At 43.6% G+C, this 72,089-nt stretch overlaps 1 protein-coding gene across 1 annotated transcript; it reads left to right on the top strand.

Annotated features, from left to right (window-relative positions):
- The first annotated feature begins 15,487 nt into the window (after positions 1-15,487).
- Positions 15,488-64,896, top strand: LOC147433513 (proteasome subunit alpha type-5). Its single transcript, XM_086490193.1, has 9 exons — positions 15,488-15,627; positions 15,712-15,793; positions 15,880-15,960; positions 16,042-16,155; positions 16,236-16,337; positions 17,526-17,584; positions 63,579-63,681; positions 64,241-64,306; positions 64,448-64,896. The coding sequence occupies exons 1-9, from the start codon at positions 15,614-15,616 to the stop codon at positions 64,538-64,540; spliced, it is 714 nt and encodes a 237-aa protein (XP_086346319.1). The 5' UTR covers positions 15,488-15,613; the 3' UTR covers positions 64,541-64,896.
- The last annotated feature ends 7,193 nt before the right edge of the window (positions 64,897-72,089 follow it).

Raw genomic sequence — 72,089 nt, 5'->3', positions numbered from 1 at the left:
GTGGGAGCACCAGAGGTTCTAACCAGAATTGCCTACCATGTTGTCGGCATGGCCGACAACTTGCCACCTACCCCAGATCAGAACGATCAGAACACTTGGATCATGTCAGCACAACCTTCTCCTCGAGCCACAAGATCTACTAAAAGAACATACAAGTCTAATGAGTCTGCTCGCTAGGACGGCATAGTAGTGAAAGCTCCGATAATGAGGAAAAAAGAGCACGAAGGGAAGAGATGAAAAGAAAAGCCGTGGCAGCACATCAGGAGGAGCCACAATAGAAACAGGCCAGGTTTGAAAGAGAAAAGCACTCCTACGAACGTAGCCACCAAGCTCAAGGCAAGGACCTGGCAAAGTGGGTACCAATTGAATTGAAAGGACCAAGAACAAAGCACCATGCCAAGAAACAGGTCGAAGATCCAACAAAACTATTGGAAAAAATGTATCAGGAAGCAGAGGCTTTGAAGCTGAAAGAAGCCCAAGAAGCGGAACGGAAAGCTAAAGAGACGGAGGAGCAGCAAAAGCAAGTAGAGGAACAGATGCACAAGGAGAAGCACAACATGAACGAGGTGATATGTCTCCCCGACCTTCTTCACCTGTTTCAGAACAGCATGATCACCTCATGCCAAGCCCACCACCATCACCAGCAGATAAAGCCAAGAAACTGAGCCCACAAAGGACACAGAGTATGAACAAAGAGAAGCAGCTGAAACTGCACAATAGGCAGCTACTACACAGGAGCAACACAAAGAGCCAGAGCCGGAAAGGGCAGCGAGTCCTGCACCAGAGAACACCACAAAGTTTGAACAAACAAGAGAACAGGATTCCGAAGAAACACCTTCTACCTCTAAACAACAAGAAAAGGCCGAGGCATCCACACGAAGCCTCAAGATGACAAAGCATAAGCAAACTAGCCACAGCCTCAAGGGCAAGAACAACCAGTTGCCACGACGCAGCCGAGAGAGACACAAGAGACTGCCGAGACATTTAGGCAGCTAGCAAGAAATGAAGGTTGTCAATCAAATGATGAAGTAATCCTGCAAGTCAACAAATATGCAAAGCAAATGCAGGATATGACGGAAAGACTCCGATCGGCAGCACTTAGCCGCAACACAAAGGCTAAAGAACTAGAGATGGTGATTGACACTCTCCAAGGGGAGTTAGACGACAGATTAACTGCCATCACCGATCTACAAAAGCAAGTGCAGGAATTGAAAGCTGAAGCTGAACAACATCAGCTAGCAAGGGATAAACAACAAAAGGAGATGGAGGAGCTCAGTGACCTACTTACAAAGTTGTCAAATGCTTGCAAAGCCAAAGATGAACAGCTAACAGAAGTTACAAACGAACTTCTAAATACAACCCTGTCAGTTCAAAAAATTCAAGTACAGTTAGATGTAGCAAATGCCTCCCTGCAATAATCAGAGTAGAGAATAAATGATCAGGCAACTTTCTTGCAGCAATTATGAGAAAATCCCGTAGTGGCCTCGATCAAAGGAACAGACGAGGTCTATAAAGCATTAGAAAAAAAGATTGATGATGCCATTGTGCATTAGCTCCAGTTTAAGCTCTAGCTCGAGGTCTCTGTTCTTTTTTTATAATGCTTTGTAGACCTCGTCTGCTAAAAGAAATAGCCGAGCTTAAAAGAATCAACCAGTTGCTAAGATATGGACAATCAAAAACTCAAGAAGAGGTGGGAACTTCATAACAGCCACAGATAGAGATCCCCTTAGTTTCTTTCGCTGAGATAGAGACACAGCTAGCAGAAGGGCTAGGTGGTGGCGAGGATGAATTCCAGGTACAAATAACAAAAACTGATACAGTGCCAATGGTCCAGCTGTCAAAAGTTGAGGAAGATGCACTGAAAGAAAAGATTACACAAGAGGTGGATGAGCAGCGGAAAGCATCGATGGATTGGGAGTTGAGAGTTCTTCACTCCGTCAACATTACATAACTCACTCCCAATAAAATCAATGCACAATGGCATCATCAATCCCTACCATATCCTTTGATAAAGGTGGAGTTGCTCCAAGTCAAAGAAAGGCTTTACAAAGACATGCAAGTAAAGGCGCAAATCAAGACCACCCAAAGTGGAGGTTGAGCTGGTTGAATAAGAATCCAAGGTATTTGATTCTGTTCACAAGAGCAAGTGCGGCCCTACAAAAGGATCCTACTTTTTGTCCTGTACCAAGAGTAAAGACCTGGCAAGCACATAAGGCAATAACAAAGAAGCGGCCAACCTGGCTGAACTACCCAAGATTGCCTACTCCAGAAAAGGGACCGCCGACTGAAGAATACATGGTGAAAACCCTAATGGGCTCCATGTCATTCTTCAAAAGTCTTCCAGGTCTATCATGTGCAATGCTATATAAAATTTGTCGAATGTTGCTCATGTGCATTGAATTTTTCCATGATCCAGAGCAAGCAGGCACCCGTGGATGTCATTCCTCGAGGGTAGCAAAGGTTTATGCTACAATCTCAGTGTCCAACCTTCCAAAGAAGTCCTCTATGGCTTCTACGCCATATGTATGTTCTTACCTTTTCAGAATATGTTGGCATTTGAGGAAGAGTTCTACACAGGGTTCTTCACTTGGCGAATGAAGATATTTGGGCCAATGATCAGCAATCTTACTTCGAGATTTGTAGGCTACTCAGCAATGGAGCTTAAAAACAGAGTCATTATGCAGTTTTTGCAGGTGCTGATAAAGAGAGAAAAATCAGATATATGAAAAGGTCCTAAATGTGCTTAAAGATTGCCTCGCCAGCCGTCAACCCAAAGACTATTCCAGCCCATAAACCTGTGTCAAGGGACGACACAGGCGAGGAGGGGGGGAATGTTAGCAGCAAGCTAACTCGGATATCATTTTTCGGAGCTCTTTTTGTAAAAACACTTATTAATTTTGATAAATCGAGAATATTTTTGCAGATAAACTTTGTAATAGATGAGCCGGGGCTACAAGCTTCCAGATTGTATCAACCTGTCATTACCCATCTTTAGTTAGAGCTCCCAAATTATTAGTTTTGACCACCAAAAACTTTGGCTAAGATATAAAAGCCAATTTTTTGTAAGTTATTATAAAGTTTTTGGATACTAAAATACACAGCGTGAGCTAACGGCTCTCACTTCTCTTTCTTGCGCTTCCTACTCCCTCACCGATTGTAACATTGCAGTCGCGTTTGTTGCATTACAACCGCAGGTAAGAGCTCTACGCATTGACGTAAACACTTCACGTTATTTTGTAGCTTTTGGCGTCGCCGACCCGCGGTTTATTTTCATCATAAGTAGGAATTTACACTTCGAAATAAAAAACTAAGCATAGGCGGGGTTTTGGGGCATCATTGCTAAGCATCTAGGTGCATTCTGGGTCAAAACGACCAGGTCAAAAATCCACTGTTGTTAATAATCGCGATTTTGGCACTTGACCTAAAGTGGGATTTGAGACCATAAGCATGTGTGCTTAGGTCTTATATACATGTCCTAGAAGTTTCGTTACGTTTGGATATCATTTGATGTTGTAACGAATGTGATTTGTTGCCGATGAGCGATTGGCTTTTTGTGATTTCAGTCACTTTAGTGTAGCTTGAGATAGATGCGAGTTGTTTGTTGTTTTCTTAGAGATTGACAACCTCTTGTAGCCTCTATGCACTAGTCAAGTCAGCTTCGTCCCATAGATTGACAATTTAATCATGGTTCTCGTTAAATCTGCAATAAAATAGGAGTGAGGTTAGACGCCCGTCCCACAGAATCCTTCATAGTAGAAGAGTTGTATGGGCTCTAATACCATTGTATAAGCTTTGGACACCCAAGCGAGAAATCGACATCTACACATGAATAGAATTGCAACATCTAAACTTGAGAGAGAGAGAGAGAGAGAGAGAGAGAGAGAGAGAGAGAGAGAGAAGAGGAGAATCAACATAAAGCGGTGCAGTTCTAATTCTAGATGCACTGGCCCTAAAGACTCATGCCCCCTTTTGGTATTTCTTTCTTTATTGTTGTTCAAAAAGGTACAACTCTTGAAGGTACTTCTCCCTAAAATCTTCCACAAGTTCTCTCCCACAGAGTTGGCTCAAGGGCACACTTATAAAGATACATGAGGCCCAAAAGCTAAGCACACCAAAAGCAATTCAATGCTAAAAACACTTCATTCCAAATAGCATAGCCAAAATCTACTCAAAAGCAAGGCGTCCAGACAAATCTGGCATTCCATCATCAATCAATGCAATTCATTGACTAGCTTGCCACATCAACATGTTAGCACATGTTGTGGCAGCATGGCACATCTACACTTTTGTAGGGTTTCTAGTCTTCTACACTTTTGCAAGTTGCCTTCACTTACAGGTGGTCCACACGCATGCCACGTCAATAACTCGTGGCATCCACACATGATCACTCCATTGATGTGTCACTGTTTCATAAAATCTAATATCTAACCAACCCAAATGATTTTCTCGTATTAAAGTGATCATTTAATGTGGGAGAATAAACGAGAACAAGGGTTAGAATATAGACATATGCTTACATATCTATCTCAACACGATGTTAAGTATGGAGCCTGATTTACCCTTGTAATTTTCTGTGGTAAAAGCGCACATTTGTAAGGCCCCCATTATGAGGAGAAGCCATCGTGCGTGAAGGAAAATCACTCACCGGAAACCAAAATTTTCACGGACAAGAATCAGGGGCAACTTTAGAGGCCTCGAGGTCGGAGGCCCCGGAGACTTTTTTTCCGTCGGAATATTCCTTTTTGTGGGAATATTATGGCCGGAGGGCGACCGGAAAGTGGTCGAAAAACAATCGGTCGGTTGGCCGGTGGCCGGTAGTCAATGGCTGATGGCCGGTGGTCGGAAGTCAATGGCCGGTGGCCGATGGTCGAATTCAAAAGCGGACTTGTCTTCTCAAGGGCGGCCACACATGGGCGGATTGGAGGGTCCGATTTGGACTTATTCACACAAGGGCGGCCACACATGGCTGCCTCTCATAAGAGAGGGCAGCCCTTTTGGCCTATAAAAGAAGGGCATTTCTACACACATTTCATAGTGTGAAGTTGATGCAACAAGGTGAGTGTGAGGTGGTGAGAGTGAAGCAAGGCAGGAGCTCTATCAAGGGTTTAACCCCTTTGTAAACTACTTCTTCTTTTGAAGTGCTAAAGCCATTGAGTGGCTGCTTTCCCGTGGACGTAGCCCACATTGGGTGAACCACGTATATCGTGTGTACTCTCTCTCTCTATCTACTCTATAATCTCTTGTGTGTGAAATCTATCTCTCTCCATTAAGTAATCTACTCAAAAATCTATTTAGCTACGTCTTATTTCTTAACAACTGGTATCAGAGCAAGGTTTGCTCGTAGCTAAATTATCTCAAGGAAAGGATTCCTTGAATTGAGTGGGAGTTATGGCGGAGGAAGGGAAGCTCAAGATTGAGAAGTTCAACGGCAAAAACTACCAACATTGGAAGATGCAGATTGAAGACTATCTCTACCAGAAGGACCTCTATTTGCCACTAGGCGGTCTTGCGAAGAAGCCCGCAACAATGGCAGATGAAGCATGGATTGTCCTTGATCAAAAGGCACTGGGAACAATCCGGTTAAGCTTGGCGTCAACGGTGGCCTTCAATGTTTCGGAGATGAAGACCACGGAGGACTTGATGAAGTCACTTGACGACTTCTACGAGAAACCATCGGCATCCAATAAGGTATTTCTTATGAAGCGCTTGTTTAATCTAAAGATGGCAGAGAATGGTTCAGTTGCAGAACACCTAAATGACTTTAACACAAACATAAGTCAACTTCGATCAGTGAAAATCAATTTTGATGACGAAGTGCGAGCTCTCCTTATACTATCATCTCTATCGGATAGTTGGGACAGCCTTGTGATGGCTGTAAGTAATTCTATCTCTGGTACAAATACTCTTAAGTTTGATGATGTTGTGGGTGTTCTCCTAAGCGAGGAAATGCGAAGGAGAAGCACAGGAGAATCATCAAGTGCTGCACTATCAGTGGAAACAAGAGGAAGGCCTAAGGAGAGGTTCAAAAACCAAAAGGGTCGTGATCGCTCAAGGCGGAGCAAGTCACGCACAAAGTCAGTTCTTGAATGTTGGAACTGCGGCAAGAAGGGCCACGTCAAGAAGGATTGCTAGTCCAAGAAGAAGAAGGAGACAAAGTCTCAAGACAACAAGCCAACATCGGAGGTCAATGTGGCAGGTAAAGTAGAGCAAGATGCTCTAATTCTCTCATTAGACAATGTGTCTAATTCCTGGATAGTAGATTCCGGGGCTTCATTCCATGCGACACCACACAAGCAACATTTCCAAGACTACACCAAAGGTAATTTTGGGTATGTATACTTGGGAGATGATGAAGCTTGTGAGATTGTCGGCAAAGGTACAGTTTCTGTCAAAACTGCTAACGGAAATGAATGGAAGCTTAAAGATGTTAGGCATGTTCCTTCTCTTTGCAAGAATTTGATCTCTACAGGACAATTGGAAGATGAAGGTCACAACATTGCATTCGGAAACAAATGGTGGAAGATCTCAAAGGGATCTTTGGTGGTTGCCAAGGGAGAAAAAGTCGGTACACTTTACTTGTGTATTGTTAGCATGCAACCTTCAGCTTGTGCAGCAACTACAGAAGTTGACAGTGCGGTGTGGCACTACCGACTTGGGCATATGAGTGCCAAAGGAATGCAAATCCTTCAAACAAAGAAGCTTCTACCAGGTTTGAAAGAAGTGGACTTAGAGTTTTGTGAAGATTGTGTTTATGGTAAACAAAAGAGGGTAAAATTTCAAAAATCAAGAAATGAAAGAAAAAATAAAAAACTTGAGTTGGTTCATTCTGATGTTTGGGGTCCTGCAAGTACACCATCACTTGGTGGCTCATTGTACTATGTAACATTCATAGACGATGCGACTAGAAAAACATGGGTTTATGTCATGAAGAATAAATCCGACGTATTTTCCATATTTCAAAGGTGGAAAGCCTTTGTGGAGAATGAAACAGGTACCAAGGTTAAATGCCTCAGATCCGACAATGGAGGCGAATATTGCAGCCAAGCTTTTGAAAGATTTTGTGCTAGCAATGGCATTCGGAGGCAAAGGACAACCCCAAGGACACCTCAACAAAATGGGATTTCGGAAAGGATGAACAGGACAATCATGGAACGAGCACGAAGCATGCGGCTACATGCAGGCCTACTGCTTGAGCTTTGGGCGGAAGCTGTAAGTACGTTTGTGTACTTAATCAATTGGTCACCCTCAACGGCATTGGATGGGGGAGTTCCAGAAGAGGCATAGACAGGTAAACCGGTGAATTATGCATTTCTCAAAGTGTTTGGGTGTGAGGCTTTCATGCACATAGATAGAAGCCTAAGATCAAAGCTAGATGCAAAGTCCAAAAAGTGTTTCTTCATTGGCTATGGAGAAGGAGACTTTGGGTATCGCCTATGGAATCCTGAAGATGGTAAAATCTTAAGGAGTAGGGATGTAATTTTTAACGAACAAAATATGTACAAAGATTACTTGGAAAGAAAACAAACAAAAGAAACAGGTGATGAGTACATGGAGCTTGAGGACGGTGAAGACTCAAGGACTGCAAACGGTGACAATGTGCAACAACGTCAACCAAATGAGGAGCCTCAACCTATTCCCCGAAGATCTACAAGAGCTAGTAGACGTCCAGAAAGGTTTGTTCCTTCTTTCAACCATCTCTTGATCTCAGAGTCTGGAGAGCCGGAATCATACGAAGAAGCTATGCAACATGAATCCAAAGAAGAATGGACGAAGAGCATGTAAGTGGAGATGGACTCACTACATCGCAACCAAACATGGGAGTTGGTTGAGTTGTCTAAAGGTAAGCGGGCACTTCAAAACAAATGGGTGTACAAGCTGAAGGACGAAGAAGGTGGGAAGAAAAGGTACAAGTCTAGGCTTGTGGTAAAAGGTTTTTCTCAAAAGAAAGGTATTGACTTCAATGAAATATTTTCTCCTGTTGTAAAAATGAACTCAATTAGGCTTGCCTTAAGCCTTGTGGCTGCTCATGATCTAAATCTCGAGCAAATGGATGTAAATACGGCATTCCCTCACGGTGACTTAGAGGAGGAAATCTACATGCTTCAACTAAAGGGGTATGAAGTAAAAGGTAATGAGAAAATGGTTTGCAGATTAAAGAAGAGTTTGTATGGTTTAAAGCAAGCATCTAGACAATGGTACTTGAAGTTTGATCGATGGATGTTGGATCATGGATTCAGAAGATGCAACTCGGATCACTGCGTCTACACGAAGAATTTGGGAGATGGGAAATTCATCATCCTAATGTTGTATGTTGATGACATGCTGATTGCAAGTGCTAACATGCAGGACATCAAAGACCTAAAAGAGGAGCTGTCTAAATCTTTTTCAATGAAAGATTTAGGTGCTGCAAAGAGGATACTTAGTATGAAAATATCAAGGGACAGGACGAAGAAGATAATAAAGCTATCTCAAGAAGATTACATCAAGAAGGTACTAGAAAGGTTTGCAATGCAAAATGCAAAACCAGTTTCTACACCTTTGGCTGGTCATTTTAAACTAACGAAGGATATGTGTCCAAAGACACAAGAGGAGATAGCCTATATGTCTAAAGTTCCATATGCTGCAGCGGTAGGTTCTCTAATGTATGCTATGGTCTAGACAAGGCCAGACATTGCACATGCAGTGGGAGTTGTGAGTAGGTTCATGGACAACCCAGGTAAAGAGCATTGGCAAGCTGTGAAGTGGATACTTAGGTATCTAAAAGGGACAACAACAAATTCTTTGTATTTTGGAGGAACTGATATTTTTCTAGAAGGGTATGCTGATGCAGATATGGCAGGTGACAAAGATACTCGAAGGAGCACTACTGGCTATGTGTTCACGATTGGAGGCACAACAGTAAGCTGGGCTTCAAAGCTGCAGAAAGTGGTTTCACTTTCTACCACGGAAGCAGAGTATGTACCAATGACGGAGGCAAGCAAAGAAATTCTGTGGCTTCACAGATTCTTAGAAGAGCTTGGATTCAAACAAGACAATTGTGTCTTGTACAGTGATAGCCAAAGCGCTATCCATCTTACGAAGAACTCAGCCTTTCATTCAAGGACAAAGCACATTGAGGTGAGATATCACTTCATACGCACTCTTTTGGAAGAGGGACAGCTAAAGCTAGGAAAGGTGCATACAAGTGAAAATCCTGCAGACATGTTTACAAAGGTGGTCAACAAGGAGAAGTTGAGCTTTTGCTCATCTTCAATCGGCATTCAAGGATAAGAAGCCAGAATGGAAAGTAGTCACAGGTTTGGTTTGGAGATCAGTCTCCAAGTTGGAGATTGTTAAGTATGGAGCCTGATTTACCCTTGTAATTTTCTATGGTAAAAGCGCACATTTGTAAGGCCCCCATTATGAAGAGAAGCCATCGTGCGTGAAGGAAAATCACTCACCGGAAACCAAAATTTTCACGGACAAGAATCAGGGGCAACTTTAGAGGCCTCGGGGTCGGAGGCCCCCGAGACTTTTTTTCCGTCGGAATATTTCTTTTCGCCGGAATATTATGGCCGGACGGCGACCAGAAAGTGGTCGAAAAACAACCGGTCGGTTGGCCGGTAGTCAATGGCTGATGGCCAGTGGTCGGAAGTCAATGGCCGGTGGCCGGTGGCCGAATTCAAAAGCGGACTTGTCTTCTCAAGGGCGGCCACACATGGGTGGATTGGAGGGTCCGATTTGGACTTATTCACACAAGGGCGGCCACACATGGCTACCTCTCATAAAAGAGGGTAGCCCTTTTGGCCTATAAAAGAAGGCCATTTCTACACACATTTCATAGTGTGAAGTTGATGCAACAAGGTGAGTGTGAGGTGGTGAGAGTGAAGCTCTATCAAGGGTTTAACCCCTTTGTAAACTACTTCTTCTTTTGAAGTGCTAAAGCCATTGAGTGGCTGCTTTCCCGTGGACGTAGCCCACATTGGGTGAACCACGTATATCGTGTGTACTCTCTCTCTCTATCTACTCTATAATCTCTTGTGTGTGAAATCTATCTCTCTCCATTAAGTAATCTACTCAAAAATCTATTTAGCTACGTCTTATTTCTTAACACACGAAGCCAATGGTAAAGGGGTCCAAATGAGAGATGGTATTTCAAAGAGCAAGTCTAACCAATGGAGCTTAAAAGACCTTAGGGATGGCTTCATCAAAGACCTCCAAAGGTTAGTGTTAAAAAGTCCTTTGACCTTAGGTAAGCTAGGGCTGTGCTTGAGGTGGGAACCCGACCCAAGCTTAAGGTGCTTGTCGTGCTTGATGACTAAGGTGCTTGAGATGCTTGTCGTGCTTGCTGCTAAGATGCTTGAGGTGCTTGTCGTGCTTGCCAACTAGGGAGCTTGAGGTGCTTGTGGGAACACTACCCAAGCTTGAGGTGCTTTGTCGTGCTTACTGACTAAGGTGCTTGTGTTCTTCCTCTTCCCTACCCTCATTCCCCGCTAGCTCTCTCCACCTTCGAAGGTGTTTGAGGCCTTGGGATAGTTAATGCTTTTTGCAAAGTTTATGTTATGCTCGTGATGCATGAAGCTTTCCATCTTCATTGCATCACCTAGGTCGCAAGGAGCACAAAGATTGTATTGTACCAAGTCTCTCTTGATGAGAGAATCTATAATACAAATGCCTATTGGACCTGGGGGAACCGGCTCCACATAAATCCGTTCCTCAATTGTCGTCATGTTCTCTAAACTCTTTCTCTATCTTGCAAAAGTATTGTTCATGCCAAGTTAACTAAGTACTATGTATGTTGCTACCATCAATTAAGTTCACCCTCTATGCTCTCAAAGTAATCTCACAAAAGTTTTTCCTCTAATTTTTCTAATTCCGCTACTCTCAAAGTTCATAGGCCATTTCTATTACAATCACTATTAGAATAGCAAGAAATCTAGATACAAAATCCATGAGTTTTATGTCAACAAAACGATAGAAGAAGCAATATTCATGCACAAGTCAAGCATATGTAGGAAGAGCATGCTGAAGTTGAGCATAGGTTGCAAGAGCACGATGATCAATCAACATCCATAAGTTTTATGTTGATAGGGTGGTGACAAATCCATAGATAATTCTACGGAAGCAAAGATATTAAAAATATATAGGGCTAGTGGCCAAAGATATCAATATAGGAGCAAAGGCAAAGTCTTCCCATTTACATTTTGAAAATGAGGTGGTAAGAACAGCACATGAGAAAAAGGCAAGAGTCTAGGAAAGGGCTTTCTGGGCTTATCATCAAAGAGGAGGATCGAGATGAAAATGGATCTTCTAGATTACCCAATTGAAGAGATTAGTTCATCTGAGAAATTGCTACAAATAGGAGCATACAAGGCCCTGTAAAACATTGCAAATAACATAATACAAGCCATAAAATGACAATTTTGTATACCTAGCAAATCTCACACCTTATAATCAAAGCCATACACAAACAAAGAGGAACAAAGCACGCGAGAGAGTAAGAGAACCCCTGCATGTGCACCTCCTAGAGTGGAGTGCTACATCGGCACGATGGTGAGAGGGAAGAGAGGAGAGGTTTCTTTGATGCTCAAAATGAATACACATTGGCCGGTCCAACATAAATGGCCATAGCTCATAAAGAGCACTTGAATAATAAAATATACATAAATGTGATGTCCTTTCGCATAGTCCATAGTGCGGTCATGCTTTTTCCACCTGTCAGCTATACTAAAATAATTATATATCAATTTACATTACATACCTCTTCATTAGAAAGCATCTGTCCTCATTTACGAAGATAAGAAACTGCAAACAATGCTTGTCAAAAAAAACGGTTAGTATTATGTGTCATAAAAATCACATATTAAAAGAAAAATTCATCAAATTAAAGAACATTGTTTATTCCTGTCGTCATCCACATACTATAAATACTAGTGTTTATACCACTAGAATAAGTAGTATATGTCATACCCTGATGTATCAGGATATCATTGGTCACACTCATCGTTCAATAAATCAATTCTCATACAATTCCATAAACACTGTTGCAACAAGAAGCCAGATATACCAAGTCCAAATCCAAATCACTTTCATTATATACCCGGGTAACAAAATCATACTAGGGACAATGGTGGCCAGCCACTGCAACATGATTTTGTGATCGGTGTTGCCTCAATTGGCGAATCTACACCAATGAGATGTGTTGCCTAAATTGGCAAATATGCACCAATGTTGCCTAAACCAACAAATTTTGCACTTAGTTTTTTGCTTCCTAAATCGACGAATATGCACTTGTGCTACCTAAATCGGCATATCTACACTTAATATTATTTAAAATAGTGAATCTAGAGTTTGTTCTAAACGGGTAGATCTGCATGTATACGTGGTGTTGCCTAAATCAACGAATCTACACCACGATAAGCATTTACACACTGCCTAAATCGATGAATCTACGTGCATGTGACCAATGGCTAGACAAGGCAGAAACATAAATTACGTGTATGATATCAAATTGGAGTATGTTAGAATGTTGAAGCATGTACCAAATGTTGACGATCATCCCAAATCAACTGAGCTCATGTAAGTAGTTTTATGACAAGTTATCTCGACAGAGATTCCAAACAAAGTAAATGCAAGCCATGGCGTTAGAAACAATGGATTTTACAGCTTATAACACAACGTAGACAAGTAAAAGAGCTATGTCTTCTAAAATTGTCCGATGGAATTCTTACTTGTTGTAAAGTTACTTGTGTATAGCTTTGTGAAACTATCTGCAAAGAGAGTCACTTAAAAGAAATTAAAAATAATAAGCATTAATTTATCACACCAATATTAAACTGGGGGATTGTTGTATAAGAAGATGTTGTAAAGGGTGGGAGGGGATTTAGAGATTTTAAGATAATAAAGGGGGTGGAATAAGCACTTGAGTGGTGATATATATATATATATATATATATATATGGCATGTGGAGGGTTTTTGATATGGTGGCATTGTACTTAGTTTGATCTGCAAAAGTGTTACTCAAAGACAAGTCTCTAAAGATTACTTTTTGTTAATTTCAAAAACAATTTTTACCACACACTAAATACATTAATATTTAGTCTCAAATCTGTTAATGATAAGATTGGTAAGAAGTTGGGATTTCTTGCCAATGAAAGCATACAAGTTTGTCCAACTATTCGAATATGCTAAAGTAGGGCTCCGTAGTGCAACATTGAAGATAATGGAAAAGAAGAAAGAACTACAAATTCCATTACCCTATAATTGCACATTATCGGGCCAATGCTTTGCGAAAAAGGTTAAGAAAAGAAGTGATCACTGCTTGCATAACTGTATATGTATTCTAAGAACCGAGATAACAATCAACATACATAGTAGGGACATGGTTCTATTTGGTAGCTACATAGTTCAACTAAAACCTGGTTATCATGCCCAGGTTGTTTTAATTAGGTAGTATTTTAGCTTGTAAATGAGAGTACCTAGTTTGTGCTATCATATCGATTACTTTGACCTTTGGCCAAAGGTGGATACTTTATTGAATATGTCTAGCTACTACTCTAGCAGGCTGTTCATGGTGATTCATATAGCCCAATGCCCTGAGTGTTATATCGTTCTCCAAAGAGGATCTAGATTGTGTTGTGGAAGCAGCTTTGTAAAGTGTCCCATCAAGATTTTGTAAAGAGAGAGATGAGATCCTTGTGCCCATTAGCATCGTCACTGCAAATACTTGCATCAAAAGATTTATGCCTAGAACCGTAGTTTTGTCTAACAGTCCTTGATTTATCATCATTTCCATATTCTTCATCCCTGAAAGAGTCTCTTTTTGTTTTTGCTAATGATGATTATATCTATCGTCATTCTCTATCATGAACTCTTCTATGCCCTATTGTCATATTGACTATGCATTATACTTACATGGTTAACTAATTTGATGAACAATGTGTCATAATAAAGCAATGGGTAGTAAACATGATGATATCGTTATCTTATTATCTTTGAGTTTGGTCGACTCCTCTAGGTGCTTGGCGTGATTGATTGGCATGCAAAAGAATTGGATAAATGTCATTCTACCATGCATGCTTTAATGAGCAACATTTTATGTAGTAACATCTTATGGAGCTGCTGGCTGAAAGGGGGCAACACAAAAAGCTAATTGTGATGCTTGAAAATCTCAAGGCCATAGCTATGATACCACTGCTACACACACACACACACACACACACACACACACACACACACACACACACACACACACACACACACACACACACACACACACACACACACACACACACACACACACACACAAGGACCATATGCTTGCAGGATATGCCCGACGTGGGCTATATTGGCAAGAAAGTTATTGCATGTTATGTGAAGGGAAGTTCTTTGTCCAAATGCATTCACATGTGCATGCACCTTCAGCCCAACAAGATTATGGCAAGGAAGCTCTTGTTGCCTTTATCCATATGCTAATATGTATGCCGAATGTGGTGCGATCATGCGAGCACAAAGTTTTCCTGGATGTAGTCTCTTGGAGCATGTTTATTGCAGATATGCCCAACATGATTGTTGCGAGGATGCTCTAGCTGCTTTAACCAAATGCAAAGGGAAGGCTTTGATGAGAAAATTCTATCAAGAATGGTTCATGCTTGAGGGTATCTTGAGAAAGGACGACCTTCATAATGACATCGACACTGCTAAGAGAATTCACAACGAGAAGACAAGTTAGTGGCTGTTGGAGACACAAGTCGTACTTGGTAGTGCTTTGGCTGGTATGTATGCCAAATGTGTTGAAGCACAAGAATTCTTGATGACTATCCTCTACAAAATGTCATCAATCAAAACATGTTGATTACAGGATATGACCAACATGGCTGTGGCAAGGAAGTTTTGAATTTTTCAAACAAATGCAAAGGGAAGGTCTCTCTTGGAGGTTGTCTCTTGAAATGCATTGATTGCAAATATGCCCAGCTTGGTTGTGGCAACGAAATTGTAGGTTGTGTCAACCAGATTTGGCACAACCTAGAGTTTTGTGTCGACTAGATTTGAAGAGGAGGCCTATCTCTAGATGGAATCCCTAATGCCCATACCTCAAGGCATGTGGCATGGAAGTAGTGAAACTATAGGTTGTGTCAATTGGATTTGAAGAGGAGGCACCTACTCGATTACCAGGTCAGTAGTCCACTTCCATTTTTGCATTTCGATATTGCTCGCTGCAAATTACTTCAGCCACATGCTCTCGTGACTTGTTCTCTTAGTAAAATGTCTTGTAATTTACTTCCTCAACTTCATTACATTGTCCATCTCTATCTATCGCAGTCTATTGTATGTATCAATACTATACTGCATCAACAAAGCCGTTCATAACAAATTTCTATGGCAAGGCCAACCAAACATGATTAGTTACAACTAGAAGTTTTGATGATATTATGGGATTATTTGTAGATACAAATGGAATTACTTTTTTTAATCTTACAAAAATGTTCAAAATCTATGTGGGGTTTAAAATTTCAAAATACAAGTGCATTTTACAAAATTCAAGAGGCATTTTTGGAGCTTTCCCTTTGTACAACGAGCATTGTTGCGTGCAGCCGAAACAAAAACGTTTTCTGCTGCGCGTGAGCTCTCACCATGTTCCTCACCAGGTTTTGATTGCTCCCTCCCACACATACACGGCCTGGCTTGTTTTTCCTTTCTCCTACTAAGCTCTGTGTTGATACGGCTCGCAGAAGCGAGTATGACCGAGGAGTCAACACGTTTTCACCAGAAGGGCGCCTTTTTCAGGTCGAATATGCTATCGAAGCGATCAAGGTACACGTTTCTTATCTGCAAGATCCACATTTTTTTCCAACCTTCGCTCAAGTTTTCTTCGTGACTGACTGGTTGTGAGTTTGCAGCTGGGATCGACCGCTGTTGGTTTGAAAACAAAAGAAGGAGTGGTATTGGCAGTCGAAAAGCGTATCACGTCTTCGCTGCTAGTACGTGGAACCTGACACGAGTTTCCTTTTTCAGCTTTTATAAGAGACATACTGATTTTCTGCCTGATCTTTTATGTTCAGGAACCTAGCAGTGTGGAGAAAATAATGGAAATAGACTCTCATGTAGGGTGTGCTATGAGTGGCCTGACAGCAGATGCAAGGACACTAGTTGAACATGCACGAGTAGAGACTCAGGTATGCCAGTGAGTAGAAGTTTTGTTCTTTCTACCACTCAGGATGAGTGTGTGAGGGTTTTTTTGTATGTTGGTGGGTAGAACCACAGGTTTTCATACAATGAGCCAATGGGCGTGGAGTCTATGACTCAAGCTTTATGTGATCTTGCCTTGCGCTTTGGAGAGGGTGATGATGAATCCATGGTTGGTTTCCTAACATTGTAAATTCTCTGAAAACCGATTTTCTGCATGTAGATTTTTGAAAGTGCATTTATTGTTACGTAACATACAAGTAGGGGTTTTGTCATTATTCAATTGTTGAAATGGTTTTTCTTTAGCTTGATGTAGTGAGAGGTTAAGGGAGTTGTAAGTAAGATATTGAAGTGAAGGAGTGCTAGTGGCTTTCTTGCCAAGGTTTTAGTAATGGGTGTTAAGGAGTTTTTGAGAGATCCAATTTGTTGTTTGACATGAGAAGAACCATGAAAAACAGAGAAGGTTACTGTATCAGGCTATTCGCCGAAAGACACACATTTATCGATCTACAAAAATATTAAAGTCTAACAAGATTATTTGGTTTGACGAGAAGGGGCGTTTTGCTTGCATGCTTGAGGAGCTTTTGAAAAGACATAAGCATACTGAAGCATCAGGTAGATGGTATGTAGCTTTTTAGTGCTTTGAGGAATGTTATGACAATCCTGTCAAGACTGAAGCCATTGTTTTCCACAAAGTGCTGAGAGGAAAGTTTCGGGCAGCATATAATTTAAGAAAGAAATGGAAGTTTGTAGTTGGAGTGTTTACACGCTGGATTATACTGGTGTCTTTGCATACTAATCCTTTTATATGGTTGAATGCGTTGTGTATAACACTCTATGTAGATATTTACATTTACATATAGATGCATATATATACATACACGTTTATAGATACATACACATTTACACACACATATACAGCTGTCTCATACACATACATTCAAACATACATAGAAATAGGGTTCAAGAGGGATTTTCATTCGTGTCGCACATCTGATACGGCAAGACATACTTGTCACTTAAGTACTAGTCACAAGATTTCTTAAGTGTGGACAACTACACATGATGACTCTTATTTATGATTGATCTTGAGTCACTTTTGAGTGTCTTTCATGCTTAGTTCCTACCATTTAGTATGTTGGATCAGTGAAGGCAAGCATGCCACAATGGAATCGATAAGGCTTGAGCAATTTAGCTTTGTTCTAGGCTGTTTCTAGTTCTTCATTTCATTATGTTGAGAAATCTTAGTGGTTCAAGACCCTTTCGCATTTACCTTGCGAATTATTTGGTAAAATTTGAGCTTTTTATTTACTTACCCTTTGGAATGTGAAAGTGCTTATGACTATCTTATTATATGTAGTCACGTCCTTTTGGAGTCTCACTGCTTATTGCTGGATATGACGAGCATGGACCTTGCTTGTGAGTGAACTTAACTACAATGCCCGCTTTCAGTTGTTTCGGCATAAGTTTGAGCGTCTTTGACGTAAAAAAAAAAAAAGAAGTTTAGTGTTTTAAGAAATTGCAAATTTGTAAACTTATTGCGCACGTGTATAAAAAGAACTTCTTAAGCATATCAAGCGTTGAAGGATACCCTCTCTAAACTATCGTGTTTGCTTTCCTTGCAAGAATGTGACAATTTTTGTGGAAGTTGACTGTTGTTTTATAAGATCTTCTTTTGTTTTTGTTAAAATCGTAAAAGATCTACAGTATGTTTGTGAGAAGGTTGAATGTTAAGCTCACCAAAAAAACAGTAAAAAGCAAAACAGGAATGCCACCAAATGATGGCATGGCAGATGCGTATAGAGGTGTTGATGGGGCAGTGTATGGACCTAATAATGTCGCTGTTTTGGCGTTGCATTGTTTGCAATTTTGCTGATGTGGGAGAGTTTGGTGGGGCACCCACATGCTGATGCTTTTTTGATCACTGAGCTTTTTAGCCGTTTCCACAATGTGGAAGCTTTTTAGCAGCTATGCTAAACTTGTCAAGAAAAGTGCTTATGGTAAGGTGCTTTTAGCAATCCTTGAGCTATAAAAGTGTGGCCCATGTGCTAGTTGTAACATAGAAGAGCTCTAAGGATTCTATGAGGGCAGAGAACCAAGGCATCTTGGAGAAGAACTTTGCCTTTCTATCTCTCTGTTTGCAAACGTTTGTTTGATTAGAAGCTGTCTGAATAGGGAGCAGAAGGTGCGGTGATGACATGAACTGGCCTTCAATCTGGGGTACACCTTGAGAGAGAGAGAGAGAGAGAGAGAGAGAGAGAGAGAGAGAGAGAGAGAGAGAGAGAGAGAGAGAGAGAGAGAGGCTGTAGATCTGCATCCTGTTTGGGGTACATCATCAGGAAATGTGGATGCGGATGATTTTGGAGGCACGGCCTAGGGGTTTCACTGTCCCTTGGCTTTTGTGAGCTGCCACAGGAGGTTTTTATAGCGGATGCCTTAGATCAGTCAGATACACAGCATTAGTCAGATACCATGGTTTTTGCTACATCGCCTAAGGTGGACAGAGCTTTGGGCGGATTTGTGTAGACTTGATCACACTCCAAATAGCTGCATTTCACCACCTGATTAGAGTATCTTTTTCCTTATATGCTTCCTATGGTTTGATTTGGGGATTTTCCCCATGATCTCGGTGTAAATGTTTCATTGTTTCTTGTATATGGACCTATGGTTGATTTTATGTAATGCAAAGGGTCAAAGCCCCATTTATATATATATATATATATATATATATATATATATATATATATATATATATATATATATATATATATATGTATGTATGTATGTATGTATATATGTATATATATATATACACACGCACAACGAGAGTTGAACTGAAGACCTGTTATTGGAGAGAGAGAGAGAGAGAGAGAGAGAGAGAGAGAGAGAGAGAGAGACTTCTAGCTTGGGTTAGTTCTTGCTCCATGGCGGCCACCACACCTGCTCCTTGCGTCACGACGACTGCCTAGGCACCCTTCACCTGCTTATATGACCTTACTATGGAGGACCTAGCTACTATTGAGACGGCCACCTGACATTTATGTGGGCCGGACACTGGTTGGGTGCTACATGCTTGGACACTTCAAGCGAGAAATCAATAGCCACACACAAAGAGAAACTATAGAGAAAAGGAGTCCAATGGCACGGCGGAGTTTCGAGCCTAGACAGAGTGGCCTGAAAGACTTGCGTCCCTTTCGATATCTCTTTGTTATTAAGCTTGCAGAGTAGAACTCGCAAGGGTCCAACTCTCTCTCTGAGACCCTGCGTCTAGATGCGCCCCGGAAGAGTGACCCCAAGAGCACTTAAAAACTTACAAGGGATGCCCAAAAGCAGAACCCCAAAAGTATCAGATCAAAAAGCACTGTACCCAAAAGCAACTGCCTTGAAAAGCCCACATAAAAACTACCATAAATCTGCGAGCGCTTTTTGTGGAAATCCGTATTCCTTGCCACATTAACATGTCAACGCAAATCACGGGATTCCGTACAGTCTGCCACGTCAGCATGCCAACGCGATTCACTGGATTTGTAGCGTGCGATCAAGCTTTTGATATTTGGCATTTAGGCCCCTTGGCCAGTGCTCCGTAAGCTATGAATGGTTAGGTTTAGTTAAAAACCCTAACCCCCGTCTTCACAAACTGCCCTGAAAAGCTCACATAAAAACTACCATAAATTTGCGAGCGCTTTTTGTGGAAATCCGTATTCCTTGCCACATTAACATGTCAACGCAAATCATGGGATTCCGTACAGTCTACCACGTCAGCATGCCGACGCGATTCACCGGATTTGTAGCGTGCGATCAAGCTTTTGATATTTGGCATTTAGGCCCCTTGGCCAATGCTCCGTAAGCTATGAACGGTTAGGTTCAGTTAAAAACCCTAACCCCCGTCTTCAATTTAGGCTCCTTGGCTACACTTTCTAGGTTCAATTCTTCGGGTTTCAGTTCCTCTTGTCCACCTGGCCTTTTCTCTTTCAATTGGGCATGCCACATCATCACTTTGTGACATTGGTTGCATGGTGGGCCTCTCCCGTCACGCAACATACTTCGGGAGTGGCTCCAGTCTGCCCTTGGTAGATTCGAAGGCAGCATCCTGGAGCTCATCATTCTAGGCCATGGCATCTTTCAAGTGTAGCTCTTAGACGACTGCCACAAAGAGGTGACGTGGCATGCCCAACATGAAGAGAAATGGCAGAGTGGACAAGAGAGACTGAACTGACCAACTAAACCCAAAACTAAACCCAAAGCTGGTACCTTGAAGCCAATTTCCGTAAAACGCACTGACATGTTGATGTGGCAGATTGTACGAATGCTGACATGGTAGGGTTGTACGAAGTTTTTGGGTTTTGGGCTGGGTGTGCCATATGGTAGTCTGTACGGATTTTCGCAATTTTCGCTAGCTTTTGGGAGCAGATGCTTTTGGGGTTCAATGCTTTTGAACTGATTGCTATTGGGGCCTTCTTTTGGGCATCCCTTGTAATGTTTATAAGGACCTTTGGGGCCTCACTCTCTAGAGCATCTGGACGAAGAGTCTGAGAGCAAAGGACCCTCGGGAGCTGTACTTAGTATTGTTCAATAATAAAGAAATATCGAAAGGGGCGTCAGTCTTTGGGGCCAACAAGGAGTTACAGGTAAGTTTAAAACAACTCCGCCATTTCGTGTCGACTCTCTCTCCATCTCTCTCTAGTAAAGTTCAATGATTTTGAAGTTTCTGTTCGTATGTTGCTATTGATTTCTCCCTTGGAGTACTCAAGCTTGTAACAGTGGTATCGGAGCTCATAAAAAAATTTCTTCTATGGAGGATCGGATCCCTTCTGCAGCACAAGCAGGTTCTTGAGGAGAATGTGACAGAGCAAACAAGATATTGTTTGTGAAAGAATCTTCGTGTCCCGACCCTCTGACAGAGTAAACAAGATTATGAAAGAATTGTCGTTTCCCGACCTCGGACTTATTAGCCATTCCCACCCTTAGTCCATCGCTCATCGGGCGCGCTCTTGTTTTCATCGCTCCTTCTTAAGGGGCATAAGCCAAAAAAATAAACCCAAGGGCACACATGGGTTCTCGCGGAGAATCTGACAGGGAGACACCTCAATGGGAAGGCGAAGAAAAGTTGAAATCTGGCGTGGGAACTGAAAAAAAGAATGAAGAATTGGGCAAATTTTTGGCGGAGAACTTTGTCAGAGCAGAGTACAAACGTCAACTGCAAGTTGACACGTGTGTGAAAAGATTGATGAAGTACTCCAGAGACGTGAGATTTGCGAAACACCTGAAGAATCATCCGATTGATGAGATTCACTTGAGATGGTGTGAGGCCATTGATTCTCCTCTCAAGTCGGGAAGAAAGCTGAAAGGACAAACGAGTGTAGAAAAGCAGAAGCTGAACTCGCAGAAAGAACTGGACAGCTCTTGAACAGAAGATGAACCAGATAATGAATTACTTGAAGCACTCTCCGAAGAAGAGAAAATCAGTGGATTTTCCCAGTTGTTTGGGTTGGAAGCTGACTTTCGAGGTGGAAAGCAGATCCAAGGAGCGAGCTCGTTTCGAGGATGACTTCAGAGAGTTCTGACAGTTCGTCGTCCTTTAGTTCTATGGAATGGAACCGCACAGACATGGTGGTCTACTCTGTTGTTACGTGAGAAGCACCTGCAACGTGGAAAAAATTAAAGAAACTTTTTGCGTCAACTTGGATATCAAACGAATATGAAAGAGATGTCATCACGGCTTGGCATCATTTGAGAATGACTAAGAAAGATACATTGGATGACTGACTACTGCTAGAGGTTTTGAGATACTTATTTGCCAGTTAGTGTCTTCGTTTTGGAAGATTACTTTGAGGGATGAGTGAGCGGTTTTGCTGTGGTTTGCTAAAAGAGATTCGAGAGTATTGTCTGCAACAGAAGTGTGACTCTATTCAGAGACTGATGGCTCATTGACTTATCCTACAGACAGGATAGTATCCACCTCACGAGGGCAAGAGTCTTCCAGTGAAGAGAATGAATCAGGGGAACCTGATGACGGCTCACACAGGATTCTGGAGCAGTTAAGAGAATCAGATGGTAGCACATCCGAGGGTTCCGACGAACTAAGGGGACTAGATGCAAGTTCATTAGAGGATTCCGGAGAAGAAAGGGGATCATATGATAGTGCGTCTCAAGGTTCTGTTGATTGAGGCTGACGTGCCAATGGACAGGGGGAGACTAGCGAAGCTACCCATAGGTCCTAGGGCACAAGGAAAGAAAGGAAAGGGAATCAGCTGGTGGATCCAAGAATTTTACAGATCCAGATTGAGGTGCCAAGGACAGGGAGGCTAGAAGGGCTACCAATAGGTCAAAGGGCACAAGAAAGGGACTTGGTCAAGGGTACTTTTTGGCCCTTGATGCAAAGTGGATGGAGGAAGAGAACCTCGCAAATTCTCTTTAGAGAGAGCTGTATGTCACGTGCACATCTAACCTTATGTGCATGTGGACAAGCCGTTCCTACTTCGAGGGTTTAGGTAGCCTAGGAAATGTTCTGGCACCCTTGTGAGCTTGTACGCATGTCGTACATGTCCAGGCACTCAAGAGTAGTTGTATACCCTTTGATTGCACACCTAGCATGAGCATTTTTTACCATTACATGAACCCAGTTTGCATTGCATGTGAACCACCGCTTATGAGGCACTTATTTATTGACTTATGAACTTCCAAATTGCGGGGCTAAAAGGAGGACTGCTCGACCCAGTTGCAAGTACCTATAAAGGAAGGCCTAGTGCCAGTAGCAAGAGGCAGAAGAAGCAAAGGAAACAGAAGGAGGTTTAGCAACCCACGTCACCTCAGGCTTTCGAGCGTTTTTCCTCAGCAAGGACCAATGTTTTGCATCAGTACCACCTGTGTTTTCAGCCATTAGACCAGCGTTTTGCATCGGCACTTTCAGCCATTAGATTAGCGTTTGCAAAAATAAAGAAAGTACTTGCTCTCATAGCAGCTACGGTACGGGACGGGACGTTTTAAACGCGGTGTACAATACGTGTACTAAAGTATTTTTGAGAATCAAAAATAAAATATGTCCACTTTTTTTAGATATGATACTTTAATAAGGACAAATGAAGCGGTTCATGACCTCCTCAATGACTCTTCAATATTTAATCATAGCATACATAAACAAGCACCATGAAGCTCTAAAACACAATTGATTAACTAGGAAAAGACATACGTTTTGAGGAAAAAAACGTTAAAATAGAAAACGTTATGAGACGTATTGTACGTTTCAATACGGGACGACGTGTATTTTAAATAAAATACGCGTATTTTAGTTGCTATGCTTGTTGTAGCAACAGAGCAAGGGGCCCTTGAAGGTTTGGGACCCGACATCTTGTGTCGTCTCTCTCTTGTCTCTCTCTTTCTTTCAATCCAATTTAGTTCTTTCAAGTGAAGTAAAGTGTCCCTTGTGTTTGTGCGCAGTACTAGATCCGAGCTAAATCCATAAACACTTCCGTTGCCCTTGACACTATATCTTGAAGCTTTTGGGCTATTAGCAGTGTTTGTGCCAAAAGTTATCGATGAATGAGCAAGGGTGAATCTGGTGCGGTGCGGACTGCACAAGAGGGGAGCCACTCTACTCCTTTGTCACACACAAATTGCCTAGATTGAATAACTAGGTTGCATTTGTATGTACATACAGCACTATACAACCGTACGGTACGGTACGGTACGGTACGGTACCGTACGTAGCGTACGATACTGTACGATCAACATAATTTATTTTGGGGGAAATCAGCATACGGATTTTGGCAGAGAGATTTGGCGAGCCCCTTTTGTGTGATCTAGGCTTTATTGAAGTGTGTGCCAAGGCTTAAAACTTTGGGGCAAATTCCAAGGCACCTGTTACGATTTCCAGAGAGCAAATTTGTGCAAGGACCTTCACAAACAATCACATAGAGGCTTCTACTTGAGACTTTCTGACGAAGAAAGTTAAGCTCCACTCTCTCGTATGCTCCTTCCACTCTTTCTTCCTACGTTGCACGTACTCTTCGCGACCCCTGCCCTCTCTGTTCATTTTTTCTGCTCACATTCCTCATGTGTGTGCACTCTTTGTAGGAATCATCGTGCTGTGCAAGACCAATCCCAACGGCTCGCTCCACACTAACGTGTTGAGCATAATCACGACCGCTTCCCAGCAAGGTTTCGGCACATGCTTATGGCAATGCAAGTTTTGCAGGGACCAATACACTAATACCATAGCGTGAGTCAAGAAGCACTTGATCGACATTGGGTGCACTTATCAGATTGGTGCACGTGACAAAATACGACAGCCTTTGAGGGAGCAACTCATTGAGGAGTATTTTCCTGGTGGTGCACCTAGTGTGAAAGGTGGTCCCAGCATGCATGATGCTTTACATGATGCTTTTGTTGGAGAGTTGGAGAGTCTAGGTACACAGACACAGGTGGGAGGAGGTTCGGTTTCCACACAACCCCCTACTTCCACGCAACCCCCTATTGGCAAGAAGAGGGCATGTGTTGGCAACGATGATGATGACCTCTTGCCGCGTGATAGAGGTACATCTGAGACACCAAAGCAGACCACTTCGCCTAGTTGCATCTCTTCTTAGGCTTGGTCAAAGAGCATTAGAGGGTGGCAGAGATGGAGATAGGTCTCACTCTTATTGAGTGCAACATACCTTTCAATGTTTTGCGCACAGATCAGTGGAAAAGAATGGTAAAAGCGATCGCAAAGGTGGGGCCTACTAGACGTGGATCGGTCTTGATTACACCAAGATGCGGACCACTATGTTAGACGAGCAAAATGCCTTAATTGAAAAGGCACTTACTCTTGTGAAAGCGGGATGGCTGATGCACCATTATCTCAGATGGGTGGGCCGGCATTTGTAGACGGCACATAATTAATATTCTTGTGTCCTCTTGTTTGGGCACCTATTTCTCGCATGCTATGGATGCAAAGAAAGCAGGGGAGAAGATCACAATTGAGTTTATATTTGGTCACATCAAAACAACGATAGAGGAGGTTGGCAAGGAGAATGTTATGCAGGTGGTGGCAGATAATGCAACTAATTGCAAGGCAATGGGATTGATTGTCACATGCACATCTAACCCTATGTGCATGTGGACAAGCTGTAACTCCTATTTCCTTGGTTTAGGTCAGCCTAGGTAGTGTTCTGGCACCCTTGTGAGCCTATACGCAGGACGTGCATGTCCAGGCACTTGTAGCTGCATACCCTTTGATTGCACAACCCATTAGTACCTAAGCATAAGCATTTAACCCAACATAAGCAATTCATCGCATACGAACCGTCTCTTGTCCGCGTGTGAACCCCACCTTATAAGTCACTTAATTTATAAAGTGACTTGGGCATTTTAACAAATCGTGGGGCTATCCATGTAGTTGCTCGACCTTGCTTTTCCATGCTATATAGGCATCCCTAGGGGTGCCAGAAGAGGGCAGAGGAGCAGTAGTAGGTGCCTCTCAAGTACCAGCAGGACCAACACCTGGCGTTTCTAGCAATACCAACGTTTTCTTCAGCCCTGCATTAGCGTTTTCAGTCCACCAAAAACGCCAGCAGCCATCAACGTTTTTGACCAGCAATCAGCCCTTCATCATCGCCGCCAGCATCTCACCGCCGCAGCAGTACAAGGAAGAGCGCCAATGAGCAATACCACTTTCTGAGTTTGCCCCGTGGCTAGCTCAGCTTCAATTTCTCCACCCTCTGCATCATAATCAAAGTGCATCTGCTGGATGGATGAAGTTCTCCATAGCTCCGGGGTCAAAGAAAATAAGGGCTTTCAAGCCGTTGACTTTTCCATAAGCTCTGCATAATTCATTAAAACTCTCGAGATGTATACCATAAATATCGGGTACTAGTCCAATAGCAGGTTTAGCCCTCTTGGCCGAAGGTGGCCCCGAGGATTTGTCTGACGTGGGAGCAGAAGGTTGCACTGAGGATGTCGAGGCTCGCTCAGGACATGTATTGAACGTATGCCCGGTTTGGAAACATTCGAAGCATCAACCTTCTTGTAACAAGGCGTCTCGTTGACTATGTGTTAGGCGAGGCCGTTGAGGTTGGTTTTCACTGGATTCCCGAGAATTTGTTTGTTGTTCCCGGTAGTTCTAGTTAGTGGCCGAAGATTCTTCTGTGGTAAACTCCAACTTTCCCTTCATGAGCTTGTAGCCGACCGTGGCATGGTCCATAAGCTCTTGCATGGTAGAGACTTGCTTGGAGAGAGAATTTCTGCAATGGTGATGCTAGTCCAATGGTGTAGCGCTCGCACTGGTCCTTCAAGGAAATAAACGTAAATGAGGACACCGGAAGGTACACGTCGAGAAACCTTTGGTTATAGTTGTCCATGGTTTCGATGGCAAGCATTTCAAGTTGCCCCACTCTGCCAAATCCGGATTTCAAGTATCGAAGTCATGTAACTACGTGCAAAAACTATCTTGAAAGCTTGCCAGGTCCTTGGAGCATGCGGTCGTGTCGAACTCCACCATTGCATAGCATTATCTTTAAGAAATCCCGCTGCTTGAGAAATCTTGGATTCTTCTGTATAGTTCCCCAAAGCATAGATGTTGTTGAATTGCTGTAGGAATTGCAATGCTTTCTTGTGATCTTTCACCCCGGAAAAAGTGAAAAATTTGATTGTCGTGCCGTCATCTTTGAAATCTTTGGGTTAATTAGGCGCATATCCCGGGTATGGATGATAAGGGTATCCATATGGGCTCCAACCATTGTAGCCTGGTTGTGGTGGTGGTGGTGGAGGTGGAGGTAGGGGCAAAGGCGGTTGCACTGGATCAGGGTTAGATGGTTGCACTATATTTTTGAAGAGTCCCTCGATCGGAACAGACGGTTGAGAAGGTTGCCGGTTGGAAGCTCTCGTACTTTCTGGTGTCGGAGGAGGAGGTATTACCTGGGGTATTAGAGGGGGTAACATGTAATTCAAAAATTGTTGAAAACTTTGCAGCATCGGAATTCTGCTGAGGATGCTGCGAAAGAATGTCGTGAAGCTCGTTGAGTAGAAACTGCAAATATTCTGTTGAATCCATGAATTCCATGTCTTGGGTTCTTTATGGCTTATGCCGTGTAAGACAGAGCGATGAAGTTGAGAGCGCGCCCAATGCGCGATGAAGTAAGGGTGGGAGTGGCTAATAGCTCTGTCTGCTCTTTTGTAGGACGAGTATGCTTTCAGAAAAGCACACGCCTGATGCTCTGATACCACTGTCACAAGATGGGCACCACGTGCCAATAGGAAAGAACAGACTGAACAGATTTCTAGCACTTCAATAACAACTGAACTGATAGAGAGAGACGACACGCGACACAGAGTGGCGGAATTCCACTTCAGAGAGTATTGCGCCCAAACCTTAACGCCCCTTTCAGTATTTCTTTATATTGCATCAACACAGTACAAGCCGGTGCTCCAAACTCTGCACCTTCTTCAGGAAGCATGCCAGAGAATGAGCCCTAGCCTCATATTTAAAGGCCCTTGGCTTGAAAAGCAGTTTCAGTGAAAAGCATTCAAACTCAAAAGCATCTGGTCCAAAAGCAATGCCCAAAAATCTATTAGCGCGTTTTGCGGAAATCCGTACAACTGCCACGTTAGCATTGTTAGCTCAAAAAAAGCGGGTTGTGTACAGGTCTGCCGCGTCATCAGCCAACGCGAAATTTGGGTTGTCCGTACACGTCTTCCATGTCATCAGTCGGCTGCGCAAAACTTTGTGTATAGGTGTGGGTCCTGCTTTATTTTAATTCCTTTATGCCACCTGGGCCCCATCGGACGGGGTCCCATAAGTTGGTAGGACTTCTTCTTCTTCTGCTATTGCTTGCTCTTCTTAGGGTTTAGGCCCCTTGGCCGTGATCTAAAGGTTGGCTCTGTTCTTCACTGACTTGACATGTCAGCAGTTTGTGACAGTTGCACAGATTTGTGAGAAAGAGCTTTTGGTAGTTATCCATGCTCCTACGCAACTAAGCATTTTTCAAGGGTTCAAACTCATAGGCATCTTGTAATTGAAGCTCATTTAAAAAAAATTGTAGTGCATAATTTCTTACAAAAAAAACATTACTATGAAAAACTAATGAAAGTGTATATATAAATCTCCCAATTGTGTCCATATGAGGTATTTGTATACAAATAAATGAGATGAACGAAAAAATCCAAAAGTGGACTTTATTTTAAGGCTTTATTGTCAAGTTTGGTTCTTTGCTCTTCGTAGGTTTGTAGTAGTATTCATTTTTCGATTTCATATTTAGCTTACCTGAGGACTTAAGAATGTGTTTCGTTATAGGTTGTTGTGTGAAGTTTGATTTCGAGGATTAAGTTTTTAAGATGTCTTATCCTTTTTTTTTTTTGCTTAAAGTTGAGTACTTGTTTTAAGCCAAGTAAGTTACGTCAACTTATTTTACACATACCTTTTTTGAAAACATTTTTAAGTTAATAATGTTTGTTTTATCTAGTTTTGTTTCGAAGCAATCAAAGTGATTTAGTTAGTTAGTTTGTTTGTTTTTGTTTTTCTTTTCTTTTCGTGTGTCCCTTGCTTTTATAGTTTTATGAGTGCTTTATTCCCTCTTATAATTCGTGAGTTCAGACTATTCTGAACTTATGAAGGTATATTTATTTTAAGGCTTATCTTTGATAAATAAAAAACCATAATTACAACATGCGCAATTTTTTGGATACGCCATAAATCACCAAATGTGGCTTGCATAACCATTAAAAATTATCACCTTATGTAATGGAGTCATAGATCTAGTATATATGTATCATAAGACATTGTAAATTTAGATGAACTAAATGTTTTTTGTGATCGTTAATTGAATTTGTGAACGTTGCATATTTGACCCACATGACTTTCTATATTTAATTCTAGACACAAAGGATTTTTTTCTCACATGACAATTGCAAAAATATCAAACACATATATAAGTAGTTACCACGGATTATTGCATGCACCTTGCTCATTTTTTTCTCACGCTAGAGTACGAGTTTTAATGAAACATTGAATGTTGTTTTGTGTAGGTTCTTTTCATGAGTGTAGTTACTATTGAGGTTATGCTAAAAAAAGTGAGGGATTATAATTTCTATGAGTGCTTTGAATGACATTTTATAAGTTTGCAAAAGAATTTCTTGAGATATGTTCTAGATTTTATGTATCATTTTATTTAAATTCGCAAAAAAAGGACACTAAAGTGTCCTTTTTGGTACCAAACTAGTGTTAAAAATTTACGTAGCTTTCTCTTTCTCCTAGCAATTGCGTAAACAAAAGCAATCCCAAAAGCTGTCAGCGTAAGTTTTAGCGTAGCCAAAATTCAGCGCCGAAGACTGCCGTTGCCATCCGTACATTTTTGGCCACGTGTCAGCAGCCTCGTGGGTGTCCGTATAGCAAGCCACGTCAGCCATTTTTTGCAAGCGTACTATGTGGCGGGAATTCCGGGGGCTGTACGCTGCCACTACAACATCTCAGCCGGCAGTGTGTGTATCATGTAGTCACGTCACCAGTTTGTGACATATATTCTCCTTTGCGATGCTCTATGTCACCCATTCTATGAGGCATCAGAGATATCCGTTCTCGGATGGTCAAATACTTCTTCTCGATGCTCCTTGTTACCCATCCGATGTGACGCATCAGAAGTACCCGTTTTAGGTGGCCTTACAAATATTCCCTTTCACAGTGCTCCTGTCATTACTCTGAATGACGCACTAGGAATATTCTGTACTCGGATGTCTCCAGTGAGAAAAACCCTCTAACTTAAAATTCCAATAATTCATTTAGAATTATTTTTCCTTGGTGTTCCAAGCGAGAAAACCCTCTCACTTATAAATTCAATAATTCATTTAGAATTATTTTTGTGTTAGATAAAGCCAATTTAGCAACAATCAAACTTTGCGATAGTTTCTCACTCAAACGAAGTTGTCCGAGAAACACATGTGATGGGCAAACATCTTGTCAATGTTCCATTGCAAGGTTATGCATGTGGAAGGGAAAAAGAACGTGGTGGTTGATGCGTTGTCACGAAAGCCCAAATTTCAACAGTGTCAAATCCGTACCATTGTGAACTAGACGAAATGAAGACACAATATGCTAAAGATGCAGATTTTGCAAGGATTCATGATCAGCTTGTTGATGGGCAACATCATGAGCACTACATGCTTAAGAATGACTCTCATGATGCATGGAAAGTTATGCGTTACTAGAGAGTTAAGGCCAAAGGTTGATGGAAAGTCATGCTCCACCATATGCTGGGCATCGTGGAATTGATGCGATAGTGAAAGGGGTTGAGGCATTTTTCTATTGGCCAGCTTTACGTCAAGATGTTGATAGATTTGTAAGATCATGCTTAGTATGCCAAAAAGTCAAATTGACAGGCAAAAGCAATCGGGATTGTTGCAGCGATTGCCAATCCCTGATAGGCCATGGGAAAGCATAGCGATGGACTTTATCTTTGATCTTCCAAGAACGCAAACAGATAATGATGGGATTTGGACTATCATTTGTAGGTTCAGTAAGCATGCCCATTTCATTCCTGTTAGGAAGAAGATAAAGCCAAAACACATGGTCAAGATATTCATGAGCAATATCTTTAAATATCACGGGATGCCTTAGTCAATTGTCATTGACAGAGATCCACGTATGACGAGTTTGAGAACATCGCTAGCACTAATAGTATTAGTGATTATAAGGAAAGCACAAACTGATGGATAATCAGAAGAGGCAAATTCTACTGTTCCATATCTGCTCAAATGTTATGTGTCAGAGCACAAGGCAACTTGGAAACACCATCTCCCATTGGTTGAATATGCTTACAATAACACATGGCATATGTCAAGCAAGAGGCAAAGCACCATTTGGGATAGTGGAAGGAGGGAAGAAAGTCCCACCCATTTTGCAAACCAAGGACAAGATATTTGAGGCAGACAAGTATGTGCAAGGTATGGATGAAATATACAGGAAGATGAAGATTGCTCTTGAGAAGACTCAGGCTAAGCAAAAGAAAGTTGGTGATCGTCATTGTCATGAACTTGTATTTTCACTGGGTGATTAGGTACTTTTGCGCTTTGAAAAGTCCAGGTTAAGGAAAAGGAAAGGTAAGGAACGTTTGTTTCCTAAGATCAGTATGCGATATTATGGTCCTTTTCGTATTTCAGAAAAGATCAGTGATGTAGCTTACAAGTTGAAGCTACCAGAAGGTTTGAAAATACATAATTCTTTTCATGTCAGTCTTCTAAGGCCCTTTGTTGGTGATGTGCAAGAGAATATGCTTGATGAGGAACAATCCGAAATGGAAGAATTGGATGAGATTTTTGTTCCTGAACATATATTGGCACGTAAAGAAAGGAAGGTTAGAGGAAAGGTTGCAATACGCTATTTGGTGAAGTTCAAGAACTATCCATCGTTGGATGCCAAATGGATGGCAGAGTGTGAATTGCTTGATTTACCTTAGCTATTTCAACTGTATCTTGAAGCCTTTCAGATGGAACCCACAGTGACGATGTAGCCCTTTGGAGCAAGGTTGGAGCAAGGTAAGAGCATGGTTCATGATGCTCAAAGGAGTAGTTACGCAATTGTATCTACTCTTTCCATACAGAATTTGGCTAGAGAAGTTTGAGAGTACACCCGAAGACCTCTATGCTTGATAAATGTGTGGTAGCCAGGTTGGTGGGATTGTTTAATTGTCCAACGCTACATTTTTGGAAGCATGTATATCTAGGATTCCCATCATAGAATATATGTGATATCAGGAGATATTTGCATGTATTATTGGCATGCAAGCGAGGTTGCTTGCAATATTTCAAGGATGTGGGGTGTCACAAGGAGGTGTATTTTTCTTGTTGTCTTCTTTAAATATGCACTACATATTTTTATTTATTTTCTTTTTACTTGTTTTCTTCGGAACCTTTGAAAAGGTGCAAGTGGACATTGCATGGCAAGTGTGAAATGGCTACGGCCTAACAGCCTAATCATTTAGTCTGGGACTGGTTAGGCCAGTTAGCACTGAATTTTGATGAGTATGGAAGCCTTTGTGCGCCAGAAGGGATTTGGGCCACTCGACAAGTCACTTACAACTTTATAAGTTGGTGGAAACTAGGGAATTTAACCAAAGCGGCAAATTGGACACTTGGTAGTAGGAGAGCAACCTGTAGGTCAACACTGAGTCAATCCCAGCTTGGGACGCCCAAAAGTGAGAGAGGAGGCTGATTTTGGTTCATTGTGACTTACAGTGTGTGTGTGTGTGTGTGAGTAGTGGGTGCAGGTTCACAGCTTTAATGGAAAGCTTGTGTTCCCCTTTGTCTCATGTAGCGCGATAATTTGCTCTTGTGCATCTCTCTCTCTCCCCCCTTTGCACATATGGTAATGCCCCACTAGTTGGGCTACTCAGATGATTATGTACAGTTCTGACTCCTGAGGGTTTTATGCGTGTTTTCCAATGCAAGGGCCTTCCGAACAAGAACCGGACTAGCTAATTGCGAATCCCCCATAAGTACGCACAGTTCCATCGCGAAAGATTGCGAATTTGGAGAGTTTTTTCGCGTGAAAACTCGTCCAATTTATAGGGGAACTGTCCCATGGGACACGTGTAGGTGTGTTTGCTCCGCTAAAAAAGATCCAAGATAGAGAATTACAGCTTGTTGTGTTTTTCTGCAGGTTTAGGGTTTTACACCTAAACTGCAAGGAAACACTGGGGGAGCCTCGGGAAAGCCTCGAGATGCGTGTACAGGGTTTTGGGCACCCAACAATGGAAAAACAAAGGATTATAGCATGCTGAAATTTTGTTGTAGCTCCCCAGAATCTCTTGTAAGCGGGACATAACATACTTCCCCGCTTAAAAATCATTGATGTCCTCATCAATGAAGTGGGGATACTGAGCTTTCAAAGCTCTAACTAATTCCCAAGTAGCAAACCTTTCAGATTGACCCTTCCATTTAATTAAGTACTCATCATAATATTTTTTGTGCGAATGATTGGTACGATGATCTAGAACAGCATGTAGTTCTCGAGGAATATACTTAGTTTGCATATCTTGCCATACATTTTTCTCGCTAGGTACAACAATGTCGGCTTCACTTAGTTTGCATATCTTGTGATACATTTTCCTCGATAGGCACAACAATGTCGGCTTCACTAAATTTTTCTCTAAGGCGGCTGACAAGGATTTGAAGTTTATAGGCAACTTGGCCAATTTTTTGTGTGATCAAGAATGGACCCCAATATCTAGCTAAAAGCTTATAATACTTTCCAGTTCGCATAGTCTTGGAGTCCTTGGGTATCTTCAGATAGACCCATTGTCCCACCTCCAAAGTCCTTGGAGATCTCTTTTGATTAGCATAAATAGTAACTTGATCATGAGCTGTCCTTATACTATGCGTAGCCAATTCTAGCATTTCTTGCATATCATAGAAGAAATCACGAGCTTGGCGATCTTTGACTTTCTCTAAGGCAATGGTAATAAGGGATTTAGGCTCGAATCCATACATCAACGTGAATGGGCTAAATCCAGTAGCAGAATCCTTGCTACTTTTGTAGGTAAACTCCAATTGTGGAAACTATCTTTCCCAATCAGATTGTCGATGAGAGACATAAGCTCTCAATATGTTTTCTAATGTTCTGACTCATCCTCTCATTTTGCCCGTCAGATGCAAGATGATTGAAGGACAACATACTCAACTTCGTGCGAAGGTGAGCAAGCACATTTACCGAAATTGCCTAGTGAACTTGGTATCTCGATCACTGACGATATCTTTTGGCAGACCATACAACTTATAAAGCTGATCAACAAATAAAACCGCCAACTCATGGCTTTTTACTGTCGACTTCGTTGATATAAACTTGGCCATTTTTGTGAGTCTATTGACCACGATCCAAATGGCATCATTGCCGCGACTTGTATTTGGCAAACCAACAATAGAATCCATAGAAATACTTTGCCACTTAGCATCGTGGATTTCCAATGGATGTAGCTAGCTTTCCTAAGGCGCTCTGCCTTATTGATCTGACACTGAGTGCATCTCTTCACATAGCTCTTTATGTAAGAGTGCATTTCTGGCCAATAGAAATATTGTTTGACCAATGCTAAAGTTCTATGGATGCCAAGGTGCCAAGCATTAGGACTATCATGGCATTCGAACAAAATCCTTTGTCGAATCTCATCGATTTTTGGTACGCAGACCTTTCCATTTGGAAACAATAGTCCACCTCTAATGGAATATTGTCACTGTCTTGTCTCTCCAGCACGACTTGGGTCTCCAGATCACCCAAGCGTGGGCCCTGCATGCGAGTCATGCCCCACTTCGACCTTGTTTGATATTTTGCCCAAATAGCTATCGGAACAACGTAACCCTCAGAGAGGGAGAGAGAAATCTCTTGTGATTTCAGCAATAGACAAGGCATTAACTTCAGGAATCCGGTTGAGTGCGTTAGCAACGTGGTTGCTGGATCCTTTGCTGTAACAGATCATAAAGTCAAACTCTTGCATTAGCTCAACCCATCTAGCTTTCCGGCCTCTAAGATCACCTTGGTCATAGACATAGCGTAAAGAATGATGATCTATCCATGCAACAAAAGTAGAGCCATTCAAATAGTGCCGCCACTTCCTCAAAGCATGGACTATGGCGTAAAGCTCTTTTTCATACGTTGGGTAACGAATCTCAGCATTAGAAAGTTTCTTACTTTCGAACGCAACAGGAGGTCCATCTTGATACAACGCTATACCAATCACATAATCACTAGCATCCGTTTCAACTACAAATGGCTTGCTAGGATCCACGATCGCTCATTCCAGACAATAGGGAGATTACCTTTTACGGTGAGGACCTGAAGTCTTCGGTCATTTCATCCCTCCTTTTAAAAGTCGCGTAAGCAGAGCAGCAACTTTGGAATAATCCTGCGAAAGAATCTTGTAAAGCCTAGAAAGGACTTAACTTGGCGTACATTCTTGAGGATCAACGCGAATTTCATTGCGAGTTATAATACGACCCAAATACAGAAGCTCTTTCTTAAAAAAATGTGCACTTAAGAGGCTTTAGCATAAATTTTCTCAATTCTTAGTACTTCGAAAAAAGCCACTCTCCAGAGTAGACGCTCGCTACTGCTACCCCCCCCCCCGGGCTGCCCCCCGCCTTTCCTTGCGCGCGGCAGCCCAGCCCGCCCACCCCCTGCTGCGCGTACTCGCCGTTGCCCCCAGCCCGCCAGCTGCCCCCCCCCCCCCCCCCCCCCCACCCCGCCCGCTGACGGCCTCTTGAGGTCCGCACTCCACCGGCCTTATCCATTCTTCCCAACCCGCCTTCTTCTCCCCGAAGCATCCTGCACTTGGCTCTGGTAGCACTGTGCCTTTGGACAGTGCTCGGCGCACTCGGCTGCAGAGTCGTTTCATCGCCCGCTTCTTCGACACAGCAATAGACATAGATGGAGGCTCCAACTCCGCCACAGAGGAACTCGTCCGAAGCCCCCTCGCCCGACCCCGCTGAGCCCACCATTCGACTTGCTCTTTCGCCGATAGAGCAAGCAAGCCTAGCCGTAGAGGTAGAGCGCTTGCAGGCGACTTCTGCCATCTGCAAGATTCTCGGTACCCGACCTAGCAGAGGAGAGCTGCGTGACCTTCTCCGGGCCTGCCTTCTCGCAGAGGTGGGCAAGATCTTGGACGTACAGATACTCGGACGAGGTTATTATCAGATCGAGTTTGAGATCTCCGAGATGGCGTCCAAGGTCATCGCCATGAGTCCATTGATCATTCGAGCAGCACGAGCCCACTTTCGACAGTGGAGACATGGTTTCGACCCTGCTTCGGATGTTCTAGTAGAGGAGGCAGACATCCCCATCTCCGTCTGCTTTCCGGATTTGCGGAGGGAGTACTTACCACTTTTGTCCTGGATCGGCTCAGCCATTGGGACTATCGTGGAGACACCTCGCAAGGTGGCTGGCATTCCCTCAGTTCGCGTTTTGGTCAGAGACACTCACACGCTCCCGAAGGTTATTCTTCTGCCTCGGGGGATGGGGGGTTGGTTTAGACAGAGTGTGGAGTATTCGGGCCTCTCGAACTAGTGCTTCATTTGTCGACAGATGGGTCATTTAGCGAAGGCTTGTCCACGGAGGAGGCCTAGACCTACACCACAGCCTCAGCCCCAGCTTGCAAGGGCTGGCCAGCAGACACAGATAGAGACAACGCACACATGCAAAGCCACCCTCTGAGTTTGGGGCTTCAGCGGAGGAGGGATGGTAGCAGGTCCGTGGTCGACGACGCTAGGGGCCACAGCGACAGCCTGGCACTCAGAGTGGTCCTCAAGCGCCTACTCAGCAGCAGTGGGTTCCCACGGGGAACCGGTTTGGTCCTCTTGAGCAGGATGAGGTCCCTGCTCCAGCCCCCACCCCAGCTTCACCCTCGACAGCCCCTCCCCCTTTAGAGTTTCCCCCCTCTTCCTCATTCCCCCCTCCGCCTCCTGCTCCCGCCGCCTCTTCCTCCCGCCCCTCTACCTCTATCGCTCCCCCCGCCCCTCTTCTCCACCGCTCCCCCTGCTCCTTCTCCCCCCCCTCCCGCTTTAGTTTCACAGTCGTCCCAAGGGACAGGGCCTTCTCCGGCTGCTAGGAGATCTCTTGGCAACGCCTTTACCACGAGTCGCTTCGCGAGAGAGGGACAACCTTTCTTGCGGCCCCCTCTACAGGTGCATACGTCCCCCCTTGCAGATATCCCTCGAGGTATGACGAGCATTGACATCTGGCGCCGATGGGATTTCTTCGACTACGACTTTGCTCGTTTTCTCGGCGACCCCTCAGCAGACCATGAGGCAGCCTGCTTTAGGGTCCATGTTTTGTTCCTTGCAGCTAGGGGGACAGAGGCCTTGGACTTAGCAGTTGGCTTCGCCTTTCCCCTCTGCGGCAGGGACCAGACAAAGTGGACTCTCGACTCACTGTTGGGATGGTTGCACACACAGGTCCTAGAGTTCTCTCACCACATGGGAGAACTAGGAGTTACAGACTTGCTTCAGACTCTGTGGCCATTGGCCAAGTTTGCGGTGACACCTCCAGATTCAGCAAGATGTAGACACATTGTGGTTTACTTCTTTGCCGATACACAGTGCTTGCCATGCTATGTATACATTCATGAGGACTCCTGGACAGAGGAGGTTGCTTTACGTACGGCTCCCTCTGCTTGGGCTTGGGCCATGCACTCGTTGCAGTCACGCCTATCTAGAGGACGCTCGGATGCGGATTACTCCCCATCCAAGCCAGCCTCGAAGATAGCCCGTCTAGCTGCTGCGGCAGCATCTGTTCTCTCTCGCTCCCCATGAGGATCGTCTCATGGAACGTGCAGGGACTAGGTGGGCCCCAGTTTCAGCGTCAGCGGGGCCGACTGCGTTAGGAGCTTCAGCGCTGCCTTGTGGGAGAAGAGATTGATCTTCTTATGCTTCAGGAGCACCATCTGTGTGAGAGCCGCATTAGACGTTGTGGTCAGCTCTTGCGTGGACGATATGACACTTTTTGGTCAATTGCTTTTGGACCTGGAGGCATCCAGGGTGGGGTATGTATGACTATTGCGGACTCTTTGCAGCAGGCCATTGTGGGCAGAGGGATTACTGTGCCAGGCAGGGCTCAGTGGATTACTATGCAGGTTCAAGGTTGCCTAGTGGGCTTCCTGAACATCTATGCGTCCAATGTGGCGAGTGCTCGATCAGAGTTTTGGTCACAGATAGTTGAGTCTCTGCTGCATGCAGAACACTGGTGCATAGGAGGGGACTTCAACATGTTGGAGGACCCTTCTGACAGGATTGGTGGTAGCCACGCTACTGTGCATGGAGTTGAGCTGGCAGCTTGGGAGAGGTTTTGTATGACTCTGAGGGTCTCGGATGTTTGGCAGCACTCTGGCTTTGTGAGGCCCCCAGACAGCCTTGCCTTCTCTGTTCGGACTGCAGAGTGGGAGGAGTGAATCTATCGCGGATAGATCGCTTCTACACTAGTGACCATTTCAGTGACTCGGGAGGGACAATGGACATTCTGGCAGGGACTTCCTTCGCGGACCATGCACGAGTGATCCTCACAGTGGCAGACAAGTAGAGGAGTGGGAGCACGATGCTTCGCATCCCAGAGAGGGTCTTGTTGGACTCAACACTCAAAGAGCGGGTAGAGGCCCTCTGGACAGAGAGCTTGGACAGGCAGGATTCTCCTGCTGACAGAGTGGCCTCATGCCTAGCTCAAATTAGCCGTTTTTTTCTCCAGGAGTCTCTGGCTCGCCGGGCTGCAGCGAGAGAGGAGGAGCAGTGTCTGAGACGGGGCATTGCTTCGCTACAGAGGATGCAGGAGTAGCATCCAGACAGTCCTTGGCTGGAGGAGTAGCTACAGCAGACTCGGCAGAAGCTTGTTAGCACAGAGGAGAGGCGGCATGAGTTTGCTTTCCACCGACAGGCAGCTCAATGGACCCAGGTGGGCGACAGAGTGACGGGTGCCTTCTTTGAGGCAGTGGGACCTCGGCATTCGCATGCCAAGGTCAATTAGTTGAGGAGGCCCGACGGGTCAGTTGCTTCTGAGCCTGAGGATATGCGTGCAATTGCTACTGACTTTTACCGTGAGTTACTGTCTGCAGAGCCCCGGTCAGAGCGTCAGGATGCATGCAGGGAGCAGGTTTGGGCACAGATGCCTTGTCTTGTGACCGAGGAGATGCGTCAGAGGCTTGAGCTACCACTTCAGCTTGAGGAGTTGCACACGGCTCTTAGGGCCCTCCCCCGTGGTAGTTGTCCAGGTGAGGATGGGCTAACTCCCAGTTTTTTCTTGGAGTACTGGGGCCTGCTTCGCCCATATCTCTGTAGTGCTTTTCAGTACATTTTGCACACAGGAGTGATGCTTGACAGCATGAGTGAGGGCCTGATCTGCCTCATTCCCAAGGAGGGTGGCTCCTTGGATGAGATTTGACAGTGGCGCCCACCATCCTCAACTCAACCTACAAAATTCTTGCCAAGGCTCTGAGTTTGAGGATTCAGCCACTTCTAGAGAGCCTTATACATGGGACTCAAACAGGTTTGTCAAGGAACGCAATATCTACATCTTTACTTTTTGGGAGGCTTCTGCCTTGTCACGGCTCCGTGGTGAGGACCTAGTGATTCTTCTTCTCGATTTTGAGAAGGCATATGACAGAGTTGACATGGACTTTCTTCAGGGCACTCTACGCAGGATGGGCTTCTCAGATGCTTGGATCAGAGGGGTGTCAGCTTTGTACAGACAGGCTCACAGTCAGGTACTTTTGGTGGGAGGTAGAGGTGATCGCTTCATGCTCACACATTCGGTCGGGGCTTAGCACTCCCTATTCGGGGAGATGAGTTGCTGGACGCTGAGTTTGCCGACGACTCAGCCTTCGTACTTAGGTGGCCAAGAGGCCAACCTTCACAGGTGTGAGCAGGCTCTGGAGACCTTCTGTTGTGCATCGGGCGCACTGATCAACTGGAGAAAGACAGTGGCTTTCTCGGTTGGTAGTGCTCCTGTACCCGATTGGATGCCAGGTGAGGGTTTTAGGTGGATTCCCCTAGGGACTGCAATTCGGTACTTGGGCTGTCAGGTTGGTTTGGACTTGTCTCTCGAGCAGCAGATTGCTCCGCTTCTCATGTCTATCAGGAGAAAGCTGTTACATTGGAGCTCAACACGACTTTCTTTGGCTGGCAGAGTAGTAGTGGCCAACCAGGTGTTGTTGGCGACTATGTGGTACATCACTTCTTGTTGGATCTTCTCGAGTTCTTGTATTAGCTAGGTAGAGAGGCTGATCAGGAACTTCCTTTGGTCAGGACGTGACACTCAGATAGCCCGAGCCAAAGTGGCTTGGTAGGTCATCACTCTGCCTTGTTCACAGGGAGGGCTTGGGATCATTGACCCAGCACAGCAGAGGAGAGCCCTTCTTCGGAAGTTCATTGTCACAGGACTTCTTCCAGGTGAGGAGCCCTGGAAGGAGTTCTTGCTACAGCGGCTTCGTGCTAGGGTGCCTCAGGCAGGAGGCCCCTGGCAACCTTCGACCAAATGGATCTTCACAGAGATGCGCAGAGTTGGTTTGACCTGGAGACTGGAGGACCATTTCGCTGTGAGTCTACTTCGATCTTGGGAGCTCTTGCGGCGAGGCCTGGAGCAGAGACAGCCTAGTTGCACGGAGGAGCGCCTACGGCAGCCCCTTGTTTGGAACCCCATGGTTAGCACTCAGAGAGGCCACTTGGTTGGTAGTCGGCTTCATGTTTCCTGGGGTTACATGGCAGCGGGTCCAGCGCGCTCTTTTTAGGTGATTGGTTAGAGTTCACAGGCTTGTCAGAGGAGGTGCAGGTTTCCAGCTACAGGGCATGAGAGGGGTGCAGAGCATGTGCCAGGACATCTCAAAGGCAGTTCCAGCTGAGTGGCTCATGCCTCTCGAGCCATTAGCACCTAGGTGGATGGGAGCCTTCACACGATTGGAGGTTCTCATCTTCGTCAGGGCCTGCTCAGAGACTGTTCCATCCCTTTTTTTGGAGCTTCAGGGTGGGGGACGTGTGTCATAGATCGTGACCCAGCAGCTCTTGAGATTGGACACGGGAGGCTGTGGGCTTGGGAATGTTGTCCACTGACATGAGTACACAGTGGGATCCTGGTGAGTGGCTTTGGAGGGACCCCTTCTCTTCTGCAGACCACCCACGAGTCCCTTTCTTTCAGTACACTGTTCGATTGGGACGTCATATACTAGCAGCACAGAGAGAGGCCCGCCTCGCTGCAGCACCTCATTGGCAGGAGGAGGGTCTCACATCTGAGTTCTTGGCAGCCTTCTGGGAGAGGTTGTGGGACTCTAGACAGCCGAGGGGAGTCACCTTGTTTCAGTGGCTGGTCGCACATAGAGCTAGAGCAGTTGGGAGCTGGCTAGTGCATAGTGGTCTCTCAGCCGTATGTGCAGCTTGTGACCATCTTGTGGAGAGTCAGCGTCACTGTCTTTGGGATTGTCCCTCGGCCCAACAGGTGTGGCTACGAGTTCTTCGGTTGATGCCTGCTCTCTCCACGGCTCGACATTACACTTGGGGAGCAGCGGCTTGGTCCACCCTCACGGGCCCGGCACTTCAGTTTGAGCTATCATCCACCAGCATGATGATAGTGATGCAGGAGGGGCGACCTACACTCTAGCCTGCTACAGAGCTTACTCCACAAGAGTGGTGTAGTGAGAGAGAGGAGTGTTGGGAGCTCATCAGTGGCTTGACACTCTGGTTCATCTGGTGGGCCCGTTGCTTCCGCATCTTTGAGGCTCGTCCTGTGCCACTAGCAGAGACTGTTCGCGATTTTTGGCTAGAGCTGATCCATACTATGAGAGGATAGCTTGAGGGACTACAGGGCAGCTCCGACCACATGCGGGAGCGCAGAGAGGCTTTCCTTCAACTTTGGCGTCGTGGGCCTTTTTACACCATGGTCCAGGGAGTACTCCGATGGCATTACCGACCACCTGTGTGGCTTTTCCCTCCTCCCATTTCTTGATTTAGCCCCATTGTACATATGCTGGTTTTTTCATTGGGAGAGTCTCCCATCATGGTTGTTTAGCCCTCTCCTGAAGAGGCAGTTGTAGCCCTTATGGGCAGTTTCAGTAACTCATAGAAGGATCTTTTTCTCGAAAAAAAATTCTTAGTACTTCGAGAACAGTGTGTATACGCGCAAGATGCTCAGACAAACTCCGGTTGTAAATGAGGATGTCATCAAGAAATACAACAATGAAGATGCCTAGAAATGGTCTCAGTAGATCATTCATCATGTGCTGAATCGTAGTTGGAGCGTTGGTCAAGCCAAAGGGTAAGACAAAAAATTCATAGTGACCATAAGGTGTATGGAAACCTGTTTTGGGAACATCTTCGAGTTTGAATTGTATTTGAAGATAGCTTGATCGCAGGTCTATCTTCGTAAAATACAACGCTCTAGGGAGTCGATCTATCAGATCATCCATACGCAAGAGCGGATACTTATTCTTGATAGTAAGTTTATTCAACCCCTTGTAATCCACGCAAAAGCGCATAGTGTTATCCTTCTTTCGAGAAAGCAACACACACGCTCCCCACAGGGATTTACTTGGTCGAATGAATCCCATGATCGATAGGGTTGCTTCGAAAAAGGTTGAGTACGAGCCACCAGTTCAATGACATGATCTACTCTCTCGAAGGCGGCAAGCCACGAGGTAGATCATCAGGAAAATTATCCTTGAAATCAATCATGATTTGTCGGATAAGGGTGGACTCGTTAGAATCCCAAAATTCAAGAGAAGAACAAGAAACATTTTTACCAAATTCAATGACAGAAGTACCAAGCGCTAATAAACCAAGCAGATGGTATACACTGATAAAAGTCAACATAAAGAGTTAGTATCCCTAAACATTTCCAAAGCAGTAACAATTCGTATTGCAAACCCATTATTTACAGAAATCTAATAACAAAGCGAAACAGATACATGAGGCATGTCGTGTTTAACAAAAACAAGAGAGTGATGTGCATAGTCTATATACTTGTTTATCATAAAACCAAGATAACATCTACTCTATCCAGGTGCATGATGTGGAAATTCGAGATCCATCTTGTTGATATGGTTCCTCATGGATGTTTGCTTGGCATACAAAGTCCACAATTGCACCTCCAAAGCAATGTGCTTTAGTGGAGACACTCAATCTTATAGAGAGGCAAGTCGACCCCTACTATTGAGGATAATAAGTGGTTGACTCGAAGCATTGACACGTTTCCACAGCTTTGGTCTCGTTGGATCCTTTGGCTTTTGGAACTTGCTATAGACAAAGCTTCCAAGCTACTATGAGTCGAAGACTATCATCATAGTCGCTGTTCAAATGGTGTAGTTATTGCTATTCAATTGCCAATGAGCTGAAAGGTGGGTAGAGTAGGAATCTTGATTGGTTGATGTGCTATGCCAGAGTAGAACTATGACCAGTCTTCCTACCCCTCCATGTGTTGCTCCATCATTGGCAAGCTCCTCCATCTTGGACCGAGTATATATTAGAACCTTCACCCCGTTCCATGGTTAAAGAAAACTTGGGCATGCGATAAGGCCACGACAGGTTGAGAAGAGGGTTTTCCAAATCAGTCACAATCAGCACCAAATCAGCTCCAAGAGGGTGAAAAACAGCAACAACCAGCCGTACACTCCTCTTTGTCGTGAAAGATCAGAACCACAAGCTTGCACAGATCTTCGATCCGACTTGAAAGGATGCCTTGGATTTGATACGGCGGAAAGGGCGAATTTGATGACGAGTAAGTTAGCAAACCTCCTCTTGAACATGGGCGCACCAAATCGTGGATCTCCCACAACAAAGCTCCAAATCCGCCCTGAAAAGTAGTGCAACCCACCGCATGGGTCTCGGGCAGCCACAATCAGCACAACTTGCACATATGCGCGCGCGTACACACACACTCTGAGAGAGAGAGAGAGAGAGAGAGAGAGAGAGAGAGAGAGAGAGAGAGAGAGAGAGAGAGAGAGAGAGAGAGAGAGATTGATTGATTGATTGATTATCGTCCTTGGAGGTCAGATATGACCTATGGGACCAAATGAAAAACCTTACGAAGTGGCTCATCATATGATTGATACAACTCAGTTGGGTGAAGTATATTCTGGAAATTCTAGCTTTTGGGAGACTAACATAAAACGAGAATAAGGAGGGGTAAAGTGAGAGAGAGAAACCTAAGGGGTATCTTCAGCCAATTGTGGCCCTGTCTTCGTAGAAGTTCGAAAATCTTGGATGATAGCTCGTCCATCTCGATAGACTGCCCATTTGCCTTGTTTGCGGGCATCGTGCATCTTCTTGAGCTCGCTCCCTTTGAGTTTGAGTTGATTTGTTGTCAGTTCCTCAGCAATCCAGAACTTTGTTCCCTCGAGGAAGCGTGATTGGCGTAATAGCTTCAGACGCTCCTCTTTGTCCTTGAGGGTAAGGGTGCATTGCCCGGGTGGCAAGCGCCTATTTGTATCATTGATCCAAGAGACTGCGTTGGGCTCGATGCTGACTGGTTGAAGTATTTCATTAAGGTTGATGATTGCTTCTTCAAGAGTGTCGTCGGTACACCAAGGTGATGGGAGCCCCCCAATCCTAACCTTAAAGCTGAGGGTTTCCCGCAACTGACGTTCCGTAAGGGTTGCTTGTAGCTCAATGTCGATCCTCTTTGTGATGCCATGTGTAACTTCGTATACTTCTTTTTGGACCAATGTGACAGACTCTGTAAGGGAGGCTTCAACTTCTCGTGCTTTTGCAAGAAGAGCTTGACTATCTATATCCTGCGCGTTCTCCTCAAGCTTCTGCAAGCGTAGCTTGAGAGCCATATTTTTTGCCATGAGCTCATGGATTTGGGTCTCAAGGGTCAAGATCCGTGCTTCTTGACGTGCAGCAGGATCCTTCTTGGGTGCGGCTGCCACGGCAAGAAAGCTCTTTCGTGGACGGGGAGCTGGTGTGCCAGGGGTGGACATGGTGTCAGGTCAAGAAACCCGTCCGCAAACAATCACTTCATTGTGTGAACCGCCTCTTGTAGGCCTGCCAAAATGACAACCAGTGAAATGTGTCGAGCTGCTCAATGGCATGCACCTCAGAAGTCTTGAGAATGTGCTCGCGGTGGAACAGATCTGACTGTGTCGAGGTGAGAAAACTGCAGGCAGAGGCGAGATAAACGCAAACTGCAAACGCTGAGTGTGCTGAGACAGGGGTAGGCCGCAGTAGAACTGCAGGCAGCACTGAGTGTGTCGACGGGCAGGCTGCTGGTGATGTGGGTTCGGCGAGGGGCAGGGCTGTACTTGATGCCCCCCACAGGGCTGCCTTCACCCATGGGGAGACACAGAGGGAGAGTAGGGTTCGTCTGAGAGAGAGAGAGAGAGAGAGAGAGAGAGAGAGAGAGAGAGAGAGAGAGAGAGAGAGAGAGAGGGCTGTACTTGACACCCCCCCACAGGGCTACCCTCGCCTATGGAGAGAGAGAGAGAGAGAGAGAGAGAGAGAGAGAGAGAGAGAGAGAGAGAGAGAGAGAGAGCTGCCTCCACAGTGGTTTATCTTGCATTCTTCATAAATGTCAGCTTGATGTACACAATCTGGGAATTAATGGTACCTTGGCCTTTCTTTTATAGGCACTTGGCCCCAAAAGCAATAAAAAAATAATTGATGTTTTTAAAAGTGCTCAAAAGCACATAAATCATCTCACTATCAAAAAATGATGAGCAAAAGCAATAAAAGGTCTTTTGCTTTCAGTAACCGATGACCAAAAGCAACTTCTAAGCGTCTAATTAGCCACATCATCAACCCATACACGTGCCACGTCAGCATGGCCACATCAGCACCCTCTATTTACGTTGCATTTTGTAGGCTGTTGTGTTGAAGTTTGGGCGAGCCGTCGTGTTCCGCTCGGCTCCACTCACGTCCAATCTGGCATGGTATGCCACATCAACATTGACAGTGGCCATATCAGCTTTTACAACCTCAGATTTGGTGGTGCATTGGTAGCCTACTGTTGAAGGAGAGAGACCAATCCATATGGGGCCGGAGGTGCCTTTTCACTAAGGGGTAGGTTGGTGAGTATTTGGCATCCTTTTCTCGTGCGGCTCTTGTCATTCTTACCTTGCTAGGGCAGCATAGACTTTCTTGCAACCTTCCCAGACATTGGCGTTGGTAGAGCTGTATACCTGCTCTACAAGTAGTGGTCCACACCATCTGAGTTGGGGTAGCAAAGGTACTTGTCTGGGGTTAACCAACAAGGGCGTTGTTGATCCACATTGCAGTTGTTCTCTTACGAGTAGACAGTGGATGCATCGGCGTTCCAATAGCCATCTTATTTGGATTGTAACAAACTTGTATACCCCAAGTCTAGATTTTGTCGCGACACATGAGAGATTCACTTAAAAAAAACAATTCGCAATTAAAGAGAGAGTCGACACGGCCCGACGTAGTTCTGTGCCAAGAGAGATTGGCCCCGAAGACTAGCGCTCCTTTCGGTATTTCCTTTATATTAATCAGTGAGCAAAGTACAACTTCTTGCGGGTGATCGCTCTCAAACTTTGCATCCAGATGCTTTGAGAAGTGAGCCCCCTTTTGTCACTTATAAAGATTACAAGGGGTGCTAAAAGCAGAGCCCCAAAAGCATGAAACTCAAAAGCAATTTAATCGCAAAAGCAACTAGTCTTCAAAAGTTGTCAAAAGCACCAACACCAATCTCGGAAATCTGTACAGCCAGGCCACGTCAGCAGCCAACGTAAAACGCAAAAGTCCGTACAGTCTGCCACGTCAGCCTGTCTGTACAGCTCTGTCCGTGTCATTAGAGGCTGCCACGTCATCAGTTGTGACATATCCCCCTCTTGAAAGAATTGTAATCGCCCTTGATTATGCCTACAAAACGGACAGAGGCCATAAACTATCTCAGTAGACAGTGACTCTGCGTACCGACGCACTAGACACGACACATCTAGTACTTGTACAAAGATGATAGTCACATCACAGGATATCACACGATATCATAGGACATCACATGGCAAATCAACTCAAAGAAAAAATTCATTCCAAATCTCATACCATGACTGCCAGCAACGTATTTAATAATCGCATTTAGATCCATCCCGGACCTCATTGATGCCGGATTAACTAATCCTTATTGTGATCATGTCTATAGAGATTTATGAGACCGAAATGTTGCAGTCATTTCGTCTTTCAGTTCCTACACCTAAACAAGTCATTTGAGAGAGTACAAATCTATCATATTCAATTTCGGGAATAAAGTCATATAGCAGAATACTGTCAGCCCATACATCAGTGGCCTTATTCAATCGACGTAATCTGTTGACAAAGCAACAAAGTGACTCCTCTCTTGTGCAATCCATCTGCACCAGATTCAACCTTGCTGAGTTCGGGGATCTATCGGAGTAGACGATGCTAAACTGAATGCTTCAAGGTAAAGTTTCAAAATTTGAGCTAGGTCCTCCTCCTCCATCCACTTCACATCTAATGCCGGATAGTTCTTGAATTTAATCAAGAACCGCTGAATCATTTTACCTTTCATCTTTCTTTCCTTGTGTGCCAAAATTTGTTCAGGAACGAGTATCTCCTCGCTCTCTTCCACTTCGGGTTGCTCATCAGGCTCCCCATTAACTGACACCTCACCTTTAAAAGGTTTCAAGAGTCTCACATGGAATGCATTGTGAATCTTCCAAGTATCGGGTAGCTTGAGTCGAAAGGAGACGTCATTTATCTTTTCTTTAATCTAGAAAGGGCCTTAATACCTCATGCCAAGCTTTGGAAAAAGCCGCTCCTTTCCCTTTCGTTTCCTTAGGCGTGCCTTCTCAAAACATAAGAACACCTAATCGTCTTCTTTTAATTTTAAATCTCGTCGATGTCAATGTGCTGCCTTCTTATGTCGTTCTTGAGATTTCTCTAATGCCTCGCGGACCTTGACAAAAGCAGTGTCTAAGTCCCTCGTGTACTAGTCGGCTTCAAAAATCTTGTCTTTAGTGCTAAAAAACGGTGGAACCTTCGGAGTACCTTCAATTATCTCAAATGGCGCCTTCCACGTCGAAGAGTGAACCGTGTTGTTGTATGCAAATTCCACCAAAGGCAAAAAAATTTCCCATTGAGTCTTCTGATGAGAGATGTAAGACTTTAATAATTCCAGAACAATTGAGTGTGGAATCTCAGATTGCCCAATCTGTGTGCGGGTAGAATGAAGACGAGAACTGCGACCGTGTGTCAATGTTCTCCCAAATAGCCCTCCAAAACAAACTCGTGAATCGAGGATCTCTGTGGGAGACTGTCGTCTCAGGCATGCCATGTAATCGAATTTTCTGTGCAATGAACAATCTCGCTAAATGGTCCGGCATGAATGTTTTCTTCACTAGAATGAAGTGAGCTTGTTTGCTAAATCTGTTAATGACAGTCCAAATGCCATCGTGCTCACTCTGTGTCCATGGGAGATCAAAGATGAAATCCATTGCAATACTTTCCCAAGGGCAGCTGGGAATGGGTAAAGGCTGTAGTAATCCGTGTGCCTTATGCCTGTCAAACTTGACCTTCTGGCATACTAAACAATTGCGACGAACAAATTCGTCCATATGCTTGTTGAGTCTCGGCCAAAAGAAATAACGCTACACACCTCTCAAGGTGGTGTCAATGCCGTGGTGACCCGTAAAACTTGCACTCAATCAAAATCTTTTCTCTCAACGACTGTGTAATACACAACCTTGTTTTCCTCATCAAGTAGCCATCTCGTATGGAATATCCTGGTACTATCTCTCCATTCTGTATCCGAGTAAACACATCGGAAAAATCCGGATCGGTGGCGTATTGATCAACCATATCCTTGAAGCTTCTATGATGGATCGTAGAAATAGCCAAGACAAGGGGCTTCCGAGACAATGCATCTGTCACTAAGTTTTTCTGTCCTTGGACATGGACAATCTGGAAGTGAAATTGTGACAAGATGTTAGCCCACCGCATTTGCTTTTCTGAAAGATGCTTCTATGAGAAGAAATAGCGTAAACTCTGACAATCAATAAAAACCGTGAAATCGGCTCCGAGTAGGTAATGTCGCCATTCAGTAAGAGCATGGATAATTGCCAATAGCTTTTTCTCATGAATGTGTGCTACCAATTTTGGCCTTGAAAACATTCTGCTTTCATAAGCAATCACATGGCCTTCTTGCATCAAGACCGCTCCTAGATGACGACCACAAGCATCACAATAAACTTCGAATGGTTTTTGCAAGTTTAGCAAAGCCAACATTGGTCCAGCAGTCAGTTTTCCCTTAAGTGTCTGACATGCAGTCACCTCTGTCGGTCCTCTCGAGAAAGGACGCCTTTCTGACATAGTTACATGGGACGGTGGGTCTAGGACGAGGACGGGGCCGGGGACGGGACAACAAAAGTCAGGAATCAGGAACGGGGGTCGAAACGGCAAAAAAAAAAGAAGAGTTTTTTTTGGCATTTTTTGACCTTCACACATGCCACACACATAGAGCATCACTTTGACCACAAATTTACACTAAATAGACCAAAAAGCATGAGTCATATAGGCACAAATGTGCTAATAAAACATCGATGGATACAAAATAAAAAGTGCATGCCAGAAGGGCTCAAAAAGGACAAGCCTCAAGGATAACAAAAAGTACAAAGGGCTAGGTAGACTCTAGAGGAGTAGACTGTAGACTCTAGAGTGATCAATGATCATCAAACTCCGGAAGTGCTCGCCTGCTGAATCTCCATATCATCATCGTAGTCGAGGTCGTTAGCGACATATGAGGCTTCTCGAGGCTCGCATTGAGGCTCGCAGTCCTCCTCTAGCTCCTTCAAAAGTGTCTCGGCCATAGATGGATTTTCTTGTGCCATCTCTCACTCAGTGAAGGGATCTGCCTTGTGTGTGACGCTCTTGGCAAGCATGCGCAAGTTAGCGCTCACAAACAACAAATCATTGGCCCTCTGGACCCCAATGCGATTCCTCTTCTTATAGGCAATGTGGCTGTACACACTCCATAGTTGCTCCAAGCAACTAGTGGTATATGCTTGGTTAAGGACACGAACAGCCAAGCGCTGCAAATGTGGGCCATCTCCTCCATAGTCCTCCCACCACAAAACTGAGCCAATCTTGCTGCGGTCAACTTGAAACCGGCCTGTTCAATCCAAAAAGGGCGGTAGACTTTACTTCAAACCTTGATTTAGCTTTCACCCATTATTAGTCGTCTATTCTACCTGTACTTTCAAGACACAACGAAGGGGAGAGGGATACAGGCTGCTAGATTGCACCTGTATGAGAAGACCGACACCAGATTGGCCTCTAACTTAGGCGCCCCTTTCGGTATTTCTTTATTGCTTAAAAGAGGGGATAAATGCTGTGGTTCCCTATAAGCTGCCTTGCACAAGCTTGGCTGAATTTCAACTGTTCTGGCCCGATTTCGGCAGCATAACTGTACTAGGACCCTTCACAGTCAGTATTCCCACGCATTGAACGACTTTCCCGACGCATATGGGCACTTTGCAAAACCTGGCGAGAATCTGCAGCACGCTGAATTCTCTGTTTTTAGCCCCGAAAATGCGCCAGATCATTTGTACAGCGGTCCCCTCACGTCCCCGAACCTCTTGGGGGTATTAGGGTCCGTTTAGGGCCAAAACCCTAAACCTGCAAAAATACACAGCAGGCTGTAATTTACTGTTTCGGGCTCCGTTTCGCGTGCCAGTCGCATTTGTAGCAAGTCCTTGAGCTCCCGCACCTGTAGGGCTACTTGCCCTTTGAATCGGACGAGATTTTTGGCGTGAAACCTCTCCGAATTCACATGTACTTGCGGGGGATTAGCCGCTAGCTAATCCAATACCTGTGCAAGAGGCTCTTGCCTCGGCAATCGCACATGAACCCACACAAGTGTACATTGGTCAATTGAAAAGCCCACTAGAGGGGCATAACATACTGCCATAGAGGAGAGAGAGGGTAGTGCGTAGCGTGCAGGGCATCACTCCTGGCACCGCACTGTACATAAGAGGGAAAGCAAGCACTCCATAGCTCTTAACCTGTGACAAAATCTGAAAATGAGCCTCTCCCAGCTTAAAATTCGGCGCCACTTCTTGTTGCATGAGGAAAGTGCACCAGAAGGTGCCACTTGGCACATTTACAAGCATTTTCCCGTTTCGGGGTTGCCGCCTAAAAATCTCCCAACCGGTCGCCCAATTGACTTCACGGCAGATTAAGAAAATGTTCTCCTTGTCATTCCGGAGGTAATGACGCAAACACATTTTCAGGTCCCAAAATAGCAGTTCCCTAAATTTTACAAGATGCTGCCATTGTATCTTTCTAGGTCATCCGACCCCCTGTGTACACTGCAGCCACACCCAGAACTGAAATGTAGCCTCTGTAGCAAAGGATTCCACTTTGGCTAGTCAATGACCCCCTTTGGCTAACCATAGTCTTTGTCCAACCTTAGTGCTCTCTTGCCCTCAGGCCTGGACTCCCTCTGGACAGTTCCACACTAGCTATGCAATGCAAGGCAGTTAGATTTCCCGAGGGGTGTTTCCAAAAAGTGAAAGTAAATAAATAATAAGAAAGAAATCAACAAAAAGGATAGATAGTAGTCACACGCTCGTGACACAACTTGTGCATCTACACATCCATAGGAGCCCTTCTTTTGCTGGTAGTTGAGTAGCTCATCCCTAATCTTGCGCCTAGTGTCACTGCTAGGCTCAAGGCGCTCCAATGCAAGCCGCCATCCTTTGCTCACTTCCTTGTCGGTCTCTTGACGCCTTCCTTGAAACTCGGGGTCAAGCACATAAGCTGCCGCATGAAGTGGAGAGTAGTATCCATTCCACCTCGACTCACACAAGCCACGAATCTCCGCATACTGAATAGGGTCAGGCACAAGCTTCTCAAGTGTCTCTATCATCCGATCCATGGCTTTGTAGACTTTGCCGATGCATGGCTGCAAGCTATCCACAACTCGAAGTAGGTGTAGAATAGGCTTGACCATGGCATTAAGAGTCTTCACCTCCTCCCACTAAGCGGCATCGTCGGCCCATTCTCGGCATTTCAATCCTGTTGCTGATGTAGACTCTGGTATGGCGTGGAACTCATCAATGAGAAAGAGGCCCCTTAAGGCTCCGCCACATGTAGACAAGTGGCCTAGCATAAGCCAATTTAATGCAAATCTTGTCTCTGAATATTTGAGCAAGGACAAGTGGCTCCTCTTTGAGAACTCAGGGCGCACTTTTTGATGGTTGAGCACAAATGAGACCATTTGAAAGGCGTCACTAATGGTGGGTGAAATCCATGATAAGCTCCCTATGTCCTTGAGGAGGTTGTTGGGGGAATACACCATGCAAAATGTGACATGGATACTGGGATACATGCTCTCAATGATAGCCCCGGCTGCCCTATTTGACGCCTCTCCATCTGCAACCATACAAAACCATACAAAGGACATCCTCCGGGCCGATGATCTCTATGGTGCTTGTCCACTCCGCAGCAAGCATCTCTACGGCCTTGCCATCGTCGGATGCATTATGTGACTCCACAAAGTACATCTCCCCCCGAGAGTAGGCCACCACTCTGTGGATGGACGGCTTGCGGGTATCGCTCCATCCATCTACAAGGAGAGAGACGCCATTGGTCTCCCACAAATCCTTTGTTGCTTGCTCCGTTTGCTCCACGACAAGCTTCTCTTTATCAAGGAGGGTGGTGCGAAGCCCCTCCCGATGAAGGTGGCACTAAGAGGGGCCATATTCCCCTATTTTCGTAACCATGCTTTGAAAGTATGGAGACCTTTCCACACAAAAGAGAGCATGTTGTGTTAGTATGGGTCCAGAGTCGAGTCCCCATAATGAAATACAAAATGCGAGATTCCAATGTGCATATGCCATAAGTCACAAGGGAAACTCACCGCGAAGCATGGAAGGCAATGTGGTCGTGGAAGAAGAATCGGGCAACCGACCTATCCACCTCTTCCTTCAATTTAGGATTCCAATTTTCGTTGAGGGTGCGCATGGAAGCCCCCGATGTAGATGCATTTGTCTTGGAACGCTTGAGAGGTGGAGCCAAGGTTGGCTTGACTTTGCTCTCACGGTGTCGCCGTGGCGGAGGGATGAACGGCAATAAAACGGCCCCTCTTGGCCGCTTCCTCGACCTCATACACCGTGAGCTTCTCAAAAAGCTCCAACCTCTTCTCGGGAGATACTCGAGGGCAAAACTTCACCTCATGACCGGGTTCATGTTTGCACCACTCGTTCTCTTGTACGGGCATAGCTTGCATGTCCATGGTCTTGCAGTGCCACCTTGACCACACGCGGTAGAGTTGACTTCATCCCACCACGACCATGTTTGCACAGCAGGCCTCCTTCGAGAAGAGCCAGCTTGAGAAGTGGAGTTAGCTTGAGATGATATGATGGTGGAGAGAGAGTAGAGGAGAGCTTCAAAGTTGAGAGGGTAGAAGAGGGAGAGAGTGGTAGAGAGACTCAAGGGTAGAGAGAGTCGAGACTCAAGGGTAGAGCTTGCCGAAGGTAGACCGCAGAGAGGAGAGGCTTGAGCCTTGAGCAATTGCCAACAAGAGCTTGAGCCTTGAGAGACCCAGGGGTGCTTTTATAGCCTCCCCCCAAAAAAAGACGTCGGGCTGCCCTGTTGACCGTTTCAAACGGCTAAAAATTCGAATTGTAAAAAATATGGCCGTCCCCTACCCTCCCTGGTACGATAGCCTGCGTTCCCTCCTGGCATGTGCTTAGCCATCCGTTCCCAGCCGTCCAATACCGTCCCCGACTCGGTTACGGCCGTCCCTTGCCCTAAGCCCCGTCCCCTCCATCCCCTGTAACCATGCTTTTAGAGTCAATAAGCGCAAAGGCGAAGCTACCTATGCAAACTTCCTTCAAGTTTGGCCAATCACGGATAGTCTTAATCTTGGCCGGGTCCATCTATACTCCTGTTGCTGAGACGATGTGTCCTAGAAAATGTATCTCTGGCAAGAAAAACTCGCTCTTTTTGGCATTGATAACTAATTTGTGATCACGCAATGCGTGAAAGACCTGTAGCAGATCGTGTCGATGGTCTGCTTCATCCTTGGAGAAAACTTTAATATCATCAAAGAAAGTGCCCAGTAAAGATTGATGCTCTCGGAAAATCCTATCCATCATTCGGTTGAAAGTCGCTGGAGCATTGGTAAGTCCAAAAGGCATCACCAAAAATTTGTATAAACCAAAGCTTGTCTGAAAGGCTGTCTTATAGACATCTCCTGGAGTGATTTTGACCTGATGATATCCGCTTTTCAAATCAACCTTGGTGAAACAAGAGGATCCCTGAAGTCCGTCAAGAATATAATCGATCGTTGGAATCGAAAATGTGTTCTTGACAGTGATTTTATTGAGAGCTCTATAGTCAATGCACATCCTCCAAGATCCCTCTTTTTTATAGTACTAGTAAAACCGAAGAATAGTAGGGTGAAGTACTCTGCTGGATGAGACCCTTTTCAAGGGCGTCTTTCACGTGGTTCATGATTTCTTCATTCTGAGCTCGGCTAACACGATAAGGTAGCCGGTTCGGTGGTGTGGTTCCGGGAATCAGATCAATAGTATGGTTCTCAGAACGAGATGGGGGTAACTCGCCCGACAGGCCTTCCAAGAAATAGTTAGCATGTGTGTGCAGAAAATCTAGTCGTTCTTTGTCTAGTTCATACATGTTCTTTCGATGTTCATCATTTCATTCTTTCAAATAGATTGAGTAAACAAAAAGATTGGATTTCATTAATTTTAAAATGGCCGAAGCCGATACAATAGGGACGGATTTGCCCTTCCATTTTACATCTAGTACAATTTTTCTGCCCTTCTCATTTGTCAAAGTCACTTTCTTGGCCCGATAGTCGACCACGACGTTGTTCTTATGGTACAAGGGATTCCTAGGAGGACGTCACACCCTTCCAAAGACATGATGTAAAAGTCCTCGTGCCCTAAATACCCTTGACAATGCAAATGAAATTTGCCAATGACATGCGTAATGGCTACATCTCGTCTAGGCGTCGCTAGAACTGCCTCCGCCGGTGGCCCCATCCTGTCAGTCGTAATCTTGAACCGCGCCGCCTATTCAGGTGAAATGAAGTTGGCCTTGGCTCCATAAAAAAAAATAAGGGCTTCCTGATCGTTCACTTTGCTCCATGCGCCGCAAAGTTCTGTACTTTCATCCATCTGGCTTGGGTCGGTTCCCATGCAATCTGGTACGTTCCTGCTTTCATCTTGCCTTTTCTGCCACGTTCCTTCGTTGCTCTAGAACTCTTTTGCCTATCTTCAGTCTGTCCTCGTTGTGCCTTTTTGGGGCACTTTGCGGAGATGTGTCCTTGTTCCCGGCACCCAAAACACTCCCCCTCTTTGAGATAGTTATCCCTCTCTCTAAGAGTCAATCGGGGTGGTGTATCTTTCTTTTCATGGGGGTTCTTTTTCTTTCTATTATCATTATTCGAGGTCTGTCTGGTCCTTTGAGTCAAAATTTCATCAGTGGGGTAAGTTAAATTCCCTAAATGTATCGAGAATCCCCGTTTCGCATGTCCCATTAGTTGTTGTATGGACTAAGACTTTTGTTCAAGGCAGTAATCTGTTGGGTTAAAGGCCCAAATGGCCCCCTTTTGTGTATAGTTTTAAAGGTTATTAACCTTTGGCCAAGTTCACATTGAACTTGGCCACTAACTTTAAAAGTGGTCCTATACTTTTAATAAAGGGAATGTGAGCTCAATTTCGGCTCACTCACTTATTCCCCTCAACTATCGTGTAGCGCTCTCTCTCTCTCTCTCTCTCTCTCTCTCTCTCTCTCTCTCTCTCTCTCTAACTTCGATTTGCTAGCTCCCCACTTCTGCAGGCAAGTGCCTCCTTTGCAAGCCACAACTCCTACACATCTCCTTGTGCTCTATCACTTGCACACACCGCTTCGTGCTCATCAACTGGTATTAGAGCCAAATTAGGGTGTGCTCCCAAACTTGCAAACGCTGATTTTCAGCCAAGGAGGTCAACTTTCACGTGAGGTTTTGTAATTTCATCGCCAAAGGACACGTCCTCGGACACTAGAGGGCACCCGGCAAGTCAAATTGACCTAAAACAGGCTGAAATTAGGTCAAAATCAGCAAATTATAGGTTATGACAACAAAATACAAGTTTTGCAAATCATGTATTAAGGTGTGGGAACATCTTTGCTAGGTGCCTGCCACCCGAAAACAAAGAATTGCCGAAAAACAGGTTCCAAAACAGGTGTTTTCAGAAAATTTCAGATTTGCGCAAGTTTTTGCAAGTGTATTTTTGATGCGTCTAGATTGGGGAAAGTGCAAATTGATGCAATCTACGCACATTTGACAAGTTTTGGCTATGTATGACCATTTGTGGCTCAATTTTGTGCAATTTGATGCTACAAATTGGGGCTTTTGCTCATACATGCTTTTAAAGGTTGTGCATTTGCCTTATGTATGTTTTGTGAGACTAAAAACAACTAAAATTGTTGTTTTTGAGTACAAATTCACTTGCTGAAATATCCTGCACATAAATTTCAGAAATTTTTTTTTGTGCCTAAATCGACTCATTTTACCCCAAATTGCTCTTGTGACCATTTGGAGCTGTAGTGCACACTTTTGTGAGGCTATACTCCGGTTTTGGTGCATTTTGCCCAAAATTTCAGCGTTGTAGCCCTCTAATTCGTGTAACTATGGCTTCATTTTCTTCGGATATGAAGAATCTCTTCGAGATTAGGAGGTTCGATGGAACAGGTTTCGACCTTTGGAAAGACATTATCCAGGGAATCCTATTCCTTAAGGATTGTGAAAGGGCACTTGAAGAATATGACGGATGAAGCATGGGTTAGCCTGAACAGGAAGGTAGTTACATACATTAAAATGGCCATGATCGATGAGACAGTCATTGATTTGAAAGGTCTCACAACTGCTTTTGATGTGTGGAAGAAGTTAAAGGCGATGTATGAGAATACAACGCCTGTCAACCAAGTGCATTTGATGCTAAAACTTGTTGGCATGCAACTAGATGAGTCCAAGAGCGTTGCAAAGCACTTGTCGTTGTTCGCAAGTACTTTGTCGCAGTTACAGGATTCGGGTTTGCCTCCTTTTGATGATAAGCTGAAAGCTATCTTCTTGCTTATGACCTTACCTGACTCATGGGAAACATTGGTAGTTTCATTGTCGAATAACCCCAATTTGACTTTTGATGGTATTAGGGGTTCTATCTTGAATGAGGAAATCAGGAGGAAAGCAAGTGGAGAGGGAGGCAACTCTGCCAACATGGTTAGAGGCAGGACAGAGAAGAAGAATGTCTATGCACAAAGGAGTAAGAGTAAGAGTAAGGAAAGGGGAGATGCCAGCAAAGGTAAGGGTGATGTGACTTGCTATCAGTGTGGCAGGAAAGGTCACAAGAAACCCGATTACAGGTACTACAAAGCCGAGTTAGAACGGAAAAAGAATGGGGGAGACAAAAAGAAAGAGAAGAAGGAAGTCAAGACAGATGCACAGGATAGCTCAAAGAACAAAGAGAAGGCCAATGTGGTTTCTAGTGTTGTCATTGAAGAGCTGTCAGATGTAGAGGACATCTTGTGTGCCACTTTGTCAGATGATGATGCTTATGACCTTGATGCCTCTCTTAATGTTCATTCACAGGACATGCAGATCACTAAGAGTGATCTTATTGATGCTTTGTTGACTGTCAATGATGCATTATCCCAGACTTGGATAGTTGATTCCGGTGCTTCATTTCATGTGACTTCTATCAAGGAGTGTTTCTCTACTTTTGATGCAGGCAAGCATGGCCATGTATACCTTGGAAACAATCAGGCATGTTCCATTGAGGGGATCGGCATTGTGTATCTCTCCATAGATGGCACAAATGAACTTGTCTTGCATGACGTTAGATATGTGCCGGGAATCAAGTAGAGTCTGCTTTCTGTTGGTCACATGGATATGCATGGTTACAGCATCTTGTTTGAGAGAGGATCATAAAAATGACTAAGAATCAAGGCTGATTGTAAAGGGCACAAAGAAAGGGACACTTTACTGCATGCATGGAAAGGCCGTGTTGGGCAAGTTTATTGCATTGGTTGAAATTAACTCACATGGAGTTGTGGCACAAGAGGCTTGGCCATATGAGCCAAAAGGGCCTTTCTAAGCTTTGTACTTTGGACAAGCGTGATGCTAAAGGCACAAAGCTTGATTTTTGTAATGAATGTCAATATGGCAAGCAAGTAAAGCGTTCTTATTACTCCGGTGACTCTCGTCAATCTTGTGTGCTTGATCTTGTACATTCTAATGTATGTAGCATGCCTCCTAAGTCTATGGGAGGTGCATGTTATTTTGTCTCCTTTGTTGATGATCATTCTAGGAAAATTTGGGTTTATTTGCTTAAATCTAAGGATGAAGCCTTTGCTCATGCATTTGTGACCACCCAAACAGGTAGAAAGCTAAAATGCTTGTGCACGGACAATGGGGGGGAGTTCACAAGTGCTGAATTTAACAAATTTTGTGAAAATTTGAGCATTAAGAGGGAGCTTACTATGCCATACAGCCCCTCTTCTAATGGTGTGGCTGAAAGATTTTATAGGACACTTTGTGAGAGGGTGAGATGCATGCTGTCCACAGCTAATCTCTCTCTTGGATTTTGGGGAGAAGCTTTGAAAACTGCAGTCCATATATGCAATCGATCCCCTCACATGTCTTTGAAAGGTGACATCCCTGAAGAGGTTTGGTCTGGCAAACCTGCTTCATATGATTACTTACGCATTTTTGGTTGCGAGGCTTTTGTGCATGCTAGACTTGAGTTGTGGAGTAAACTAGATGCCAAGTCCATTAAAGGCCTTTTCATGGGATATGGTGAAGAAGGCGAAATGGGTTACAGGATTTGGTTACCTCAGCTCAAAAGGGTTATACGTAGCCGGGATGTTGTTTTTAATGAGGCAAGGTTGCTTCAAAACAATTGTGCCTCAAAGCATGACCATAAAAGGGTCAAATTTCAGCATGATCAGCCACCTGTTAGGCCTATTCTTGACCCTCAGGATGCACCACATATGGCTGAAAATGTAGATGATCCAGTGGTGTTTGAGCCAGAAGATGTTGGGCAGCAAATTGAGGCTCCTGAAGGGCATTTGCAGCCACGAAACAAAGCTGAAAATGGTGCTGAAAATGATGTACAACAGTCCATTGTTGATGATTTTCTCATGCCACCTGATGTAAACCCATTGCCGGATAATGTGGATCATTGGGTGAGGCGGTCTACTCGTCCAAGACGGTCCGTGAGTAGATATGATTCCTCTTTGCATTACATTATGCTGACAGATGAGGGAGAGCCTCTTACGTATAAAGAGGCAAAGACATGTGAGCACAACGACAAGTGGGAGCTTGCTATGCAGGAAGAGATTAAAGCTTTGCATACTAATCATACTTGGGATTTGGTTGAATTGCCCAAAGGAAGGAAGGCTATTCCTAACAAATGGGTGATAAAATCAAGACTGTTGATGCAAAACCCAAGTATAAGGCAAGGCTAGTTGCAAAGGGATATGTTCAAACCAAGGGCATAGACTTTCAGGAAATGTTCTCTCCTGTTGTGAAGATGACCACTTTGCGTGTATTGTTTGCCATAGTGGTTGCTCTTGATTTGGAAATGGACCAAATGGATGTACATACCGCTTTCTTGCATGGTGATGTGGAGGAAGAGCTTTACATGAAGCAACCCGAGGGTTTTGTTATTCCTGGCAAGGAAGATTTGGTATGTATGCTCAATAGAAGCTTGTGTAGACAATGGTACAAGAAGTTTCATCGCTTCATGCTTAAACATGGTTACAGAAGAAGCCATGCAGACCATTGTTTGTATACCAAACGTGATGAGGATGGCAGCCCTATCATTCTTGTGCTCTATGTGGATGATATGTTGATAGCTGTAAAGAAAAGAAGCACTATTGATGCTCTTAAAGGGTAGCTGAAATCTGCATTTTCAATGAAAGACCTTGGGGCAGCTGAACATATACTTGGAGTGCGTGTTACAAGGCAAAGGGACCAGCGCATATTGTATTTGTTGCAAGAAAAGTACATTGAAAAGGTGCTGGACAGATTTAACATGACTGAAGCAAAGCCTCTTGGTGTGCCATTACAGCCATATGTCAAAATCTCAAAGAATGATTGCCCCAAGTCAAAGGAAGAAGCCAATGACATGCAAAGTGTGCCTTACGCTTTCAGCTTGTGGTTCACTTATGTATGCTATGGTTGCTACTAGGCCTAACATAGCCCATGCAGTGGGAGTTGTGAGCCGGTTTATGGCTAATCCAGGCAGGTTGCATTGGGATGCAGTGAAGTCCATTATGAGGTACTTGAAAGGGACTAAAAACAAATGCCTCTGCTATGGTAAAGGACCATTGAAGTTGAAGGGATTTTGTGACTCTGACATGGCTGGTGATGTGGATACATAGAAATCCACAAGTGGCTATGTGTTTACTCTTGCAGGAGGTGCTGTTTCATGGTGTTCTAGATTGCAAAAGATCGTTGCATTGTCTGCTACAGAGGCTGAATATATTTCAGCCACTGAGGCTTCCAAAGAAGCCATTTGGTTTGCACGTCTATGCAACGAGTTTGGTTTGCCCGACAAGGCACCTATGCTTGGTTGTGATAGCCAGAGTGCCATATGTCTGGCAAAGAATGCCATATTTCATGCACGCACAAAGCATATTGATGCGGTACCACTTCATTCGAGAAGTGCTTAAGGATGGCCTTATTAGGTTAAGGTCCATACATCACAAAATCTAGCAGATGCTCTCACTAAGTGCTTACCCAAAGCACATCATGAGCTATGCATACAGATGGTGGGAGTCACGTAGCTTAAAGGCGCCATTTATGCCTTTAAGTGGGAGGTTGTTGGGTTAAAGGCCCAAATGGCCCCCTTTTGTGTATAGATTTAAAGGTTTTTAACCTTTGGCCAAGTTCACATTGAACTTGGCCACTAACTTTAAAATTGGTCCTATACTTTTAATAAAGGGAATGTGAGCCCAATTTCGGCTCACTCACTTATTTCCCTCAACTATTGTGTAGCGCTCTCTCTCTCTCTGCAACTTCGATCTGCTAGCGCTCCACTTCTGCAGGCAAGTGCCTCCTCTGTAAGCCATAGCTCCTGCACATCTCCTCGTTCTCTATCACTTGCACACACAGCTTCGCGCTCATCAGTAATCTCGGATCTCTGTAGGGAGGCCGCAACAAAACCGCTCAATCTGTTCTTTAAAGGTGACCTTAAACGAAGAGGTTGGTAAAAAAGAATCCGAAAACCTCCCGCAATATGCGTCCAAAGAATCACCCTTGGTCATCCGAAGATGGTTCCAAGCGGTTCTTACATCTCGTTCGTACTCTTAAGTCAACGAAGAAGAAATAAAGAGCCGTTTCAACTTCAACCACTTGACCGGGGCTTCTTTCCTTGGAAGAAGAGTGGACCACCATGTTTGAGCATTTCCCTTTAAAAACGATGCAGCCCTCCTAATCTTGGAGTGCTCTGACTAATGCCCTCTAGAGAAGGCTACGTCAAACTACTGAATGAAGGCCAAAGCCCTCAGAGCATCTCGGAATCGAGAAAAGGATTCAAATTTTCTTGGTTGTCCACACTCGTTAAATTCTTTTGTCTTCTTGCTCTTATCTTCGAGGAAATCGTATTGGTTGGCTTTGTAAAAGTGCTTCTTCTTCGCATAAAACATGTGACCGTCGGAGTCCGAACTGTCAGAGGATGACTCCTTCGTTGAACTATCAAAAACTAGTCGGAATATGATCTTCTTTGCCTTTTTCTTGTTCTTTCCAAAGCTTTGCTTTTTGCTTCGCTTCTTGCCCTTTCTGTCCTTTGCACTCGAGTCGGAAGAGGAAGAGCTAGAAGAACCGTCAAAAGAAGAGAAAGAAGAATTGGGTAGTCCTTCAAATCGCACACGATTCTTCTGTCTTGCAGATGCAAAAGAGGATTAACGGCCCAAGTAACCGGGATAGTCATTCTTGTTCTTTCGCTTCTTCAATCGCTTCTTCAATTGCTTCTTCGTGTCCAAAAGCTGATTGATCTGGGTTTGGACCACCTCTTCGGAGTAGGAGGTTTGTTGATTGCCGGTTTGATTGGTGGTTCGGTGGCTTTCTACCATTGAGTATGCACTTCAGCCATGGATTGCTGGGTCAAAAATTTTGCAAACTGGGGATCTTTAGCAAACGAAATCATTTGCTTTGTGCACTCGTCAACTTGTTGTCGACGTTGCATCTCCAAAAGTTCATACTGTGTAGGCCGAGGTGGCCGTACTCATCTTCTGCTAAGTCGCTTGAATTTACCGTATTGCCTCCTCTCGCCTCAGTGGTTGTAGAAGAGGTCGATTGATTCTTTTCGGAATCCATAGGTGTCGCGAGAAAAGGGATCGGATTTCCCAGTAGAAGAGAATCAGCCGTGCTCTGATACCAGTGTAACAAATTTGGACACCCCAAGTCTAGATTTTGTCGTGACACATGAAAGCTTCACTTTAAAAAAACAATTCACAATTCAAGGGAGAGAGTCGACACGGGCCAGTGTAGTTCCGTGCCTAGAGAGATTGGCCCCAAAGAGTGGCGCCCCTTTCGGTATTTCTTTTATATTAATCTGTGAGCAAAGTACAACTTCCCGCATGTGCTCGCTCTCAGACTCTGCGTCTAGATGCTCTGAGAAGTTAGCCCTCTTGGGTCACTTATAAAGATTACAAGGGGGTGCTAAAAGCAAAGCCCCAAAAGCATGAAACTCAAAAGCAATTCAATCCCAAAAGCAACTGGTCTTCAAAACTTGTCAAAAGCACCAACGCCAATTGCGGAAATCCGTACAGCCAGGCCACGTCAACAGCCAGCGTATAACGCGGAAATCCGTACATTTTGCCACGTGAGCACGGTCAGCGTGAAAAGCGGAGTTCCGTATTGCTGCCATGTGGCACTCTGCCACGTCAGCCTGTCCGTACAGCTCTGTCCGCATCAAATTGTGACATGGACATCATCAAGAGTAGACACACACGTGTACATGTGTGAGTTTGGATGAGTGTCAGGTACGATCTGCGGAGCATCAGATACGAGATGCTGGACATGCCATTTGTGTAGTACATAGGCAAATACCCTTCTAATGATTGAATGGGGGATAATAGGGTTATGATTTGTCTATAGCTAGATCTTGTCTATTCTCTTTTGGCGGCGGCGTGCATTCGACATCTGGATTATAGCAATACCTTGATGGTTTATTGCAAATTTCTTCCTTGAAGTTTCAATACTCCTTGTTTTTTCTCAATGCTTGGATACAATCCTTTTATCGAATTCCAAATATTACTTGGGTAAGCATACCAAGGTGACATGAAACGTTTCGTGGTTTTGAAACATTTCGTTTTAAGGTTAAAAAAAGCAAAACAAGTTTCGTGAAATATATAAATAAAAAAATAAAAAATAAATATTTAGTTAAAATTATATACATGTGTGTATGTGTTGGACGAATATAGGTATGCATGTGTATTGCTATTATGTATAGCATACATATACACGTTTATCTGTCTATATACATACATAAAATAAAAAAAAAAAAATAAATAAAAAAAAATATATATATATTATAGTTACATGTATGTATGCAATGTATGTTTGTGCACACACACACAGCGTGAATGACAACCACATGACTAGGTTTTTCATTCTCAAGGAGGTTGCGCGTTATAGTCTTACTTTGTGTTGTTAATGAATTTAAAGTCGAGCTGTTCCTATTTCAATTAAAGTCATCACTACTGGCCTTCTTTCAGGTTGTCGGATTTTTAAATTATTCTGTGTTTTAAATGGTTTTTATCTCAGTATGGTTTTTAGTACTATGTTGTGATGTTTTAATCCTTTTCTAACCTACATACTGTTGTGAAAAGATTGTATAGTGTATGCTGATTCTCAGGTAATCGGTGTTAGTTTCTTGAAGTGACTGACCTGTTGGGTCCGCTGCTGTAATTACTGTGCTTATGCTGCCTGGTCTTTGTGTAGGTACCACACTGATCCGTCAGGCACATTTTGGCAATGCAATGGAAAGGCAATAGGATCAGGCTCAGAGGGTGCTGATACATCTCTGCAAGAGCATTATTCAAAGGTGTTATGTTTTTCAAAGCTCTTCCTCATATGATAAAAAGGAGAGACAGTGTGTAAGAGTGTTGCTGCTTTTGCAGCGAGGAGATTGCTATTTGTGCAATGGCTGAAATTAAAGTCAGGACAGATAGTTAACTTGTGTCATTGATAAGAAAACACGTGCGGGGCGCTGGGGTCTACTAAGGAAAATGAAAGAAGAGATTATATGTCAGAGACATGCATATGTAGTAACACCACAACTTTCTTTTATAGATAGTCCAAAGGCTTTTGAGTTTTCAATGCCTTTGGGCGTTCATTATTGATGCATTTGGTGTACCATCAATCTTTCACTTTTTATTTCTATGAAAGTTCTTTGCATTTTGAAAAATGTATAGACCTATTGGCTGCAAAATTTACTTTGGCAGTTGATGCTTGTATGGACTAATTACGAAACGTTGTTAGGACAGAAATTTATTTGTGTCAAGCATTCATTCTGCCAAGCTTAGGCAAATGAAGTTCTCTCTTGGATTTTGCAAGTCATTTCAAGAGGTTTTAACTTTAGGTGTTTATCTTCTTTTCGCCAGGACATGACACTCGAAGAAGCAGAGACATTAGCTCTGTCAACCTTGAAGCAAGTGATGGAGGAAAAGGTATGACATGCATGTAACTGGGTTAATGACGTAAGGTGCTCTATTTATTTCTATGGCCAAAAAGTTATGATGCCTTTTTTGTACGTATGATGCGTGAGAAGTTGAAACTGGATGCCGTATGGCTTAATTGTTTTTTAACAGGTTACTCCAAATAATGTTGATATTGCAAAAGTGGCACCCACCTATCATTTGTATTCACCGAGTGAAGTTGAGGCAGTGATTGCCAGGCTTTGAGCACACCATCAAACAACCCAGCGAAGAGTGAAGCTATCTTGCATGTTGTATTGGAGGATGGTTCATTTTCGAAAGTGAGGCAATGCTGCCACAAATTTTCAAGGCTTTTGAAAGGCTCATTTTGGGCATTTATAGAAGAGAACTTGATTTGACCTTGCTACTATCTGTGTACTTCAGCTTCATCAACATGTATGCAAAGTTGAGACACTGATCCTGATGCCCTTCACTGTTTAATGAAGTGCCTTCCTTGTATGGCACAATTTTGAGGCTGGTTTTTATCACCCGTAATCACAAATTGTGTAATCAGCACATCATGTTGAAAATTGATACTCATCAATCATTATGATTTTCTGTCATATCAAATTGTTCACAGTTCCATCTTTTCTGTGCACCTGCATTTGCAAGACTAGTATGTTGTAAGTGAGATGGTGCATTCCTTGCACTATTGGGATTGTGATGTGAGTACTTGTGGCCAGTAATCTGCAGAATTTTGCTATTCATGGTCACCACTCGTGCGTTAAAGTTTGATGGTGGAATATGTGAAGAATATATTCAGGTGCTTTATATTCTTCCTCTCGTTTCTAAGTGGCTTTTTAGCCTGAGGCGGCCATATCTTTTCAACATTGGACATGGATTGTGATTAATTGCTACAAAATGAGGCCCGAAGGTAAATGATTTGATTTTGTAGTGTTGTCTTTATGCACTTAAACATTAACTATTTTTACTGATGCAAAACACTGATTTGGACTCCCTGCTTTTTGATGTTTAAGAGGGATTTAGATGTGTATTTGTTGACTGGACTAAGCCTTTTCGTTTGATTCGATGAAGTGTGCAAGAGTTCTAGAGGAGCATGGCAAAGCAAAAGGGGTTTGCAGCCATCAATTGGTAGTTTTTGGCTTGGGTTGTGCATGCATACCCTATCCATTAGGTCACTCTTGCATGACTTTGTGCTTCTCATGCTATTCTTTCAAGGGTTGATTGCTTGTTGCTTAATTGTGAACATATATGCACATTCTTTACAATAATGTACAAGACAACCATCTACAATGGGTGGAGCCATGCAAATAGGGTAGAAAGAGGTTAGATTTGCATCAATTACAGTAGTGTAAACGACACCCAAATGGGTGGAACCATGCAAGAAGCTAGAAACAGGCATAACAGACTTGACATTGATGAAGTGAAATGCTTGCCACATGGAAACAATCAGAAAATGGCCAAAGAAGCTGAATATGCAAGCGTGGGTAGGGTAGGGTAAAATTGTAGATATTCTGCCTTGGGAAAAAGTATATAAGTTAATTTTGAGTGTGTGATAAATGACTATGGTAATGACGATTCAATTGACCAGAATCTTTCAAAACCGTAGCAAGGGAAAATTTTGTAGGTGGTCGTCTTGCGGGTGAGAGCAAGGCAATAGCATGTGAGCTATTGTCTCAATGCGTCGGCCACAACAACATATAGAAGAAGGAATGTTTCGACATGCTAGAAGGACCCCAATAGGGAGCGCACTTACTAAAATAATGTTGAAGGCCCTTTGCACTTGCAAGTCGTTTGTATGATAGTATTCACCAAAAAATAGGTTTTTGCAAATGCCACAATTGACTACCATGCTTAGAAATCCAAAGCAAGGAGAGAGCAAGTGATGCATTGAATGTAATTAAGCGCATGAAAACCAATGGAGGAGCAGTCCAGATAGTTAATAGGGTAGCAGGGTTAAGCTTAGCAAGATGGTGTATTCCTTGTACTGGTGGTGGGATCATGACACAAGTACTTATGGACCAATAAACTGTATTTGTTCATTGGATTAAGCCTTTCGTTTTATTCAATAAATTTTGCAAAAGTCTATAAAAACAATCGACACAACAGAATTGATGGGGGTTTTAAGTCAATATAGGTATTTTTTCGTTTGGGTTGTGCATGCATACTATGTCCAGGAAGATAGTCTTGCATGAATTTTTACTTGACTCATGTGCTATTTTTTTAAAGGGTTGATTGCTTGTCGCTTAACCTCCTTGCGCGCGCGCGCACGCATGTTTGTACACAATTTTTTGGTGAAATTGAAATAAGGCTGAATATGCAAGCATGTGCAGGGTAAAATTTTAGATATGCTTCTACGGAAAAGCATGTTGAAGGTGATAGAGTGTATGATAAATAACCCTAAGGGTTACTCGAAATTTGGCAATGATGGATTCAATTCACCAAGAATCCAAAAAGAATCTTCGAAAACCATAGCAAGGGAAAAGATTTTGTAGGCATTGTGTAACCACTTGAAGAAAGTCTCGGAATGATAGCAACACAATAGCATGTGAGCTACTTCCTCAACATGTTGGTGACAAAAACATACTAAAGAAGAAATGTGGTCACATGCTAGAAGGGCCCCAACAAGGAGTGCACTTGTGGCACAACGCAGAAGAAAGAAAGAAACATTTCATGTTGGAGGCAATAATTCCAAGACTTTTGTAAAATACTATTTACCAATGGCTAGGTTTGTGGAAATGCCATAATTGAGTACCATGCTTAGAAATTGAAGGCAAGGGAAGTAAGACAATGATATGCATTGGAAGTAATTAAGGATATGAAAAGTAATGGAGGAGTAGTTCGAATAGTTTGAACACAAATTTTGCAACCTGTCCATAGTCTCAAGTGGAAGAAATGATCGAAACGGTGTGAGAAGCTTAATAATAGCTCTACATATTGGTTGATGATGTACCCTCAAGTGATATTTTTGTTATTTTCGAGGGGCCACAAGAAAACAAAGCAACATACCATCTACAACAACCACATCAATAGCTCTATGTATACCAATTTTGGAGATATTACATGCTTTTTATGCATACACCAAGGCATACAATTGCAGAAGGATCTAAACCAATGTTTGCTCTAAAGTGCAATTAAGTATCCACGTATGACGATTGTCTACACAAATGAAGATTGTGGAGTCTTTGTTGCGGAGCCAAAATTGAAGAGGCGGAATATGGGAAATCATATACATGACCAAGAGTATGGAGAAAAATCAGATCCTCATAATTCTCCAATGACAATAAGCACGATCTTTCTTGTCTCCACACATGGTTACTAACATCTTAGCTCATGATTGTTGTTGAAGTAATGTAGGCAACAAAGAGGCCTTGAGCAAGCACGTGGTTATGAATGTCAAGAATATTAAGACCTACATGCATCTTAAGTGAACGGACTAAAGTTCTTTTACCCAAATAAAAACCCTTGCAATTAGATTGGGTTTGCCACAAGCATTGTATCCTTGGACATAAAGCGATCTATGTGCTTTTCATTCCAAGTCAATAACAAAAGATAAAACTATATATAAGCGGGCTGCACGCGAGGGCTGGCAGCACCACCACGCAATGCAAGGCAGAGGCAGCGCGAGACGAAGCTCTAAAAAACTATGGATGGAATGCAATGGCCATGTGGATAGCTTCCAATAATTGATCTCGTCTTCAAGACGGATCAAAATTCAAGAGAGCTCCTCCTTCAATGAGATCTCGACCAATGGGGAAATCAAGCTCAATTGACCATGATGAACAATTCAAGCGAGCCATAGATGTGAATTTATTCCATAATGAGAAAGGGGCAGAGGAGGTGACTTTGCAAAATTGATACATAAACCAACATCAAGAGCATATAGAGACAATGCATCTATATATGTTTGTAGATGTTGGATTGTATTTTGTGGAGTATGGATATTTAGTATAACCCCAACCACAAAAAAATGAGCCATTGGAAACAACCTTGACACACCGAGCATCCCAAATTCCACGACTCTAAAATCTTGAATGAAGATGCATCATGATTTCCCACCTTCTTAAATCCAATAGGCCCACATCATGAAGTTTGGGCCCAAGATCCAACCTTCTCATAGCAGTTGTAAATGAATTCCCGATGGTCGATATTAAAGGCCTTAACAATGTCAACTTGCATGTTTAGAACATCTTGCTAAATGTATTAGAGTGTTAACAATGATCTATAGCGTGAATGAACTTTGAGATCATCTAAGAATGCAATGAATTTAAGATTTTAGAGTGTTAACGATGATTTATGATGTGAATGAACTTTGAGGTCATCTAAGAATGCACGAAAAAATCTAGAGAGAGAACATCCCAACACGATAATTTCCATGTACCTACAATAAAATGCCGCATTCACTTTTGTTTCTAGAAATGTATAATTTTATCAAGCTTGAGCTTCACCTAGGAACTGCTAGGACTGATTTCCATAGGAAATACATCACATACATGTGGACATCCGCGGTAGGCAGTGAATTCAAAAGGAACCAATACTTTTAATGTATTTTCCTTCGGCTACAATTGCAAAATCTCGGCTAGATTTCTAAGCTTGCCTTGAAGAAAATTGATTGAATATTACTTAGTGTAAACTTAATGGAACTGAATATTTGGTTATTTGTATATTGTTCATTTGAATTAAGTTATGTTTATGATACACTTTGATGATATGGTTTTGTGATGACATTGTTATGGTGATGTATAGTAGATCCATGAATTAGGTAGGTGCTAGGTGAGAGCAATCAATGGCTTCAAGTCTAGATGAATAACTACATCTTATTTGCAAATAACATGCATGAATTATTACCTCCTTATTAAATAGTATACTCAAGTTGTCAATGGAGTTTGTGGACAATTCCTATTTTTCCCCAACCTAAAATGTTTCTATTTTGAGCTTCAATTTTCATCTATAATGTAAACACGTGCAGAAGGAAGAATCCCACTTATGCATGGAGGAAGATTCTACCCAGTGCACACATTGCTCTTCTCCTATCTCATGTATCTCTCATCTCCTTTATCATGTACATCGATAGCACTCTGATTGCAAAGGTGCGATTGTCTGTTGTTTTCTCACTCTCTCTCATGTTTCTCCATGCAGCCTATGTTGCACTTTCAAGCCATGTACTATCAGCTGTGCTATGTCATGTGTATTTTCATGTGTTTTTACAGGGACACTATGCCTTCAATTGTTGCATTGACATCAGAGCAAAGACTATGCTCGTGCTGGTGTATTATTCATGGAGATTGAGATTTTTCATAGAAACAAGAGCCATACAAAGTGGCTTACAAACCAAACTAAGAAAATAATCAATAATAAGATAAGTCTCTCTCTCTCTCTCTCTCTCTCTCTCTCTCTCTCTCTCTCTCTCTCTCTCATGATGAATGTTGTTTATATAAATTATAGATGTGCCACTTCCATATGCTTGTGAGAAAATTTTGTTGTTTGAAGCATTTTGATGTATGTATGCAAGTAAGTTATTGATATAACAAACACTTGCCAAGGAAATCATGTTGTTGCAAAACAAAGTCTTGACAAGCATATATAAGAAGATCAATTTGTAGGGGAAATTAAAATATGTTGTAAACAAGACATAAACATTAACAAGCTAGTTTTAGGGCAGAGATAGAGGAAGTAACTAAGAAATTAGTATGTCAGTAGAGCTTGGGATGATATCAAAGGAATCTTTGGCAACAAGGAATCATTGATGCTATGTCCTCTTTGGTAGCTTTTAATAATTTCGGACAGAATAACACGACTTAATCCATGGAGTGTTTTGAAAAAAACAACTATGATTTCAACCTCTTTATAGCATCAAGGGAAGTTGTCACTTTCAAACATATCAGGATATTTTTTATTGTCCTCTCAGTCAAAATGATATTCTTGTTGCACTTTGCAAAAGTCAACGTCAAAGTCTGATTGCCATCAATATCATAATGCACTTCTTACAAAAAAATAGAATGGTAAAAAGAGCACTGATTTGTTGCATCTTGCTTTATATACACCATCCTTAGACAGTCCCAACCATATTTCGTGACATGTTCAACATGTCCGACAACACCACCAACAAGACTTCCATATGGCACCTACCATAGCTTCACACACACACACACACACACACACACACACACACACACACACACACACACACACACACACACACACACACACACACACACACACACACACACACAGGATGTCGTGTTGGTGTGGATGATTTGCACACCTACTTAGAAATATATCCTTCCAGATAATTGTACCTTATCTCGAGTTTAAGGCCATTTTGGCTCCTTCTCTCTTTGCTCATGCACCAGGCATGGCATTTCTTACTCAGTCACGAGCTATACTCTTCCTCTTAAATAAAAGGTCTTGAGTTAAGCTCTCCTCGGATAGATCGTTGTGGTCTCTTGGGATAACTCCCTATGAAGTTAAAATTTTCTTTTGCTTTTTTTCCTCTCTCTCCCTAACATAATCCCTCGTACAGTATCCGGGCACATTATTGGTTTCATACCATCTGCGAGCTGTAATACGCTCATAGGGGTGGTGAACATGGCCTATGCTTATAAAAACCGCTCGTCGAATCACTCTGCACAGCACGTATCTCTGTCCACTCACCCACTGCGTAAGGGATTGGGCTCTGCAATCTCACGCAAGCGCTTAACACAACTATCCCTCATCTAAGTAGACCTGGTATTCACACACACACACACACACACACACACACACACACACACACACACACACACACACACACACACACACATACACACACATGTGGGAGATGTCTCTTCGCCATACCCTGGTGCCCTGCTTGCATGGACAATCCTCGTAGGATCATGGACAGTCCCAGCATGAACACATTCAATGGCGGACATACTCTAGCGGACATACTCTAGCGGACATACTCTAGCGGACATGCTGGTTCTTTGGCTCGATTTTATCTTGCACATTGCGCACTTTATCAACCCTTCTTAGGTAGAACTTTTCTCTCTTTCTGGGATCAAGGAGTGATGTTTATCACTTGTCCTTTTTAGCATGAATACCCATGATTCCTCTAGCTCACCTGCACATCATGTTAGACATTGAACCCTGAGTAAGAACCCTAAGAAACTGTTTTTATATACTTGTCGATGCACTACTACTATCTTTGGGGAGGTTCCCTGCTTGGCAGCCCTTGAAAATCATATTTTTGTTGCATAGCCTATGTACACAGGTATCATCTCCAACACACGCACACACACACACACAAATTTTCAAGGGATAAGAAAAGTGGTAGCCAATGTTTTAGAAGTGTCAAGAAAAGAGTTAGCATACACATATAAAGAAATTTAATCATGGCCCAATATAATCAAGAGAATACAACTTAGATTTGGCTCATGGTATAGCCTTTGATGATAGTTACAGAGTTGTCAACTAACAAGTTGTAAGAAGCAATGGGGAACCCTATTTTGCAAGCAAAATTTCAAAGCCAAATTCTAGCCCTTCAATCTCAAGTTCCCCAAGTGTCCAAGAACAGAGAATTTATGCAAGGCCCCCAAGTGAGAAATCCAAAAGGGGAATCTCTTTGGGTAATGAAGAGGAGATACCGGAAGGAACTCCAAGGCAAGAAGATAGAAGGCACGATGGTCACCTACTCCTCCGAAAAGGAAGAGGAAGTCATCAATCACTCCCTTCCATACTAATTCAAAGAAGGGAGAAAGAAATCAAAGCAAGAGGAAATGAAGAAAGCAGTCACATTCTTCCTCTTCGTCATCAT

Source organism: Adiantum capillus-veneris, chromosome 19, assembly GCF_014529385.1.
Source record: "Adiantum capillus-veneris isolate H3 chromosome 19, ASM1452938v2, whole genome shotgun sequence".
In the NCBI taxonomy this organism is placed as follows: Eukaryota; Viridiplantae; Streptophyta; class Polypodiopsida; order Polypodiales; family Pteridaceae; genus Adiantum; species Adiantum capillus-veneris.
Note: the sequence above shows the minus strand (reverse complement) of the source record. Positions and strands in the feature narration are given on the sequence as shown.

Coding starts and splice junctions, on each gene's coding strand:
- LOC147433513 (XM_086490193.1), top strand. Junction 16,156..16,235: donor ATGCACGAGTAGAGACTCAG/GTATGCCAGTGA, acceptor GTTGGTGGGTAG/AACCACAGGTTTTCATACAA. Junction 17,585..63,578: donor GACGAGCATGGACCTTGCTT/GTGAGTGAACTT, acceptor GTCTTTGTGTAG/GTACCACACTGATCCGTCAG.